General features: G+C 42.8%; 1 protein-coding gene across 3 annotated transcripts; it reads right to left on the reverse strand.

The window, feature by feature from the left end:
• Nucleotides 1-2820: 2820 nt before the first annotated feature.
• LOC137151180 (PDZ domain-containing protein 2-like) lies at nucleotides 2821-18743 on the reverse strand. 3 transcript variants are annotated; one of them, XM_067545475.1, is made up of 2 exons: nucleotides 18200-18743; nucleotides 2821-3194 (listed from the first exon to the last, which is right to left on the reverse strand). In XM_067545475.1, exons 1-2 carry the CDS (start codon nucleotides 18676-18678, stop codon nucleotides 3152-3154), a joined length of 522 nt encoding a protein of 173 aa, XP_067401576.1. In that variant the 5' UTR covers nucleotides 18679-18743; the 3' UTR covers nucleotides 2821-3151. The 3 variants fall into 3 exon arrangements, 2 of the variants coding, with proteins under 2 accessions (XP_067401576.1, XP_067401575.1); XR_010919198.1 differs by lacking the exon at nucleotides 2821-3194 and adding an exon at nucleotides 4905-5032; XM_067545474.1 differs by lacking the exon at nucleotides 2821-3194 and adding an exon at nucleotides 12748-12866.
• Nucleotides 18744-72089: the final 53346 nt, after the last annotated feature.

The following is a 72089-nucleotide window of genomic DNA, read 5'->3' on the forward strand; positions in this document are numbered from 1 at the left end:
ACACTATTCATAGCCCTCACCAATTCCTTTCCACAAGTGCCTTTCTGGAATATCGGTTCCAAATTTATTCCATAAACCAGAAATCTGGGCCTTCAAGAATGGAATTGTTTATGCAAGTTTATAGAGAAACATTTGTTCAGTTAGCAAACAACCATGTTATAGCTGTTTTTATGCATTCAAGCTTTCTTTACAGGCTGATCATTTTTAAAATAATCATCACATATATAAAAAAAATCCCTATTTTAAAAGAACATTCTGCCAAACACTCTTTACAAAATGAAATGTAATAAAATAAAATACAATGTGGATGTGTTGCAGCTAAGTTATTTTTGCATTACTGAGCCTTGCTTTGTAAATAATCCCATAGAATATTATTTAGCGATACTTCCAGATTTATGGGTGATGCAACCATTTTGCTTGGCACTAAAATATTTTGTTTACCTATTATACTAACACCTTAAATTATAAAAAGTGAAAAAATTTTAAAGTTCCAGTTTACCTCTTACTATTTGTTTACTATTTGCATTTCTCTGAACAATTAAGTCAGTTTCACTTTTATTTATAGTTACTTTCACTTCTGAGTGTCAGACATTTCAGGGAAATGTTCATTTGTTTTAAAATAACCTGTTTTCATTGGAATCTTTTTAGCACTTTCGGGAACATTTCTATTGCTCTTAGGTTTTATCTAAGATTGCTTTCAGAAAAAGTCCATCTGGGAGCCAAATTTAGAGTTGACAGTGTCCTTTAAAAGCAAAAAGTGAAGGACCAGCTTCTAATTTCACATGAACTTTGGGCTCAATCCTGCATCACTGATGTGAGTGGAAGAATTCCCATCAGCTTCCATAGGAACATGATTGTGTCCATTATGCAGATCCACATATTTTCTCTCTTTTGCGTATTGAGATGAGAATATTTCCATAAATATTTCTTAAAATAAATGCTTATTACTTGCATATCTATATGTAAATTCCTATCTTTTCCCTCCTCGGGGTTAAAACACAGCTTTCTCCATCTTTAACCTCTTCCCAATATTATTTGGGTAACTAAAGAAATGAACATTTTGGTTGAATCAAAGACTGTGTTTTGAATTTTTCTTCCCCCGTCTGGGGTTAGCATTCAGAAGGTAACCTAAGGACATTTTTAGTCCACAGAGACAATTCAGAAAGAAAACTATTTTTAACTCCAGCTCTGTTAAGTGTAAAAAGTTACACAAGAAGCACAACAATCATGGAGGGGAAGGGGAATCATAGTTATCAAATGAATTTTGCAAGAGCAGCAATCTGCATCTTCCAAGAAAATATCCTGAGACCACACACAGTACACAATGTGCCAGACTTCTCATTATCCAGTGACCGCTCAGGTTTATATTTGGAAACAGTATTTAAAAACACCAAGTGACTAACTAGAGGCAGCTTAATGCTGCTTCTAAGGCATTGATAGGTTTTGCAGAGAGCCTCTATCCCCTTTATAGAAATCCTTTAGCTGTGTATTCAACAGTGGTTCTAATATTGCTTGTCAGAAAAGTGAACCTACCAAATAAGTGCAACAGACTGAGGGGCAGACCCAGCAGAGAGGAAGCAAATCGCCAGGATTTCATTCTCATAGCCATTCTCGAGCAGCAACATTGTGAATGATAGTGAAAGATATAGTGATTCATTTACTCCAGGAAAAGGATCCATTGCTGATACCTCAAATAAAAAGGCCTGGATCAAGGAACCTAATGCCCAAGGGCTGACACCCCCTCCTTTGGTGCTGAAAGTCATGTAACTGACAACAAAGATGGGACTGACCCACTTTTGAAGCATGATCAAGGCCTGGTGAGACCTGAGAGACAGAAGGAGCATGGGAAAGAGTCTCAATTCCCTTTTCAGTCTCCAGTCATGTGCACTAGCAGCTAAGTGGTTTGAACGCAAGCTGATAGGGACCAAGGACAAACCTTTGGCTGACGATGGTTATCAGCAAGCAGTCCTTTAACCAGCATAGAGCGCACAGGGATGAACTCAAGAGCAGCTCATTCAAGTATTGGAAGCACTGGCATGCTGCATTCCCAGAGTTACCATAGGAACAGTTGAGCGTTAGGAATGAAATTCACCCCTGTGCAGAGAGCCAGTGCAAGGCCTATCTCCAGCACTTTTGCCCTCAGTATAGTACTTATATGGGATTCAAGTGGCAAATGGGGCTTCTGCTGGCTGTCTACACATGGGGTGAACTTCACCCTGGGGGAAACATTCCATAGAGTGCTGCTCCTAAGAAAGGGCCAGCTAATATTTTCCACCCACTTAAACACATGAAATAACGGAGGTTACAGCAGTGGATGCCCTCTCCAACATATCTAGCTCCATCTTGAAGTCATTTATATTAGTCTCTCCAATGTCCTGACTCTAGTATATTAACAAGAGCTGCAGAGATTGATCCAAATGTGGTTTGATTTCAGGCTACACTAGCTTCCATCAGCGCAATAAACTGTACTTTATACCACATTGTAGGCACAGTATGACCCAATATCTCGCTTGCTTTTTAAACACTGCCAAGCACCCTGCATTTTATCTCTATGTACCACCTACTACCCAGTGCATGTTGAAATATGCCATTCACCTGTCACTTATTAACGTTTCAAGAATCATCTTTAAAACATGCATGAAGTTTACAGAGGATTTTGTCTCCCTTGATCGCTCTCATCAGGCTCTGGATCGATATGCAGGAACATGCTGTAGCTGTTCCTAAGTATTTTCTTTTTGAGACCATTTTAAGAATATTGCCAGAATTTGTCCATTTTTCCTTAAATACGAGACCTCAATTAGATTCCTTGATCCAGGCCTTTCTAATGTCCAAGTTCAATTATTCCTGCTAAAGTAATCTGCAGGATTCATTTCATACAAATGTAATCTGCTAGGCTTCTTTCTTGGGTTGGATGGGTACAGCATGCCTTCGTTATAGTCTTCACATCATTGCTGAGCAGCATCTGGTATTGTCAATAAGATCTTGTGTATGCTGTTTAAGGCACTCCATGGGCAGGGTTCCTCTTGTACTTCTACTCTGGTACCTCACTCCATCCCTCAGTCTCTTTGGATCAGAGGTTTCTGATTGGTCCCTTGCTTCTCCTGAACTCTTTGAGGCTGGTGTATTTTCTTGTACGTCCAGTTTGTGAAACTTACCGCTTTTGATGACAGATCCTATAGGCCTCATTCTTCTTCCTTAAACCAGCATAAATCAAGGATAACTCTTAAAGAGAACAGTGGCATAAAACTGATGTAAGAGAAATCAGAAACAGACCTTCCCAATCTACGTTGTTTCCTTTAATCTGTTGTTTTCCCCACCCGTCCTCCAATAAAATTCCTCTGTTTAAACAACTGCATTGAAAGATAGGAAGATTCTTTTTTCCAGGGGTACTAAAAATACTTCTCATCTGACTGTACAATCCCTTCTACTCTGATACTAATTATGAATAGTGTTTCAGATTAATTCAAAAGGGATTTCATATTCTTCTCCAATTTTTAACTTTGTGGTTGACTTCATTTTGCTAATTAGAAACCTGAACCTTCTCTCCTTGAAATCAAGAGGAAGTTTTCCTGTTGAGTTTAGTGAAAGGAGTATTGGGTTTTTCAATGACTATACAAGAGTGTCTACAGCATCCACCATAACCTAATGGTGGAAAGTTCTAATGAACAGCTACTCCAGCAAAAATGAAAGTAATGAAATCTCCTAACATTTCACATTCCCCCAGGCACATGCATCTATTCTTCAGGGTTTGATCTTCAGTTTATCTGGTGGATGCTGAAGAAAAGCATGTGGTAAACAATTGTGTGTGAATTTAGTATTTGCAAAAGGTTTTGGATTGTCAAGCCCTAGAGTCTGACATCCTCTCTACCCAGAACAAGAACATCATGAGTAACAGCAATGCAGACTTCTCCACACTCTACAGTAATATGCTTCAACTCTGACCTCTGAGGAAGTACCTGTCATTGCCTTGGCTCATATTGCTTGCCAACATGCCATCTGGTGCCAGTTGTGATGGGAGGTTGGGATGTGGATACTTGTCCATCATGAATTAGATGAGGACATCAAGATCGCCACAGGCAGCAATCGGCCAACACAGGTGTAATTGAAGGCAACAAAGCAAGGAAAACTGATATGAAGTATGCATGTGAGAGAGGATATTTGAGGGAGAAAACTTAAGACTTACCTATCCTTACCAACTTTTCCTACTATGAAAACACACCTGTCATAGGAATAATTATATGGTTCTATTTAATCCTTTAAAAAATATTGCATGCTTATCTTGATGCTGATACTGCTTCCCTCTTGGTTCAATTGCTTTCCAAAGAACCTGTTAAAACTTGCACTGGACTACTCACGAAAAAGGATTTTTATTTAACAGGATAAAGTTTCATCTCTGAATACGTTTCCCAGAGTCCTGGTGATTTTTTTCCCCATGTAATCAAACTTTTGATATTCAGAGCTAAGTGCTAGACTTTTGAACAGCTTCAGCTGTCTAAGATAAACAGGTGAGTGTATAATATGTATAGTTTTGTAAAATATTATGAATGTCTTTTGTTAGTGTGTGTTTGCTGGCAGCTCCAGCATGCTTGGCTTTGAACCTTCTTATGTGCAGAAAACCTAAAATACCAAATTTCAGCTGCATGTTGGCAGGAATAACACCACAAAACAAGGTTGTTTTTTAAAAGTCTGCACCAGGAACATAAAGAGACAGAGTTCTGGCCAGGAGAAAAAATTTAGAAAAACACAGTTCAGTTTTTCCACTAACAAATCCTACAGATAAATGTCTTCTCACTATCCCACATTTTTGCCTCATAGATGCACCACACAAGACTGGACGATAATTGTTTTATTTCATAATTATCAGGTATCTCTGTTAAAATATTTTTTTTCTGACCTGTAAATTTATCCACATAGCTCAAATATCTGTCTGGAGCAAGAGATGTTTTAGAAGATATCCTGCTATTAGCTCTTATGAAAGCAACCCTGCTTATTAGTACCTCCAGCACAGACAGGTAGTCAGCAGCTCCATAAGCTAAGGAGAGAGAGAGAGGGGGGGTCCCACTAAATTGATGACTGATTTAAGATACAAGTGTATACATAAGAAAAGTTATTCCCTTATATACTTAACACATTCACCAGTGCAAATGGTAATTTAGAGAGGTGGCAATCTGTGTATAATTACCAAAGGAAATGTGAAAAATTCACAAATACCAAACAACAAGAAACCAAGAGGCACAAGATAGAGTTTTAGAGGCATTTACTTCAATTACATGCCTGATTCTGATCTCAGTTACACAGGCATAAGTGAGAAGATAATCAGGACCACAGCAGGCATCTTGGTTTATAACGTTTTGTCAGGGAGCTCTTGAGGTGTTTTCAGTAGGATCCATGATTGTATAATGCAACATGTATTTGGGTGGCTTGGAATATTCCTGTACATATTGAGAATTTTATAGGAAGCTTGTCCAAAAAAGGGAAAATATGACTTCCAATATTTTTCATTCTTGCTATCAATATAATCATTAGATATGAGAACATTCAAGATTAGAGAAATCAGCAGGGCATGGGTGATGAGGGTGATGTTTGTACACAAATATATCATCAACATGTTATGATAATTATCTTTGATTATTAGGGTTGACTGAACCATATTCAGCATCACCATATTCAACCAATAAATAAAACATATTAAACACATACTTTGGTCTGTTATTCAATCAGGTATAAGTATTATAAGGCTTAATGATTCTGTCCCACCTAAAGGTCCTCCACAGTCTCACATCAATTATTTCTCCATCCTTCCTCTGACATAAAGCTATTTCTACCTCTTTGCTTCTTTTATTTCTTTTCAATCTCTTCTTAAGACCACATCCCTCAAGACAGATGTTGATTTCTGCACCAAGTTGCCTGAGATTTCTTTTGTTGTATAATGACCCTCAAACATGTTTTCCAGGGTCTGGCATATGAACCTTAGGTGCTATCTTTAGTGACCCAGGCCATAAAATAATCTGCTATAAACACCAAGACTCTGGATTTTTTTATATATTATTTAAAACACAAGCCACATCCACATAGAGCTCTGTGGTAAACTTTTGTTGACTTTGACTCCCAAGCTCCAGCCATTAACTTCGGATGCATTCAACATCAATATACATCAGCTTTATTATTTCTCGCTCCACAGCATCGCTGTGAATTATTTAAATCAGTTTTCTTTCAACCACATTGCTCACTCAAATTAAATTGGATAATTTATGGAACACAGTTTTCTGTCCTACTATGCTCACTACTTATTTTCTGAATGCAGGTAATGAAGTAAAACAAATCAACTAGGAAACAATACTATTTATAGTTTGGTCAGGTAACAAATGGCAATGTAAAATACAGAAGGGCTGCTTTTGAACTCTCGTACACCAAGGTATACCAAAAGTAACTCCACTGAAGACCATAGAGTTATACTACTGTGAGTGCTTTCAGATATCCTAAGCCTCATTCTTCTACGGAATGATGTTGCTCTCCAAAGCCCTCCACAACAAGAGAGCAAAAGACAGAGCAGAAACCATTTATTTGGTACACCTGCAGCAATCCATATATAACATATCCATGGAGGCATGCCTACAGACATCACAGGTCATCAGCGGGGACTGAACCTCCAAAACGCAGGCCCCTATAACTGAAGGTAAAGAATAATTCCCAAACAGTGATAAAGCACTAAGCTGTTCTACTTCCCAGGACCAGCCACTAAGGTGTGACATGACGACATGAACTAAGTCAGTGTATTAATTCATGGTCACCTACGTACAGGCTTGAATCACCAACATGTGGTGAATCACCAACATGTGGCTTGGGAAATGGAACAAAGGACACTTATTTCTCTATTAGCAGCCTAAAATTGGGCTGATATCCTCTTTTCCAGAAGCTATAAAATTGTAAAAAGCTTTATTTTGTACTAATCTGATGTCTAAATCCACCAAAAAGAACAGGGAACTGTCTGGCCGGCAGATGAAATTAAAAAGAAGCTTTTACCTGTTTAAATTGTAGGAGTTATGGGGTGGGAGCAAAGTTCTGCATTCAGTTTTGTTAGTCTTCCTATTACTCAAAACCAAAGAGGGCTGCTTTCTTTACTCAGATAGCTAGTTCCATTGAAGTTAATGGGACTACTGCTCGCTTGACTCAGGGCTCATTGTTTTCAACTAGAACATTTCTGGGAATAATCATTTCACTTGAATTGGTTGCTTTTTCCTGTACAGGGGGGAGGGGAAACAAACAGGTTATTCATTTAGAAGACTTGGCAATTGCAGTTCCCGAGTTACTTTGTTGCAGTGAACATTCTATATGGAATTTTAACACAAGAAGTTTGTGAACATGTAAGTTTGCCATTGAGTGAAATTCCAGAGAATCTGTTACTAGTGAGAGGGGAAATTTTATTGGTCCCCTAAATCTAATTTCACATAGGACAGTCAATAGTTACTATCATAAAAAGGGAAAGTGAACCGCAAAAAGAAAGTTAAAATAACGATAAACCAACAAAACCACTGCAACTGAGAGTTAGACACTGGCTCTGATTCAGCAATGCTTCAGTGCTAGCCTGAAAAAGGATGGACTTAAGCACCTGCTTACACAGAAACACATGTGCCAGTACTTAAATGAAATGGGCCTCCCTTTAATGTAATGCCGAGATCTTCCAACAAAGGGGGGTCTTAATACATGTGCTCCACTAATGTCCATCTACTCCAGCATTCCTTGATTCCCATTCATTTCTGTGAGAGTTTGGGGGAACAATGAATTCAGATGTGAACCCTTACCATACATCTAACAAGCAAGTTAGAGAAACAGTGGAATTTCAGCCCCATCTCTCAGTTACTAGTAGAGTGATGATCAATTAAAGAAAACCCCTTAGATTTCCTGGGTATCACGATTTACATTGGACCAATCAAGTTACTTTCAACATGCTTCTGTACTGGATTGCTAAAATGAACTACACGGTAGCTACTTAGCATTTGAAGATTTAGGGCCAGATATTATTCTCTTACACCAGTTTTAAATAAAAAAGTAACCATATTGAAGTCAGTGGAGTTACATAAGAATAAAAGGAGAATCAGGCCCCTAAGAAATAGCACAGCTCCCAAGTTTTGTTGATTAACATGCCTTTTTCTACACTATGCTCTTCCCAAAGCTTAGACATGCTATACTGCCTGGACAGAGCCACAACTGTATTTGTGTGGGAGTTTTTACGTACCAGACATATATTATGTATGCAAAAAAGTAGGCACAGAAGCGTTTCTCTTTGATGTCTCAAGAGATCTAAAATATGTTAAGCTAGATTGCACAATGCTACAAAACAAAAATCACACAGCCCTGTTGCTCAAAATATTTATAAGACATTGCCCCCTGGAGGAAACTGAAAAAAATCTAAGTTGTATTTGAATTTTTGTTAAGGATTTAGATACAAACCATGAAATCTTGTGAATTAAAAACAGTCTGTTTTAAAACCATTTTTAACAAGAACTTCATGTCCAAAAATGGCTTCATGTCATTATCACTGCAACTAATTTTCCAACAGAGAACTTCACAGCTTCAGGATAGAGCACTTTATTGCAGCTCCTTTAATTAACTGGTGATTAGCTTGGCTAATCATTCAGATGGTATTACAAAGTCTGTTGGTTACAATGAGGTTCAGTTCATTATTGGTTTTTAGGCACTATGCAATAAAAATAATGATATTGACTATGCAAAACTTGTGGGCATTTCCTAGGCACATGGACCCTAGCACAACATAGGAACGGGGCAATAAATCAATTTTTTTTGAGCATGAGGAAATAGAGAAGGGCATCAGTTATCCTTTCTTCCTACCAGTTAGCTAGTCTGGACTTGTTTATCCCAGGGCAAAGTTTCTTTAGCAACTGACCAGGAAAACTCAATCACAACAATAATTTTTCCTTCTAATCACCAGTCAATTACCTCTCATTTTTTCCAGAAGGAGAGTTATGGGCATCCCCAATTTCCACATATGGGATTTATGAAAAAAGGACCTTTTAGGGGCATCTGAGTCTGGAATATTTAAGTGAATGTACACGGGTCATACATGCAAAAGAATAATACATTAAAAAATTCAAGAAGCAGGGACAAGTCAGGCTTGAGAAGATGCACATACTTATGGATGCATTCTTTTAAAAATGTGACAGTAGATCTTAGTTCCACTTTGCAAGAATTCTCCCATTTAATTTTGTTCTTCTGTTTTAACAAAGCCTGAATAATTTTTCCTCCTACTCATACCAGTTTCTTATGGAAAAAAGCTTTAAACAAAAGGATATCTTTGGCAGGGCTTCCAGCCACAGAATACTGGGTGATGCAGAATAGGGTTTGTTGAAGTTTTTATTGGCGTCAGGTTCATTATGTTATCCCTGTAATGATAGGGCAAGGATATTCCAAACTACGTCTTTCTGAGCAGCTGCTACCTGCCCACCATATCTAAATAGTTCCATTTGTTCTTGCTCACGTTATCTTTTTGCTGATTACAGCCGTATAATGAGCTTTGTCTGAAGGCACAGTCTCTGCTATGGTGAGTGTGTCACCTTTCACCCAAAATCAGCAACGGAAATGGAGACAGCTATTCAAGGCTGACCTGCATCTGGTACATAAGCCCATTATACCATACCCTGCACCTGGTACAAAGAGGGAAAATGAGCATCCAGGAGTACATGACAACACTCTTTGCCTGGAGGGAAGCGTCATGTCGGATAAGCAGAGTGTAAAGCTCCTCAACAGAAAGAAAGAGACATTTCCCCAAAGCCGTTCCACACAAAAGCGGTTTCTTTTTAAATTCATCTGCATTCTCCGCTGAGCAGACATCTACCTTCCATCTTTATCCTTCTCACTTCAATTCCTAAACAGCGTGTCGATATTCACTGCCTCATTTCTTGGCCTGAGACTGAGCATGGCCTTTGGATGAGTAACCCGCTGGTCAGTGTGGTGCGTGTCCCTTTTATGCCTGGACTCTTTATCTCAGGCCCTGGCGGTTCATGCTTTTAACTGTGGAGGTGGCCACACAGGCATTACAGAAAGAGCGAGGAGAATGGTCACAAAAATATTCTCCATGCGCTGATTTGAACAATTACGCTTTTAATTATGCATGACTAAAGCACTCCATGCTGTGCTAGCAAATGCCTCTTCGGAGAGTGTATGAAAATAGCGATGCTCTTCTGATAGAAGGCCTCAACTGCTCTTTGCTGGGGGGGCAGAGACAAGTCACCATACTTTGTGCAATTTCGGTGATTTGCAGATTAATGAGATTCACACTGAATTCTGCCTTAATTGTCAGAGACTGCCCTTATAGCTTGGAAGCAGGGGTGCCGGCTTCAAGAGTGGAACTCTCAGTGAAAATGGCAACTTGCTCACTCAACTTCATAGTGCAAACACCTTTCAGCGCCGTAGGGCTACAGGGAAAGGCATTGGGGTGACTTACCCTTCTGGCCAAAGCAGTGAAGTATTTCTGCTATAGTGTGTGTTGTTTTTTCCAGACAGTGAATATCTCCTAGAGGGAGAAGCCGTTTAATGACAGTAGATGATCAGACCACAGACTGAAATGGAGATGCATATCATGCATGTCTCTGTCTTAATACAGGGTTTTGTAGCACTATGGTGCTAATGAACTTACCAAACTTTGTATTTACCTTGAAGCCTTTTACACATCCAGGGGCAGCAGCACCAGCCTCCTCCCAAGCCTCTTGGCAGCCCAGTCCAGCATGCCTGGAGAATCCCATCCACACACTGGATACCCCGGAGGCAGCAACTAGACAATCTTATCTGGGTGATACAGCTCTAAATAAACACATCGTCACCCAGAAAGTGAAGAAGGGCATAGCAGGAGGCCCAGGGAAAGTTTGTTCCTGCGACAGGGTCCTCGGCAGCAACTCTTTAGCCAGCCGTCTGTCACGCCAGCCCCAATTAAGCGAGGTACATTGGAGCTGACTAGAGAAAGCTGCATCTGATTGGTGAATGGGAAGCAGCTATCCACCTAATTAGCCAGGGGCCCAGGCAAAGGAAGTAAGAGGAGGAAATGGGGGGGAGCCAGAGAGTGGAAGGTGAGCAGAAGCTCTTCCTGCCTGCCTGCAAAAGCTGAGAAGTTCTCTGAGGTTGCTAGTCTAAGCTGTATGTAGTAAGAAGGTGGTGGAACTGCACACTGTAAATAAACTGCACCAGTGATTGCTGAACTGGAGGGTCTCTGAGTGGTTTGTGAGCACAGGACAGTCAGGGACAGAGAAGCCCCTGTGGTGCACTGCTACCGTTCCCCTCCTGCAGTCCTGGCTCAAGAAGGACTTATAGGTCCTCATTTCAGACTCATTAAGTAGAGACCACTCATATATTTTTGCCAGGGTCTTGGAGGGGAATAAGAGGTAGACTAGGGTGCAAAGACAGTCACTGGTGACTCTTATCTGTAGTCAAAATTTGGGAGAAAAGAACTGTTTGAAACACATGTAGACATGATGTAGCACCCTTCAGATCAGTGCAAACCTTACCATTTTCTTCAACAGACACTAGATCACAGCCGTGGTCTTAAAGGTCCCTCTCCCAACCCCCCTTTTTTAATTCTAGCTTCCCTTCCAGTGAGCTTCTTCCCCATTTGATAGCTGCAGGCTTTCCATCCCTCTTTTCCTGGAGAAGGAAGGCAACTATCACGCCAGTTACCCCAGGACACTTTACAGAATGGATACGAGACAAAAGACTGGACTCCAGGGTGCAACAGGCCTGCATGGTGCTCAGTCTGAAAATTAACAACCAAGAAGGGAACTAAGAGACAGAGACATAAGAACGGTCATACTGGGTCAGACCAATACTCCATCTAGCCCAGTATCCTGTCTCCTGACAATGGCCAATGCCAGGTGCTTCAGAGGGAATGAACAGAACAAGTAATCATCAAGTGATCCATCCCCTGTTGCCCATTCCCAGCCTCTGGCAAACAGCAATCCCTGCCTATCCTGGCTAATAGCCATTGATGGACCTACCCTCCATGAATTTAGCTAGTTCTTTTTATAGTCTTGGCCTTCACAACATCCTCTGGCAAGGAGTTTCACAGGCTGACTGTGCATTGTGTGAAGAAGACAAGGGCCAACAGAGATTTGGAAAGCAACAGCATGTTGATGAGGCAGAGTCTGTTCCAGTGGCAAGGGAGAAGGCTCTCATCTCAACAGTAGAACAACTGTGCAAGGAGAAGAGGGAGAGGGGAGACAGACGTTATGTGAGCAGAGACAATGGAGTGGGGGAGCACAGCAAACCCATTCTCCCATTAGCAAAGCAAAGAAGGTAAACAAGCTATGATCTCTGCCGACTCTGGGAATTAGTGAACTTCTGCTTAAGTCCTTTGCTCGTGAAGGAGGATTTTGGAGAAAGCTCATTTCTTCCTGCAGTTTATTTCTCAACACGTTTGGCTAGTCTACCTCTATTTCTTCTGGAGGAAAGGGAAAAAATGCTATACCAATATGTTCTAGTCCTACTAGATTTTGAAAGGGCTTTAACATCCATTATCACAGAGCTTTGGGGAAGCCCCACAGTGCACTTGGGGCTCTGCGCTCCAACATTTGGAGTTTAAATCCTCTTGGTGAGATGATAGGCTGTGTCTGAGGAGTATTAGCATCACGTACTGCAGATTATTTCCCATTTTGCATAGACCCATCGCACACTGGCTCTAACAATACAACTTCCATTTGAAAAGAATAGCACAAGCCAAGACTTTCTTGGGCTGTTTATTCATTATCTTCAGAACACAACTGCCCGCAGGCTACAAAAGCATTTCAAAGTGCACACTTGTGCTAAGCAGTCCCAGGCCTTTGGGCTCCCCTAACTGGAGGTTATCCACTGTGGTTTGATAACTGTAAATAAAACGAAGCCAGTAACAATAATCTACAGCATCTTGGGTTTTTAGTTTAGTCAAGTGAAATTTAATCCCTTCCATTCTATTCTGAGGAGCCACTGTTTTAGGCTTTAGAGAAAACAACGCTTTGCATTCAGTGATATGCTGCAAATATTTTAACAGGGAGTTCTCATAATAATTTTGCCCCATTTTGCCTCAATAATTTTCGGGTAAGAGGCCAGGAAATGTTCTAGGACATTCTAATGACTGACACTACTAATGAACATCTGGGCCAAGACATTTATTGCTGGGATTACTGAAAACAGAAGTATTTCAACCACTGTCCCAATGAACCATCATTTTAAACTCTTGTGGCTGCTCCAAAGATTGCCACAGCCACCAATGGGGAAAACACAGTGATTATGGCAAAACACTTACTGCACTGCCAGTGTCTCACCACAACGTGGCAGAAAGCTGTGCCTTTGTGGCAAAATGAAGAATAATAAGAGCACTTTCCTTATTCCTGAAATAAAACTGGTCACATTTTTGTAATGAAGGGTTCCCCCCCCCCACACACACACACACATACATTGAAAAATGGCCTTCTCTTGAAATCTAATACTTTCAAAAAAAATTGTTTTTTCAAAATTTGGGGGTGGAGGGTCTCAAAAATGGAAAGTGAAAAGTTTAGCCTTTTTTCATCTTTCCTCTTCCTCCTGCTTTTTTCAGTGGCAATATGGAAGAAGGAAGAAAGGAGGGAAAAAAGAAAAAGGAAAAGAAGTAGAGAAGGGGGGGACAAAAACCAGAGATCTTTAATTTGAAATTTTTCATGAAAAGTGACAAAAAAAATCTTTTGAAACATGCAGAGCAAAAGTGACTGAAATTTTCAAAGTATTTTGCAAATTTCCCTCCCCGTTTTTTGACCAATTCTATTCAGAAATGTTTTAGATATACCTTCTTCATTCCAATCCACATGGCAGATGTACTGATGTCTATTCTGGAGCTCTGTATAGAGAGAGAGTGCAGAAGAGCTACATACTCTTGAAGACCACTTCCCCGCGGAGCACAGAAGAGAATTTAGCTCTTCATACATAAGAAACTCGTGGAAGTGGTGCATGCAACACCAGAAACAACTGTAAGAAAACAGAACCTCATGCATGAGATGCTCAGCCCCTGCAGATTCAGTTCCTAAATAAAGCACAATCTACAGACACGATTATGCCACCGTTGGATGAATGAGGCAGAAGTAATAGGCTGCTATTGAAGATACAGACACGAGACTGATGGGAAAGAAAATACAGAAAGAGTACATGGATGGCTTGATAACCACTTTACAAAAAGATTAAGGCTGGGTCTACACTCGCACTTACTGCACTATAACTCATGTCACTCAAGGGTGTAAAAGAACCACCCCCCTATGCAACGTAAATTACACCAATCTAACCGCCGGTGTAGACAGCGCTATATTGGTGAGTGAGCTTCTCCTGCCGACATAGCTACTACCACTCATTTGTCTGGAGCAGTCAAACTGAGGGGAAAGAGCAGTCTAATGTAACCATCGGCTTAGCACGTTGACATTAGAGAGCTTACAGCGGTGCAGCTGCATTGCTGCAGCTCCGCCGCTGAAAAATCTCTCATGTAGCCATAGCCTAAGTTTTCTTAAGTAGAAAAAGGACACCCTACCTTCTGTAGATTGTCAGTTGTCTTTTGTGACAAATTTTGTAAATGGCGTAGAACAAAATCATCAAAACAGTGACTACGTGCCCCCTCCTCAGTTCCTCCCTTCTTTTTTGCCTATTTGTGTGTCCTTTTTTTGTCTTTTATTTTATTTTTAACTATTGTTACCCACACCCTAGCATGTTATGTCTGTGTAATACTGCTGGATTTTGTATTGTCTGGTCTTGCAGCTTTGACAAGTTGTGAAGTTGCATACAATCGTGTAATTTTATTAGCTATCTAGTGAAATGTGTGGAATTTGGTAATCTATACAACTGTCAGTCATTATCTCTTTGCTTTGTTTATTGTTAGTTTCTTCATGAATATTTATTAAAAAATTTTAAAAGAAGAAAAAAAGAGCGACCATATGCTGAAGAGGGCCCTATGTAGACTGCAACATGATCGTTCCCTGTATGGGAAACAAGGGTGCGTTTCTGGTACACATGTTTCAGAGCAGTAGCTACAAACTAAAATTAAGCACAACTCTCATTCACACAAGACCAGGCCAACCCTGGCATGAACCACAAACAGAATTTTAACTCTATGAATCATGCATGTACTATGCAAACCGAGTCATGCATCAAAGCACAGAATTAATGCCCCTTAACATCAAGCAAGGATGTTGTCCTTACTAAGCAAGAGAATTCCAACACAGTGGCTAGCACGGAGAAGCACAGAGCCAGAACTGCACATCCCTGCGGAGTATCTCCATTACAACAGGCCCCTGCAGAGTCAGTGAAACCAGAAGAACCAGCAGAAAAACACTCTGCTACTGTAGCTGTATCCTGGAAATATATTGAGTGATACAATTTTAAAATAAGCCTAAGAGGCGGCAAAGAGTCCATAAGGTGACTCAATCTTTCACTCTGCCTTATTTACGTACTGCATCTTATAATGGTGGGCAGGATTTATCACTGTTTTGAGATCCCTGAGAGAGAGAGAAACCTACAAGGAGGTCTCTTTAAAGTGGACGTGATTTACAAGGTGGCACCCACCAAGTCCTGTGCACACCACTCACGCTTTAGGAGTGCCATTTGCTACTCAGAGGAGAATGAATCCAAGCATCCATAACAGCACCATAAGTGAAAAAGTCCCAGATGGCCCTGAAAGTTTGTTCCACTAGTTTCACATCTGTCGAACAATGGCAGAGATTAAGGGACAGACTGGACTGGAGTGTTGAAAATATCCAGGTCTGGCTGATAAATGGCCTATATTTTTTCCTGGTCCAAGAGACCATGGACCATTTTAAGGTAGAGTCTCAGGAACTGGCAGGAATAAAAAAACTCCTGCCACACACCGCCAAAAATCTAAGAATTCCAGCATCCCAGTGCTGTTTCAAGGGGCTTTTCCCCTCTGGGAGCTCACAGAAGATCTGAGCTGGGGAAAAAAAGAACATTATTCTAATTATCAGTAGTCTCCATAGCTTACTGATTTAGTAACAGAGCCTTTAAAACCAGCACAACCGGAATCTCTCAGGGGTGGAAAAATAAAAACGGACACCTGGAAGTCTCAGACACCACAAGGCATTAACTTCCTTGGCATGAAAAATAATGTGACATTATTCCTGACCTCTGTCCACAGATGATCTTTGATTTTAGGAACAGGTCATTCTATCTGAGGAGCAACAATACATCATTGTTCCTCATTCACAGGTTAGGATGCTTTTCAGAAATGACCTTCCATTTTGCAGGCACAGCAAGATAGTGAGATAGCTTAATACCATCGTTTGTGCATACAATTAATGACAAAGGCATTTTATTGCAAGACAGAGGCTGGGTCTAGTCACCATTGAAAATCAGAGCTGATACTTAGCGAGATGCAGCTCCATTTTTCTCACCATCTTATTGCATGCTCTCAATTTGTTTAGCTGAAGATAAGTCTCCTGCTCACAGCAGGACTAGATGAGGTGGTAGTAAATCATCTCCTACCTTTACTGATACCAATGGAGCTCAATAGGTGCTGTTACTATTTATTGTTTGTATTATGGCAGCACCTCATGGCTACAACTGAGATCAGGAACCCATTGAGCTAGGTGCTGCCCCAACACAGAGACAATTCCAATTCCGAAGGGTTTACAATCATAATGGAGAAGACAGACAAAGGGTGAGAGACAAGGAGCACCATCAGCCTCATTTTCTAGATCGGAAAATGAGTCAGAGGGTATGTCTACACTGTTGGGGGGGGTGATTTCTAAAGTGCAATAACGTGCTGTTCATTAATTGATCTGTGTAGACCCTGCTGGTGTGCACTAAAGACTCCCTAGTGCGCTTTAATGCAATGCTGTTTGAAATAAGAGCACGCATTGCCCCACCATGCAGAAAAGCCCAGAGAGATTAAATGACTGGTGAGAAATGTGGGAATATTTGTAATATGTTTACAAACTATCTGTATTACTCTGTACCTGGCCACTTTGCATCATTAACCCTGGGGGGAAGAATTAATTTTCTCCCTGGGACATGGGAGATTAGGAGTAGGTGCTTGAGACACATACCCACTAGGACTGTCAGGGCTGGAATCATCACCTTTGAATGGAAAACCCTACTGAGACATTGGAAGCCTCAATGACCAAACATCCAATCCTAGAGCAAACTACTTGCCCTGACCACTCCACAGCGAAGCAGAGCAAAAAGACCCTTGCTGGATAACACAGTCAAGAGGTGTCGAGTGATTGTTTCTTAAGGTTGCTGCTGCCAACGGAGCAGGGACAGAGGGACAGAGAGAGAGAGAGAGAGAGAACTGCAATCTGAGGAGAGCATGGATCACAGGCCATGGCTCCCACTCATGTAGACTCTGTCTTAAATTTATCTTTCCCATGCTAACCTATGGACTCTCCAGTGCTGTATTCCAGGGGATTATGAAACCTGCCTTGCATTACTCCAGCTACTCACTGTTTGCATTTCTCCCTAACAAGTAAACACCTCTGTCTAGAGTCTGGTCTGGGTTAGACTTGCTGTTGAGAGCCATGGTGAAGAAGAGGGGTTGCTGGAGACCAAAGGCCCTGTCCAGGAGTCATGGAGGTAATGTGGTTTGTTTTTGTGGAAAAGTGTGATCCCTTGGGGGATCTGGCACACTGGAGGGAAACTCGCAGGGACTGTTTAAAGGCTGGGGCGTAACCCAGGGCCTGTAAATCCATGACACTTGCTCAAGCTCAGAAGTTTGTGGCAGCTCCAGTGACATTAGTAACAACAATCCTATTCAATTTCCCCCTCCCCCACATTTAGGATTTTACTTACTGGGCCAGACCCTCTGCTGGTGTAAACTGACACATTCCCACTGAGGTAAATGAAGCTATGCTGATGTACACAAGTTGAGAATCTGGCCACTTTTGTTTGACAGGTGACTTGTTTGATGCAAGCATCACATTCTAAACCCACCTCCACACTGCTGGAAGGAAGCCCTTTTACTAGGAGGAGGAGATTTTGTGCGCTCTAGAACAAAAATGAGTCTATCACAACTGCACTTGTACTTCCCCGACTTAACCAGAGAATATCCCTAACCCTCACCCCAGCATGAGATATTCTGCTGCCCTGGGAAGACCCTCTGCTGCATCTAGCAGATTCAAATGAAAGGCAACCCATTGTGTTATACAGCAATCTCGATGCACTGCAGATCTGCAGTAACCATTTTGCCCCTTACCTTGCCCCACTGACATCGACGCCAACCATTAACTGTCCATTCAGGGAAAGAATCTCATCTCTCAGTTGCACTTTCCCACATTTCCCTGCCGGGCTGTTTTTCTTTAAGTCCGTTACCCAGATACAGCCAACATCAAGCACTGGGCCTTTGTGCGCTTTACTCTTTTTTCCTCCTCTCCGTTTCTCTCCAGAGTCTCCAAAAGCAGGGATATTCCCAAAGTTTAAGCCTAGAGCCTCATTTTTGCCCATCTCCTTGGTAAGGTAGAGCGTGCAGATTTCCATGTCTAAAGTGCTGGGATCAGCATGCTGCAATTCGCTCTCATCCACAGAAAAATTTAGCTGTATGTACTCTCTCAGCTTCTGAATGGCAGCCTGACACAGACTCTGCTCGGGCCCTTCCACTTCCTTCCTCGGGTTGTTTTGCAGCCAGTGATACAGGAGGGGGAGGAAGAGCACAGCGTTCTCTTGAGTGATGGGCATTGTGGGCACCCGAGGATCCCATCACGTGAAGGATGGCTTTCCAAGTTCACTACGTGGAGCTTCACTAATCCTCCTCTCAGAATCACAGCATCCATCAGCTTCACCCCCAGCCATCTTCAGAGAGAGAGAGAGAGAGAGAACGAGCACGCACATGGGAAACCAACACTCAGATCCAGCTCTGCTGAACTGTTCAGTTTGGCAAGGAGAACAGGACGCTTTTATGAAAACACTGAAACAATTGCTGTGGGGAGCTCAGCAAGAGGAGGAAGGAAGCGTCAGTGAATTCCTGTTGGGCTACTTTTACAGCTGGCCAGCTACAAAATGACACCGGCGTCCAATGAGGACTCAGTCCACGAGGAATGTTGTCAGTTCATCACCATGTCCACTCAACACCTGCTTGGCCTGCAAGATAAAAACAGTAGCGTTACGATCCTGGTCATCGTTCCAGCCAAAATTGTGTCCAAGCAGAGCAGCATAAGAAAGTTTTCCTAATATGTGTGTGTGTGTTTCATAGTCTGTTTTGTCCTCCCTTTTCTTTTCAGTTACCAGGTTATGCCGTTCTGCTGGCTAAGAGCACAGGTTGTACAGTTCCCTCCACAACCACTTTTTTTATTATTCTCTTGTCTACCACTTGGGGGCACCACATACCCTTCTCAGGGAGAGAATAAAGGTCATCCTTCCAACCCACCTGCTAATGGAGATCAAGGCCTTATAAACAACAGGATACTCCACCTGGGAACAAAAGGCTGATACAGCAGCTCAGAGGCAGTGGTAAAAGCACTGGACTCCTAGAGAATGGCTCACAGCCACTGCAAACAAACAGCTTCCATAAACTTCAATGGGAGAGTCAGGGCTGGAGAATCCATCCCCTTAGATTTTATCTCCCATTCAGCCTGAGATGGCAAGTGATCTTAGGGATGTTACTTATTAACCTCTTTGTGCCTCAGTTAATCTGTCTGTAAAATAGGTATGAGATAATACTTATTTACCCCACTTCCCAGGCCTACTGTAAGACATGATAAATGGGCAGAAATGATGCCTTTAATCCTGTGGATCCCCAAGTTATAAATACAAAATACTCTCTTAATACACAACTTCCTCCACCAAGTAGTTCTCAGTGCCTCTTGAGAGTGATGATGGTGACTGCTGCACATAAAGCTGACAGAGTGGCCTGCCCTTATGAGCAGCAGTGCCAAGTGGTCAACCCAGCCCACCATCTGGCATGGCCCTTTTAAGGATTTTCAAAGGCCCAATAAATATATACAAGAACCTAAGGAAGGATAGGGATAGAAAACCAACAGTCCCAGGAATAAGTAGCAGTTGGGAGAAAGACAGGTCCTGTTTCTTTAAAGGCCTGGGCCCAGGAGCCTGACAGCGTGAGATGGGCCAGGCTCCCCTCCCCCCAACCAATTAGGGGATAAACTGGAAAAAAGAGGCCAGCATAAAGGCTTCCTTCTCCCTTCCCGGGAGGGCAGACACAGAGGAGAAGACTGGCCTGCTGGACCCTCCGGTTTGGAAGGCTAATTAGTGAGGATTTTCAGCTGAAGGGAGCTCGTGAAAGCTTTGCAGCTGACTATTCCAAGGCAAATTACAACAGAAACAAACCCCAGCCCAGAGAGGTGGGGGAGAGAGAAGTAGGGGCAAAAAACCTAACTGGCTTCAAGTCTGAGCTTGATAAGTTTATGGAGGGGATAGTACAGTAGGACTGCCTACAATGGCATGTAACCCATCAGGGACTACGAGTAGCAAAAATCCCCAACTGCTGGAGACAGGACACTAGATGGGGAGGGCTCTGAGTTACTATAGAGAATTCTTTCCCATGTATCTGCCTGCTGGGTCTTGCCCAGATGCGCAGGGTCTAACTGATCGTCATATTTGGGGTTGGGAAGGAATTTTCCTCCGGGTCAGATTGGCAGAGACCTTGGGGGTTTTTCGCCCTCTTCTGCAGCATGGGGCACAGGTCACTTGCAGGTTTAAACTAGTGTAAATGGTGGATTCCCTGTAATTTGAAGTCTTTAAACCATGATTTGAAGACTTCAGTAACTCAACCAGAAGTTAGGGGTCTACTTCAGGAGTGGGTGGGTGAGGTTCTGTGGCCTGCAATGTGCAGGTGGTCAAACCAGATGATCACGATGGTCTCTTCTGACCTTAAGGTCTATGAGTCTACATCGGTTTCAGGACTAATTGATCATACTACTTTCAATAACTATAGACAAGGCTCAGATTTATTTAGGTGATACAGAAGGTTAGACTACACCAGTGGCTCTCAATCTATTTACTATTGTGGGCCGCCTATGCAGCTCTCTCTGGGTTATGTGGGCCGCATCCACACAATATATGTACTACCTGTATGGCCCAGCGGATGTCACGTGGCCTGCAGCAGCATGCTGATTGAGAACCACTGGACTAGATAATCTCATAATCCCTTCTGGTGTAAATCTATACATTTCTAATCTTTGTTCTCATTTGGTTAACTGTTCGAAGGGGAACAAGCACCAGATGTTAATTGGGGCCACAATCCTGCCATGAGCTTGGCAGAATGGGGAGTCAATGAGGTTCTGCAAGGGCACAGGAGTCCACCCTCATTGTAGGATCGAAGCCCTAGTTTGCGCCAAGCAAATCAGATGAGAGCACTTGGAATAATTAGCTCTGTGATTATTAAAAAAAAAAACAAAAAAAACAAAAAAAACCTTTGACCTGGGAAAAAGGACTATGGCAACCCTAAAGAGGAAATGTTGCCTCTGGATCACACCAGCAGCACCACTGTGCAGGACTAAAACAGCTCCATACCCAACAAAGTCAATGTTTGATGCATCAACTGAACACATCCAGTCTGGTGAGAACAGCAGTTACAACAGCCCACTATACACACTAGCAGAAACAGAAAGATGACAAACTGAGTGACAGATTTCTCTTTGGAAAAATAAAAGATCTGACTGAGAAAAAAGGAAAATGGAGTTTTACCCTGGGTTTTGGTACCTCTTTGAGAGAACTTTTTTATTCATCATCATCCTAGGTTTGCTTTTGTATGTAATGCATTCTCCAAACAGCTATTTTCACTCTCTCGTGTACAGGACTTAAGTACAAAATGCTGTGGCTTTATTTTTCCTCCTAGCACTGGTACTAATCTTCCGTCACTGAGCTGGCACAGCTGGGAAATGGAGAGCCCATCCTGCAGCCTGTAACAGGATGATAGCGCTCCCCCTCCATAGTGCATTGTTAACCCCTAAGCTTTTGGTAGAGTCACTGAGAATCCTTCTGAGGGCATTTCCTGCACGCCCACTTGCTCTGGCCTGTGGTTTAAACCCATGATCCAACTCTAAATAACCACATGCCGTTGGATGGGGAATTTTTGTTGCATGTGTTTAAAAAGCCCAAAGTGAATTAGCTAAACTTCAGAAGTTGCACTATTAGTGTTTTCTCCCCATGCATGGGCACTGGGAAAAAGCCACCAAACTTCACATACTGTACACAACATGGTATAAATTAGAGTCTCATTTTAACGGACAGGTTAAATGGTGCTGCTACCTGGTTTTAAACTGTGTGATATTAGAAGGCTGCAAATGACTCCAGCATACAGCTCCAAACACCCTGCAGTGCAGAAGCCCTAAAGCTGTATATCTAGCAAACCCACCCAAATTAGTCCCTTGCTTTTCTCCAGATATGAAGTTAATTCTGTCCCCACCCACCCAGGAGGTTCTACATGGGGATTAAATCCTCACTGGTTCCACAGATGGAGGCTGCTGTAAGGGAGACACTGACATCAATGCATTTGCAGGCTGGGTCATGTCCCCTTCTTGGCCAGCACTGCTCACAATTTGTATGCCATGGTCCCCTACGACCCTCCTCCACACACAACAGAGGCTGTGGGCCCTTTGTGCTGCTACAGCTTCCACTCCCTAGGCTGGTTTTCTGCCTGGAGATTTTTATGATGGTCTACTGCAAGAGCATAGAACTAAGGGTGAATCTAGCCCACAGGTCCTGTAGCCACTGAAGGTCTGGATTCTCTTGTGTTCCACGCACAACTCTCACATTAGATTTTCTCTCAAACACCTAGCCACAATGGTGAATTCTTACTAAGGGCATGTCTACACTTGGAGCTGGGGGTGTGATTCCAGCTTGCACAGAGCAGCATGCTAAAAAATAGCATAGCTGCAGTGGCATGGGCAGCAAGTGGCAGCGCAGGGATCTGAGTACAAATCCACCTGGACCCAGTGGGTACATACTCAGCACTGCTAACCTATGCTGCCTCTCACAACTGCCCATGCTACCCCCACTACACCACTAGTTTTTGCACACACACACACTGCGTAAGTATGTCTAAAAAGATTTTTTGAGCTGGGCGTGACCGCCTAGCTCTAATAGAGGAATTAGATTTACAGATTTGCCAAAATGTATTTGAGCTGTCTGAAGAGTTTAAAAGGAAATTAATAGTAGGGATAGAACTGGTTCTTATAAACAGTGTCAAATCTTAATCTTCTCCTGAAATCAAAATAGGAGGCTTTTCAAATGATCCATTCTGTTCTGTTAGCCCTCACCAACTTTCTACACTGAATGAGATGTTGTAGGAACCAGTAGAACTCCTGTCTCTTCTCTGGTGGAATAATGGGAATTGCTTGAGGTCTTCACCTCTCAGCACACATTGAAAACTCTGTAATTATACTGAATTTACTTTTGAGGGTCTAAAGTGAGCTCTCTCCCTTTGAGCCAGAAGGAAACTGAACCTATTTCAGACAAGCATTAATCTAGCTGGGAAGTGTCACAATGCCACAGCCAGTAGTAAAGGAAGCATTCAGCGGTCACATTTTCAAAAAACCTAATGGCACCTTTTTCTAATCTCTTAATTCTGTAACAAAACAGAACTTGTTCAGCAATGCTGGCCATTATAATCTCTCTGCAGGACAGAAGAGCTGTATTGATAGAAGCTGACCTTTTCTCCCCATATGGAGGATGGCATCTGCAACTCTTAACTTGTCCAAAGGCCTACATGTCTATTACCTCTCTGTGCCTAATTTTTTTTTTTTTTTTTAAATGCACTGCATGTAATGAGCCAGAAACACTGTGAACTTTAAGGGTTTAATACTCAGAACAAGATTCTGACATCACTTCCACTGGTGTAAATCTGGAGTAACATCATTTCACTTCATTGACTTAGCCCAGATTTACTGTACATGGGTATAACCATGATTAGAATCTGATCTGAAGTGTGCAGATTCCTAGAACCTTTCTCACGCGAAGTTTTAAAATATCATTGCATCACTATGTGGGTAACAGCCAGTATTTGTGTGCATGTAATATTTTGTATATAGTGCCAAGGTTTTATTTTTAGAGGGAACCTAAAGTTAGAATCTTACATTTTAGGCACTTAAATAAGTGACCTCATTTTCAAGAGTGCTGAGCACCAACAGCTCTTGCTAGTCAACTAGCCACCTACAAAAACGTAATAAATATTTAGCTATATCTTCTCAGTATCTGCAATACTTTCAAGCCATTTCCAACGTTCTTCTGAAGAAGAGTGCTATGTTACTATGGGTATGTCTACACCACAGCTGGGAACATGCGTCCCAGGGAGGGTAGAGACACATGCACTAGCTCTGCTCCAGCTAACGTGCTAAAAATAGCGGCCTAGCCGGGGTAGCATGGGCAACAGCTCAGAGTAGCTGCCCAAGTACGTACCCTGGGGGTCAAGGCAGGTTTGTATATAAGCAGCTAGCCTGGGCTGCCGCCTGGGCTACGCTGCTATTTTTAGTGCACTAGCTGAAGCAGAGCTAGCACATGTCTGTCTACCTGTATCTACCAGCTGGAATGTAGACAGTCCCCTATAGAAATTTCCTGTATACAGGAGTTCTTCCTCAAAGGGACATTTTAAAAATATATATAAATATTATAAAAGTTTGCACATCTGCAAATGCTTTTCAATGTTTCCACTTTCCGCTAAACTTTCCTGTGGGAAAGGCCTCGGACAATAGTTATTCATAAAACAAGAAAAGCCGATACAAGTAATATGTGAAATTGGGTCCATATTGGTTCAGAAGATAAGAAAAACAGAATCACAGACCAAAAGCATATCAAGTTGCAATTCTTACATTCTAAGCTTAAAGGAGCAAATGCACTTAAATTCATAAAATGCATTTATGATAAATACCGAGAAAAGGAAAACGTGCAGATTCAGCACTGCAAATTGAATATTTTTGGAAGCCTGTTTGATGTAATTTTATAATGTTATTGGAAGGGTCACAAAGAAAAATAAGCTGTATTCTATGATCACTAAACTCTGGAATCATTAAGCCTAAATAAATTATAGCCAGATGTAACAAGATGGACTTCCACATAAATATTTCCAAAATCTAATGAACTAATCACATCCAATCTGATCTGATCACCACATAGCTACAAGTAATTTACTAGCAATCTACTGCAGGTGTTCAAATGTAGGAATTTTGAAAGAGACAAAAAAAAGCTGACAAAAAAAAAAATCAACTTGTCAACAAAACAGTGCGGGTGTACACACTACAATCACTACCCCCCCGACAAAACTGCCCTGTTTCTTCGACAAAATAAAACCACCTCAATGAGAGGAGTAGGGCTTTTGTCGGCAGAGATAGGGTGACACAGTGTCACTGCAGACACTGCGTCTCCTTACAGTGGTGGAGAGGCTGTCATTCTTGCCAATTTCACCACACTGCTAGAGTGGTGAAATTGACAAAAAAGCCAGATGGCTGGTTCCAGCTCCCAGCTAGGAGTGGGGCAAGAAGCCCCAGCTGCTGCAAGCACAGGGCAGCTGCTTCTCAGCTCTCGGCTGCAAGCTGGAGCCGGGCAAGCCGCAGGCTGTTGCAAGCCTGGTTTCCAGCTATGAGCCAGGACGCGGGTGGCTGGAGCCCAGCTCCCAGCTGCAAGCCGGGACCAGGCGGGACTCGGCAGGACTGGGCGGGACGCGAGCGGCTGCAGCCTGTCTCCCAACTCCAAGCCGGAACCAGGGAATGGGGACAGTCCGGGAGCCCACAGCTGAGAGATGGGTCTCTCGACTCCCCATACTGCCCCTTAGGTCGATGGAAGTGCTCCTGGTGAGGACACACCCCACCGACCCAAGGAGAGCAATGTGGACATCAGCTACCACGGTAATTATAGTGGTGGCTGAAAGTTGACATAGCTTATGTTGACAAATTTTTCTAGTGTAGACAAGGCCCAAGTTTATAATTTCATCCCTATCAACTAAGTTCAAGTTGCATTTCCCTCTTAATGTGGGGATTGTCATGCTTTAAAATTGTATCTTTACTTTAGTTTCCACTGAAATTTCTTGAGAACAAGCCCATATTACAACCATATGCAAATTTTATGTCACGCAGTGGGCCTCACTCAGTCTCACTGATGTCTGGGGAAGCCACTGGAGATGACTCAGCTATGTGAAACAGGGCCTGGTGCCACAAATGGCAGCACACAGACAGCTCAGCCATGCAGCCAGGTTGACTGCAACAGGACTCTACATGGGTACAAACATCCACTAGTTTGTAACCCGTCGCAGGATTGGGACTTTAGTGAGTATGTGACTGAAGATGACAGATCAGATCCTCAGCTATATAAATCATTATAGCTACACTGAAGCCTATGGAGCTATGATGATTTCTATCAGCTGAGGATGATTGCTTCATAAAAATGTACTTTGCTATTTAGTTCTAGTGATATCATGCTTTACAATGTACTGGTGAACTCATCATCATAGGAGTTATCTAGTCTGATCTCTTGGTAACACTGTCCATAGAACCTCATCAGTAATTCCTGCATCAAGTCCTGTAACCTGTGAGTGAACTAGAGTGCCTCTCAAAAATAAATACGCTGCAATAAATTTTGTAGAAGAATGAAGCTTCACTACAGTTCTATACTATTAAACCTTAGAAGAGCAGCATGGAAAAAAATCTTTTTGAGGCAGCAATTTAAAAGGGTGCAGTTTAATGAGATTCTGGTGTATTTCTATTTGTTCCGGTGATCTGAAAAAGGCCTTTACCTCCTTCCTTTTCCATTTAGAAGTGTATATTTGAGTGGGTGGGAGTTAACACAATTTATTTAGGTGTCTGAATAAGGGATATTGGGAGTTCACAGCACTTTGATAAAAAGACTCAGGAAAGAGAGGTTTTACTTCTTCATTTGCTTGCCTCTAAATAAAATGTAAACTCCATTACGAGCATGCTGTGGAAATGCACAAACACCTCTTGGAAACAAAATACCAAACAGTACTGCAGAATTGTCTTCAAGCGTCTCAAAAATTAACAAACAAAAAACTTCCCCTCTCACTGTTTGTTATGACTAAATTAAATGTTGTGGTTGTTCAAACATCTGTAGAATGAAAGCTCATCAGGAAAGCATATGTGATAATAGAATATTACTTGCTTGACGCTTCCAGCAAATCCAGGGCAATGTACACTCCTAATTCCTGTTTTCTGAGATTGGCAAACTTTATGGTTTCTTCTGGAGTTTGAAAAAAATAAAGGAGGGTTCTTACATTCCAGCAATAGCTGGGTGGGGTATAGTGTCACGGCCTTCAGTCCAGTACCTCTAATCAGGTTTGTTTTTTTGTTTTTTGTTTTTGTTTTTTTTTGGCTGCTACAACATCTGTATGTGACTTTAATAAAATAGCAGAGTAGAAGCTGAGTTTAGCTTGTTGGAATGTTAGCTCACTCTTCCTTCTGGCAACTTTTAATACTTTATTCCAGAATTGCAGGGATCCACAGATGACAAGCGCAGTACCTGGTATTACTGCAGCTTCAGGATTCTTACTGCTGGAAGTCCGTGACAGGGAAGAGGGGAATCCTTAGACTTTATAAACACAGTGTCCCTAGAAGCCATTGCCCAAAACACTTGGTAAATCGCTGGACCCTGTCCTTCAGGAACTCCTGTTATTATCAGGTGTCAACTGGGAGATTTATTTTCTATTTCATCGATCGTGTTGGTCAGCCATATATTATTTAGCTGACAATCTTTGTTTAGTCTGAGGCTATAGTGTCTACTACAGATTGCCAGTCAAACCTTCTATTGTCATAGTAGTTTCTAAGATTCCTTTAGTCCTTTAAAATATTTGTGAATTAAACCCAAATTCTTTGAAAGAGGGCTGTTGTTATTTTAAAAAAGGTCTATTCATCCTGACTCAGAATGTACTGGCCTAAGTGTCTGCAGGATAAAGGTTTTAATTTCAATATTTTTTGTTTGCCTATAGCAGGGTGTCATTTTTGTTTTAAAATAAACCACAATTATCATTTAGTTTGTTATAAAACATTAATCTAATGTTTCAGTAACACAAATTTTCACATTAGTTTTACATAGCGTCAAACTGATTTTAAGATATGTATCTTCCACATCTCTCTCTATATGAATACAAAATATTGAAGTTAAAGCCTTGATCCTGCAGACACGTAGGATGGTCACAATTTTACTTCAACAAATAGCCCCATGGAAGTCAATAAACTGCTCATGTGTACCTTAAAGCTAAGCATGTGCATAAGTGTTTGCAGGATCAGAGGACAACATTATTTTATCTAAAACTTTTCTCTTAGATACTTGGTTACCATTTATTCAATACTCATACAAAGTACTTTCTCCTATAAAAAAGCCAGCCTACCTGTCCATATTTTTTTAATAAAGTTTGATAAACATGCCTGGTTTGGTCAATAAGAGTACTCAGCAGTTTCAGTCAATATAATAAAATCCCCAGAAACGCAACTTGGCCTGAGTGGTGTAAAATGGCTGTCACTGCAGTATGGTAATACCCTTCCCAATAGAGAGATTTAATGATTATACAATGGCATAATGTTTCTCTAAACAAGAAGAGAAGTTCAGTGTTGTAATGATTAACATTTTATGTCTGATGCTTACATGGCAATGATTTGTAAACCTGTTAAAATTTCCCAAATAAGTACTGCTTTAAAAAAAAAAAACAACACAGAAAAAAATCCTTTTCCTCTTAATGGCATAAATGTTTGTCATTTCCAAATTGCTTCAGTGTTAACCATGAAAAGTTACTTCGACTTCCGATACGTTGTCAAAGTTAACTTTTTTATACACTGGTCAAAAATACGAGTCAAAATTAGACTCCTAAACTTATATTCAGGTTTCTTAAGAAAGGGATTTTCAAAACACTTAGTCACTTCGGGAACACAAGTCCCACCGACTTCAAAATGCAAACCCTGTTGGAGGCTAAACTCTTTTGCACTGGAATCAACTGAGTCCAACGCTGGTGAAGGCACCCAATTAGTCCTGCTTTGCCCTGGGGAGGTGAATAGCTAATTGGCTCCTGGACAAAGAGGGTGCAGCTAATCCATAATAAGTAGACTGAAGAAGCTCAGTTGAGTGAGGAGTTGGCAAAGGAGACAGGTCTCTGGCTGACAGAAGCCCAGAATGAGGTGCACAGAGACAACAGGAGCAGCACACTAGAGGGACAATGTACACTCCTACAAGGGAAGCCCTAAGTTACAGTTTGTAAATAGAGGGGAAAGACTTCAGGAGCTCAAGAGGGTAGGAGAACAATTCAGTTTTGTTCTGACTTGTTTCGGATACCTCAGAAAGGGTCTGAAATTAGATAATGTGGCCGGACTGTGGGCCACAGAAGATCAGGGGCCAGAGGCAGGTGACCAGCAGGATGTGCTGAAGATAGCAGCAACATCCCACACTAACTCAAAGGGGCGCTGGGAGGGAATGAGCCCCGTCACAGATGGGCTCCCTGGTTGGATTACATCTTAAAATGATGCACTATGCATATGTGACTCCCAGGATGCACTGTGTCAGTTTAAGCTGATGGAAGAGCATGGTGCATCACAGAAAACGCAGTCCACACAAGAAATCTGGTCCATAGTGGATGACAGGGACATGAGGCACCCAAACTAGAATTCCTATAAGGCACCATACAACCCAGATGGGCATAGTTTGATGTCAAACTGACTCAAAATAAAATATTTTGCTTGAATTTTTCTGACTTTTTTTTTTTTTTTAAATCAGCAACATCAAAAACTTTCTATGAAAAAAACAGGGTTTTTTACATTTTAACCTGGGGAGAGCTATGTGGACATTCTTTTAAAAATGTTTAACATCTCAGTTAATTTAAAAAAAAAATCTTTCTGGATTATCTCTGGGCTAACTCTCCGTTTGGATTTTAACATTCTGGCAGACAACTCCAGCACTATGATGTCTTCTGAGGACCCAGATATTGCTCAGGGCAATATCTTGCTTTTGCTGCACTGTGAAATCCTATTTGTCCATTTACATTTCAAAACTCTCATTTTACATTAAAAATTCATTTTACTTCTCTAGACCTCTCAAAAATTAGGACACAAGCAAGGTTTTTAAAGCATCAAGAGAAAGATAAAAATAAAGCTGAGCATGCTTCTGAAGTATAAATGCAGCATTCAGAGATGAGAAAAATCAGATTCTTGCTGGGGTTTTTTTGCCTATTTTCCTGCAATTACCATTGCATTCCCTGAGTTTCCCTGCAATTATCATTGCTTTTTTCTAGCTTCTCAAAAAAAAAAAAAAAAAAAGATTAACATGCTCTATTTTAAATGTGTGCTAATTTTGAAGTGGCACATTTTCCTAGAATATTAGGATTAAGATCAACAGCTGCATGTTTCCTTAAATCTCCCAGAGATGAAAAAATTATCTGTTAAATATTTTGAAATATGTTGCTTTATGCTTCAACTATATGTGCTTCTTTCCAGAAGACTTAGGTTCAATATGGCATTTAGCGTGTGTGCACATGCACGCATAATATATATGTGTGCATGTGCACATATATATTGTGTCTGTGGACACCTGTGTGACATCTAAGCTCTTTTGTGTGTGATATACACAAAAGTACTATGTTAACATTATTAAGGTTGCAAAGTCAAGCACTCAAAAATTAAGAAATGCCAGAATTAACATTGCCGGCACAATCTTAATTCAATCCCCTTATACATATGCATTATGATACAGTCTTTAATTACATGATCTTATATTCTTTTTTCCACAGGATGCTGCCTCATTCAGCATACAGCATGGACAATACTCACTTCAGAAACAACTATTTAATATTTTGTTTCATCCTCATTGTTCAGTGTGTGGCTCCAAGTGTTATTTGCTGAACACTATTCAAACCCTGTTCTGAAGCTTTACTTTGGCACTCATAATTATCATCATTAGTATCTGAGAACTTCGCAAACATTAGTGAATTTATTTTCACAACACCCTTGTGAGATGAGGAAGTGGTATTATCCCTCTTTTACAGATGGGAACTGAGGCACAGAGAAATTAGGTTAAGAAATTTCCACTAACTTGGGGTGCGGAATTTGAGAAACCTAGGACCTTATTTTGGAAGGACTCCAATTTTTGAATCATACATAGACCCACACCACACACCCCCAACTCACCCACCCACACACACCCTTCATTCTGGCATTTCCTAGCTTCTGAGTGTTTGACTTTGAAATGTTAATGTTCTTTTAACATGGGTATGTGTGCAGAGGATGTGTTATATTACAGAGAGAGAGAGAGAGAGAGAGAGAGAGAGAGAGACGTGCTATGCTGTGGATGAACTTGGGCCTTTGCAAAGTGAAAATATAACAGGATCAACTAGTCTCAGCTGCCACTCTCTGAGCAGGCATTAGATCAAGCTTCCTCTTACAGCCCCACCAAGAAAACCCAATCCTGATGGGCAGCCCCCCTCCCCATTAATTAATCCCATGTGCAGATTACTAGCCATGTGAAGCTGTGGTGGTTTTTCATGTGGATAAGTGTCTAGTAGAGATTAGGATGAGACTAAAAAAATCCATTTTTTTCCTTGGTGACCCAGAGATTCAGCAAGGCTAGTTACAGAGAAAAGCTAGTGCATAACCCAAAGTGCTGAGGGGGCAACCGAGCATTAGACAAGATGGCACAATGAACCCCCCTCTGGGGACTGCTGAAAACACTTTCCCAAAAACCCTTAACATGCCACACACATCACCATTTACATTAGTTGATTCCATAGAAAATATCCTGGCGGGTTCTGCCTCAATAGTTCTGGGTTGGGGAGAAGCCAAAGTGCGGACACTGAGCTCTTCAATGCTTCAAACACTTGGTACAGTGCTCCAAAACCCTAAACTTTACATTGAAAGCATGAAAGCTCAGCTCTGCACTTTAAAAGAGCAGGCAGAACTCCAGACAAGCAGCCCTTTTCAACAGCAAGCTGCACGCCAAGAACTGGAAACTTGCCTTCAAAGTAATAACCAGGGTGGAATTCACTTTTATCCAGCGGCCAATTCCCAACTTCCCACCCACCCACACAGGACACTAGATTCCCAGCCCTCAACCCACTACCACCATTTTTAGACGTTGTGGTCAAGCTAGCTAGGCAGGAATAAAAACTTAGCCTGTTCCAAAGTCTGGAACTTGCTTTATTAAGTCCTGGAGCAGTACCCAAAGAGTACTACAAGTCTGAGCAGCAGCAGCAGCTTTAAAGCCCTAGGATGGGATTGTCAAAGCCATTGAGGGGATTTGGATGCTAAATCCCATTTAATTTTAATAAGAATTGGGTGTCTAAAACCCTTAGGCAACTTTACATATTGCACATGCATGCTTAAAAATGAGGAGAGGTGATCTCTCAGTTAACTAGAGCAGTGGTTCTCAACCAAGGGTACCTGTACCCCTAGGTCTTCCAGAGGGTACATCAACTCATCTAGATATTTGCCTCGTTTTACAACAGGCTACATAAAAAGCACTAGCGAAGTCAGTACAAACTAAAATTTCATACAGAACATGACTTGTTTATACTGCTCTATATACTATGCACTGAAATACAAGAACAACTTTTATATTTTAATTCATTTATTTTATAATTATACGGTAAAAATGATAAAGTAAGCAATCTTTCAGTAATAGTGTGCTGTGACGCTTTTGTATTTTGCATGTCTGATTTTGTAAGCAAGTAGTTTTTATGTGAGGTGAAACTTGGGGGTACTCAAGACAAGACAAATCAGACTCCTGAAAGGGGTACATTAGTCTGGAAAGGCCGAGAGCCACTGAACTAGAGTAAATCCCAAAATCAAATACATCAGCCACTTAACTTCAGTGGGAAATAGTAGCTCATCCTAAACATGGAAGTGACTATTATTTTGATGTCAACAACAGTGTGGCACTGGAATGGCCTCTCTGATATCACAGAGTTGAAACCACATTGAAGGTACAAATACTAACTTTTCTTTATGTTTTGTGCAACTATTAACTTTTCAATTTAGTAAAACTTAAAAACATTTAAATAAATTAGGTGATGCAGCTTTTGATCTGTCAGGGTTAGAAGCCTCCTGATGGACCAGTACAAGTGGTCATGACTAATACATTTTCTTCAAGCTATTTTTCTGGACTTATGTTCAGAAGGAAAATAAAAACTGGGTCCCTATAACTGGACCTGCTGGATTTAGTCTTAGCATCCTCTGAGAAGCCTTTAGGCAAGATACTCACTGTTAAGAAACCCAAAGATCTGGAACAAAATCAATGTGACTTCTTCCAGCCTTGGGGATCCCAATCTTATTCTGAGACAGCTAACCTCATTTCTGCTTATTCGCACATAACTTTTTAATGTCAACTATTCTTTGCATTAATGTGTTTTTCTGTCTTGGGTGACGAAGTGGAAATTAACTCTTCTGTTTTCTCCATTTTAAACCATGACAGTTGCCTTCAAACTAGGGCAGACTTCCCAGTTAGGTCACAGTAAAATTCAGTCTTCTCCCAGTTTAAGCCTCTTTCATGATCATCCCCAGGATTCTTAGAAGACCACAGAAGTGGAACACCACACAGCCAGGAACAAGAGATACAGAGCTCAGGCAGCATTTGCTAACTGCTAGAAAGGACAGTTTTACTCTCACATACACAAGCTGTTGCTGCAACCATTTTTGTTTTGATTTGTTTTTTTAATGCTAAACATTTGACATCACCTGGATTATCAGTTTTATTGGGACATAAACCATTATGCTGAGATCTGTATTATTTCAATGCTCATCCACATCATAATTCTTCACATAGAGCCACAGATGCTTCAACGACAACAACAAAAACAGATTCACTTTGGGACCCTTGAAAAACACATACATGATGAACACCATCACCTCAAATCACAATCCTTCAAAACCCAAAGTCTTTTGTCTAATGAAAACTGTTATCGCTCTTTAATAAGTTATTCAGCGTTTAAAAATAGCATTCCTCATTTCCTGCTCCATTGATCACCACCTTAACGTGAAGTCAAATTATTCAGAACTTCTACTCCAGCCCTGGGGGATAGAACTCCTGTGTTTTGGGGCTAAGTACTTCTCTGAACAGCTGTGAAGAATGTTCTGAAGTGGGACAGAGCAACGAGTTCTTGACAGTAACAGACGTTAATCTACCATTTTATTTTACCGTTTAACACAAGTCGTTCTAGGATAACAGTGAGCCAGGCAGAAAGCTAGTTTTGTTCTCAGAAATGTTTATCTGAAGTAACTTATATCCACAGGGCTAACTTGTGTTGGGAGGAATAGTATTGAGGAGACCACTGAAGAGATTAATTTTACTATATAAGCCAAGATGGAGCAGGGAAGTTCTGGTTTATTCCAAAACTCTACCCTGCTGCAAGATACTTGCTCACCAATGAAACACCTTCCACATCTTCACTCACATGGAGATCAATGTCTAGCTGCTGGCTTTAAACATTAAAGCTTCCAATGTGGTCCAGAGGTTCTCAACCAAGGGACACAAGGGCCTTTGAGCCTTCCTCACTCATGGACACCTCATGTCCAGCCACCTTTCCTTCATGACACCTCATGACACCCCTCGGCGGCCAGGCCAAATTTGAGTGAGTGGTGTTGCAACCTGGCACAGTGGGTCACAACACTTGCTATCATCCTTCAATGCTGAAACTGAACAATACTGCCCTAAAAATTTTGTGGATATTAAAACATGTGGTTTTTAAAGGTTTCTTAGCCGACACACAGTTAGACAGCAGGATCAAAGGCCTGATTTATTTATTGGACTCAATCTATTAATGGCCCCAGTTCTATCCAGATTACAAAATGGGACTTTCCAATGTGACGGAAGGGTTTGAGGGAAAGGAAAAAACAAACAAAAACAAATAAATAAAGTCAAAGGGGGAGTGATTTAAAAGAGGTGGAGAACTCCTGTACCAGACTCAGGCCCTGCTCCTGCACGTGGGCACAGGGGTCTGCCTGCCTGCATGGAGTTCACTGAGAGATCCAGGCCCAAAACTGCTCCTATCATTAAATTAATCTACTATCAGAAATGAGTTGGAGTCACAGTTTTCAGGTGGATTGAAATTCACATTCTGGTCCTCTACACAGGCAAGGCCTATGTACCACTTAAGTCCCATTTGGCCTTATTGTGAGGACTTAGTATTATATGGCCCTTGTGTTGCCCTGCTCTACACTGGGGTGAATTTCAACTCCTACAGAATTAGCTCTAATCCAAACGTCCCAAAAGTCTGGTTGGGGGAGAACATGTCAGATCCGGTGTTTCCTATAGGGACCCATTTCTAATGTACATATAACAAGGAGTACTGCTATGAAAAAGATTTTCTATTCCTTTTTCTCTTCACACAGACATTCCTTTAAGATTTTCTTTTCATTCAGAGATGTAGGTGCTACAAGAAGAGCGGAGTTTACTCATGTATAAAAAGAGTAAATTACACATGCCTTTCTTTTTTGCTGTAAAACTGAAAATAGTTTTAACAAAGTATTAAAGAGAAATTGAAAGTTTATATATTTATCCCCTCAAGTTTTCTCATCCTCCCTCCCCCACCCCCAAAATAACCTGACAGAGCTGGGCAACATTACCCACTGGAACTTATTCTTTGAAATGCTTTATCCTCACATCACATAGGTATCCCATCACGCAGCTGATACATACCAGGTGACATTCCTGATGCAGGGGAAATTCTGGCAGCCCCACTGAAGACTATGGGAGTTTTGCCACTGACTTCAAAAGGAGTCAGGATTTCATTCCTAGTGTTTGGGCTGGGGCTGGAGGTTAGTTAGGCAGTTGAAATGATGGAGCAGACATTATATCCTGCATTGTAAGGGGCACAACTATCTTTTTGGGGAGGGGACCTGTTTTGATGGTCCATCCTTGAGAGGTGATGAAACCAGAGTTGTTCTAAAAGGCCTTGAGGGAAGATGGAGTGGCCTGTCAGAGCAGCACTATCAAGGGTTTGGTAGGATGTTATAATAAACTTCCACCACCCACTGAGCACCCCATGTGCCATCTTCTGTGAGGACAAAAACAGAGGTCATCTTAATTTACAGATGACCTACGACACATGCAACAGAAGGAAAAATAGCGACAGCACTGTTTATAAGGGTCTTGGGCTGTCCTAGAAAGCTTTTGGATTCCAATGCTGTGGGTGTGCAGGAGACAAAGAAGAGGTTCTTTGCCACCGGCACAGCCCCTGCAAAATCTCAATCAGCAGATTCGTTTGCTGTAATGAACAGCTTGGTTAACCCGAGATGTTCTTACTGGGTGCCTGATTCAAATTCCTCCCCTTGTGAAGAAAGTTTGGATTACTTTGCAGATAAAAATCCAGCAATTTGAGGGTGAGCTGTCTCCTTCCATAGACACAGGGCATTAGCTGGACGGGATTACAAAGAAAGAGGACAGATGAACAGGGGCACAGCAGGGAGAAATACATCTGTGGAATTTATAAACAGGAAAGGTTCCCTTGCAGGGTATTTACTTCAGTTCGCCCTAAAAGGCAGTGAAATAACTCCAGAAATAGTTTTTAAAACTTATCAGAGGTGTTCAGCCCAAAAGTCATTTTAAACGTCACACAACCAAATAAAGACAAAAAGATTACTTGCCCAAAACATCCAGAAGAGACCCTTCTAGGCCTCTCCTATCTGTGGAAAGGGTTAAGATTATATACTTCTTCCCTTATTTCCAACACGCCTCCCCTAGACTAGGGCTACCACTGATCCAGACAGGGAACCTCTATAGAATAAATAGGAGTTTTGCATAAAAATCAAAGGCAGGACGTGACCTACTTTTTAAGACTTATTATATAACATATTTGAGGGCTGATGTTTTACTGGGTTGTATCTGCAATATGTGAGGGACACTTTCTTTGGAAGAAGTTGGTCCAATACAGTGGGGTATTTGACATTTTCACTTTAGATTTATGTGCTCAAAACGTCTTTTTGATAGTTTAATATATTGTGGGGATGGGGGAACTTTCTTCCTGTCTATATTGTAAAAGCAATAAGAAGCCAAAGCCTCAGGCACTTAGTTATAAAACTGACCTTTTACGGTGTGTCTGGATGTGTATATTTTATATATATGTATATAGGAGAAAGACCATGAACGAACAATCTAAGAAAAAACTGCCTAAACGCTGAAAGAAAAGCAGTTTCAAATGTGGATGCAATAAGGCTACAAAGATTTTACTTTAAAATAATACTGCTTAGGAAATAGTGTCTATTAATTACTACAGGCATATTAAACCCCTTATGCAAACAGCATGCTGCCTAACCTCCCCTACACCACAATTGACTTGATCTCATTATGTATTCTAAATCTCAACTATTTGGATTACAGCCACAAAATGTTTTTGCACTGCCTTTAGGAAAGCTTTCCAAAATCATTAATCCATAAACACCAACAATATATGTCCGTCTCTCTCGTGCCAAGGAACAGGCCTGATTTAATATACTCCTAATTCAGTGAATAAAGAGTTGGATGGCAACATGCACCAGTAAATTTTAACCCTTCCTCCATGTGTCATGTTACTTCCCTTTCCCTGCCATGAAGTACATATAGTTATTAAATTAGTGTGTGTTTGTCATTACCGTATTTTCCATGAACGAACTAGCACTATTTATCAGATATCCTAATAAACAGTGCTCATTCATTCATGGAATGGGATTACGAACATACAAATGGAGACCAGCTGGCAGAACAGCAGTCAATAGAAGCACAGAGGAGACCCTCCATATTAAAACAGACTTCACCAGTATAACAGTGTCTCTAGATCTGACAGGTTACAATGTCCATTTTAACATATGCATTTGCAACAGCTTTAAGAGTCAGATCAAAGTGCCATTAAATGCCAGTGACCTGAAGAAGAGTGCTGTGTAACCTCGAGAGCTTTTCTCTCACCAGCAGAAGATATTGCCTCACCTACCTTGTCTTTCTAATATTCTGGGATGGACAAGGCTGCACACTACCTGTTTCTGTCAGCTAAGAGTTTGGAAACAGTCTACGTAGGTGGGAGGGTAGGTGGTGAAAGGAAGAGGCCAAGAGAGGGGTTCTTCTACAGATCCGGTTTCAGAATTCCATGGGCACCAACACCTTATGGTCAGAAGTGGAGGCAGAAGTCACCTCCCTCTGCTTGCAGACACACAGGCCTCTTCAACTTGAGCTGAAGGAGCCTGAAATGCCTTTGGTTGTAACAGCATGAGGGCTCGATACGCACAAGTGGGTGTGATGTTCCATTCATTAGAAAGCAGCGATGACACCCTTCTTAGGCAGAATGTTACTGCAGTGCATCTCAAGTGGTCAACAGCATAGTACTGTTTCCAAAGAGCAGCGCCAGTGTGTGTGACATGATGCCCCTCACGGACCAGCCAAAGACTACCACATCACCCACTGGCCCCACACCTGATGCTAATTAGGGCTTGGAAACAGGATTACATATTTCTGCTGCTGTGCTAGAGGGTGGCTGGGTCTTTTATGGCTCCAGTTCTGTATCCAACAAACTGTGGGTGGACTGCTTGCACGTATGCAGAGCCCTGCATGGAGCTCAGCAGTTCACCTATGCATGGTCAATTGCAAGATCTGGACCAAAGACTGTAGATACTCATTTGTGTAGCAATCTCAGAAAGCCAGGAGGAGGGGGAATGTCAAATATATTTAAAGGGCATTAGTGCACCTGTTCCCTTTAGAATAAATTTTTGGTCACAGAAAGGTCATCACATCCATCAATGGCATTTTTGCCTGCTTAATGCATTGCAGAGTACCCCTGAGGCTCAGTGACAACGCAGGCTGCCACCGTGTGAGATATTCAGTGCAGGTACAGAACGAGCCTCATGTCTTTGCTACGGCATGAAAATCATTTAAAAAACCCTTTTCTTTTAATTTCATTTTGGGACCATTAGATTCTAATATGAATTCACCTCACAGTTAGACAGAAGCACCACTCTATCTCGCAAATTGTGTTAAGAAATTTTCATCTCAAATCTTTCACAGCAATTTAAAATCACCATTTCAACATGATGCTCACTGAACATGCCTGCAACTCAAGAGCAATGACCCAAATATACTGTTTTACGGCTTGTTCATTTGTCTCTTAGCTATTATTCTGCATTTCCATCCATGGTCCTCCACATTCTCAGTTTCCTCCATTTGCAATGCCAGCTTTAACACCTGGGAATATTTTGTCCTCCAGTTTCAGGAGCATTTTGAATATTTTCCCTGCTATGTATTAAATGGAGCAGAAGGCAATATGGTTACCTTTAATTTATGGCACTTCCTCATGCATGAGCTCCACTTTCAACAACCTCAGCAGGAATGTGCAGTTTTGCAAGAAGTATTTGTTTTCTGGTTGTTTACCTGCACAGCAAGGGGATTGAGGGGAAAAGAGGGAAATCAGGCCTATTTATTGATTTTTTTAAATCCCAAACACAGAAAGGTGGAATAAAAATATTAGAGATTGGCCCGAGTCACAAAATGTGAACCCACCTTTCAAAGGCTCACAGCTTTTTGGATCAGGGCAGCTATTTAGAGCCTGTTAAATGTTTCTCAGATTACACTGGAGGAGCTGACAAGCCTGTAGCAGATATAATTTTAAGGAATACAGATAAGGTTAAAGCCACATGACTATATATGAGATGGCAACAGGCTCAAAATGAAGGAACACAATAATACTTTATTACAGCTGGCAACTGGCACCCTCCACTATATTTAAGGTTGCAAATCAATTTGCATTACAATCCTCTGGTTCTGTATGTTCATAACTTTTCATATTTCACCTCTGTGGATTTTTCATTGGTGAGGAAAAGGAATACGAATAACATCTTTCCAACTATTGTTGCATTGTGGCAATGATGAGTTGAGGGAGAAATGGAATTTTCTACTTCTGGAAAAAAAAAAAAAATATAACCACAGTTCATCTGGATAGGACTACAGCAAAAACTGCTGGAATTTGAACTGGGCACGTTATAGTCCTCACTAAGGACCAGTGCCATTGCCAGGGGTAGAGGGAGAGAATTGAGAAAACTGGGATTTTAGCAGAGCCTAATGAAGTCCTGCCCTCTTTGTGTCATCACTGGTGCCATCTGTTTGATCAGAGGCAGGGCTACACACTGCTCTCAAGCTGCTACTAGAACAAATTTGCATAAAGATTTTAAGTGTTCCACTGAAATAGATAGTAAAATCCTCAAAACTACAAACAACCAACAAAAAACAACCGGAGCAGCAAGAATAGGAGAAAAATCACACGCATGACAAGAAGTTGGTAATCACTTAATTTTAAGAAATCGCTGCCATACAAACCCAAAGCATTTTTTTTTCCTTTATAAAGATAGCACTCCCACAATGTAAACAGATGCACTGTTATCCCAACCTTGCACAAAATTGTGTCAAACCAAACAATAATAGCAGAATAGATGGAAACTCACTCTCTCTCCATCCCAGGCTCCGTAATGGTAGGAAATTCAAACCCTTATACTGATCACTTAGATTCTAACGAGTTCCAGAGGGGTAGCTGGGTTAGTCTGTTTTTAGCAAAACAGTGAGAGTCCTGTGGCACCTTAAAGGCTAAGAAATCTATTTCGGCATAAGCTTTCATGGGCAGAAACCCACTTTGTCAGATGCACGAAAGCTTATGATGAAATAAATCTGTTAGTCTTTAAGGTGTCACAGGACTCTCACTGTTTAGATTCTAACATTATTAAACAGACAATTATTTTTTCCTCTCTCTAATTAAAATTAAGAAAGTGGGTGAAAAGAGAAATCTGGAAATTCAAAAGTTAAGGGTATGGCAGCAAAATTAACTCGGCCATATTGCACATATGCTGTTTTTTCTGTTCGTTATTATTTTAGTAACGTGTTACATGTGTATACGCCAGAAAACGTACACTGCAATATACAGGCTGTGTAACTCAGCCAAGTTAGTGTTGCTTTTGGAACCTTATCATGTTGACAGTTCTCTTTACATTTAGTAATAATACTTTGCACTATAGTGCCTCTCTTCTGAGAATCTTAAAAGAGTTTTATAAAAATAATAATCAAATCCCCACAACCAACATGAAATACATATTGTGTTGGATGTTGGAGTAAACTGAGGTCCAAAGAGGTTCAGTGACTTCTCCATGGTTAATAAATCAGAGTCAGGAATAGTTCCCAGGAGGTTCTGATAACTAATGACATGCTTTGTATCACACAAATGGAAGCTAGAACAACATTGGACGTTTAAGTCAAATTGTTTCATGCACAGACGAATTATTTGGTAGAGGAGATTACCAAAGGCAGCACCAGAAGATGCAGCTGCAAACACATTTTACTTTTAATAAAAAAGTGAGTTCGAAAGGGGCTTAGAGACAAAGAACGATGACAGGGTACAAATGCTAGACAGATGTGCTACAAGTCCTCCCTTCCTGTTAAAAAGAGGGATGATGCTCTGCTGTATGAGTGATATCAGTTTGGTTCTAGTTCTCTTGGCTAAGCAAACCCTGCGTGTAGTTTTGTTCTCCTCTCAGTTATGTAACTGCTCTCCTTGACATATGCTTAAGGGTTAGTTTGAGGTTAGATTGCACCTTTCTGAAAAAATGATGTGAACAAGGCTGATTGAAATATTACTCTCTTCAGATGTTTATTACTTATTCATTTTTGCAGTCTCTCTTGAAGTTCTGAGAGTCCAACTGGGCAGAACCCCAAAACGCAGATAGTTCAGGGCAGATTCTTATCAGTTAGCTCAGTGCTCTATTCAAATGACTTGTTGTCAATTCAGTCCCACATTTTAAAAAGGAGGCTGAGATTTCCAATGTCATCTATAACATTTGGATGCCTAAATGCCATTAATCTGAATGGGGTTTGGGTCTTCGAATCCTTCCTCTTTGAAAATCATAGCCTTATCGTATTTGTTTAATGTGTATTAGATAGGAAGGATGGTCCAGTGAAGTAGCCTAAGATTACAGGAGTCTAATTCCCTGATCCACGGCAGATTTCTTGTGTGACCTTAGGCAAGTCACTGAGCCTCTCTGTGCCTCACCTGTAAATTAGGGATAATATTTCCTTACCTCACAGTGGTGTTACGAGGATGTATGTATACATTAAAGATTGTGAGATGTTCAGCTATTCAGGGAAGTCATATAAGTACCTTAGGGTATGTCTGATTAGGGAGACAAACACACGGTAGCTCTGCTTGAGCTCGTGTGATAGCAGGATGGCCATGGGCAGCTCAGGCTAGCTGCCTGAAGACCAGCCCACCCCATCTCCTGCATGCATACTCCAGCAGCTGGCCCATACCGCCAAAGCAGTACTATTTTTAGCCCACTGGCTCAAGCAGAGCTAGCCCGGGTTTCTCTACCTACCTGAGCCAGGAATCATGCTGCCAGCTACTGTACAGACAGAGGTAGAAACCGTTCTTGCCCCAAAGAGTTTACAGGTCTAGACGTATACAAGCATACTGCAGATCTAGCAGAAGCCAATGTGATGGAGCTAGAATCAGATTTGGAAAGTGAAGTGATTTCATGCAATAGTTCTGCAGTAGCTATAGTACTGAAGTTAGCAGACAATAATTGCCAGGGTTGTTTTTCTCACTTTCCTTCTCACTTTCCAAGAGTAACTACCCAATCTGTATGTAAAGTTCATTAGCGAATTCTCTTCACATCGAATTGTTAACAGGATTTGTACAGGTAATTGCCTGGACGTTGAATGGAAAACATATCTCAGAGTTAGGAAACTTGTTCCTCAAAAATTATTGGGCTGAACCTCCAGGTGCCCTGGAATGCCATGCTCTTGGGCGCCGGCGGATGCTTTCCACCATATTTCTGAGCCGCTCAGTTTTGGGACTTGCGTTTGGCCCCCAGCATAGCTTAGAGTAGCCTCAGGGCTGCTTTAAATGGTACCAGCTTGCAACAGACCCATGATGTCTGCCCTCATCCAACTGCATGCCCCTATGGCAGGGGATCAGAAAATGTGGCAGAGAACAGGCTACACTGGCTCAATGCCAACTCAGGATTGCCCAACAAAAGGGAACCTGAGCAGCTGTAAGTACATTTTGTGCTACCCGAGTGCAATGGTGACTTGGCACAAACCCAAATCTCGACTGTTTCCTATGCCTAGGCAATGCTCCGTTGCTAGTGCCTCCTTCACATCAGAAATCTGTTGCTATCAAGAAAGAGCACTGTAGCTGCTCTACTGGATAAGGAAACGGAGGGAGGCAATGGTTGAGACTTAAGAGTGGATGGGAGGGTGGCCAGGGGGAAGTGGCCAGAGCAGGGAAAGGAGGCAGTGGGTGAGGGGTATCAATGACATACAGAAGTTGCCAGTCAGGAAGACGGGGGAGAAGCGGAGAATGCTGTTTGAAATGGGGTTGCAAGGGTTACTTTTTGAGGAGAACAAAGCGAGACAGTCTTGGAGTTTGGGTGGGAAAACAGAAGTCATTGCTGATCAGGGGAAACAGAAAAGGAAGTGCAGCATGGGTGTAAATTTAAGCATCAAGTCAATAGGAAACAGGAAGAATTAATTAGGAGTGACATAATTCATAGAGTCTCTTCACATCTCTAAATACACAGCAGCTGTTTCACTCTATCAGCCACTCCTCCTTTGCAGAGTGGGTGAAAGAGAGAGGCTTCCAGAGCAGAGTCTGTGCTGGTTCACAGAAACTAGCAAGAACAAAAAAGGCAAAAGCTTTGTAGTTGGGGGGTCGGGGGGGAAACTTTCATAGGCACAAAAGGCAGTTGGGATTGCCCTATGTGCCTTTGGAAATATCCCCAGGTCTCCAGACTCCTCACTTCCACGCACAAATCTGTGTTTAGGCACCTCACAGCCTATGCACATAAGGAAATGTGGGATTTTGCACTAGCAGGCAGGAGTTTGTGGAAATTTCACACTGTTGAGAACCCACTGATAATTTGAGCCAAACGCTTCCATCTTCACAAACTTTAGCGATAAAAGCCAATATGTAGAACTGAAGAAAACAACGAAATTGAAGTGAGATTTCACTTAGACGTTTCTAGAGTGGTGTGAGTAAAACAGCTACGTAAATGATCTTTGGGTGGGCGGGGTCCTTTTTATTAGTGCTTTGGAACTTTTGCTTAGGTTTAACATTGGCGCAGGCGGGAAAGGAATGCTCATGCAAAAGCTCTGAGCAGCCTGACAATAGTTAGACTTACAGCTGAAATCTCTCAGCAGCGTAAATACTGAGTTAGCCTGTAATAATCAAACGGAAATGTCACAGTTACAAAGCTAGCTAAACTTCTGCCAGCTTTCTGATCTGTCTGAAAGCTCCCACCTCAGTTCTAGACCTCTTCATCCTTACCTATCTTGGGGCAGAATCTCACAATTCTTTCACTAGACCAGGACCTAGGCACACTAGCCTGTGCGTACCAAACACTCTGCACCTATCACTCTGCAGGTCCAATGGGATTACGGGCAACTGTGACCTGTGATACAGTGATTGTCACAGGTGCCCACCCCAGATCATCCCCCCTTGTAGCACGGTGTGGTTCCTCTTTGGGCCAGGAGACTCACAGCCCTGAGTCAGTAATCCAGGCCAGCTGCAGTCCTTGATCAGCTCCTCTCAGCTGGCTCCTTTAATCCCATCCTGTCCCCTTGGGTGGGCAGGCAGACTAACGGCATGCTTAGCCTAATTTTTAGTCCCAATCAGGACCTGAACCAGACCCAAGCTCACCTGACCTGACCTGACCCGAGAAGGTTGAGTCATTTTCCAGCCCACCTCGGCCCATCCCTACCCATGAACCAGTGTCAGCAACGTTGCTGCCTCCTACCCATGGGTTCAGCTCTCCTCCTCCTGCCTGTGGGATCTGCACACCAGCAGCTGCCCTTCTCATGCTAGCCACTGCCTCCTGCTGCACTGTGCATGCACTGCTGGGTGGGAGGCAGGGGAGCTCAGCAGCACACACAGAGCGCTGTGAGGTGGCGGCAGCTGGCAGGAGAGAGGCACACAGCTGTCCCGCTGACCCCACGGCCAGGAGGATGAGAGCTGACCTGAGCCTAGGAGATCCTAGCTGCTTTCCCGCAGCACACAAAGCACAGCGAGGCGGTGGCGGTCGGCAGGAGCAGGGCACATGAACGACGATGATTGGCCAACCCTACAGTAGGAGGAGAACTGACCCCACCTGAGCGGGTCTGGCAGGTTTCCCACCTGACCTGGACCCAACACTTGTACTTGGGTCCCATCAGATTCAGGCCAGGTTGCAGGGCTCTAAGACAGGCCTATCTGCTCACTCTCCCCTCTTTTGGCATTCTCTTTTATCCCTAGGCCTGGGGTGGATATAGCCACATGACCAGTCACGTGGCTACAATAACATTCCCCGCCTGGGGAGGAGAGCTGAGTGAGGCACAGGTGGGCTGGACCCATTACAGCTCAAAGAGGCCAATCTCCTTGTGGCAGTCACTACAGCCTTCTTAAACCATATGTAAACTTACTAACAATTGGAGCAAAACAGAGACAAATGGATTTTAAAAACCACAAACAGCCTGCACATGTACATTTAGTCTCATCTAATCTTACACTCTGCCACAAGTTAGATAGGCTTTCCTCTTCTGTTACAGGAAGAGAACAGAACCAGCAAAGGTTCTTCTAGCAAAGCCCAGATCCTCCTCTGCGTGTCTCTCGCTCAATCTGGTTTTCTCTGCCTGAGCCCACATTGTTCAAACTGCTTCCTTCCAGTCAGCAGGAGAATCCAACAGGCCTTCTCCAGGAGAATGCAGTGATGCTATTCTACTGCTTGGTCAGTTAGTCCCATACATTCACCACTCAGTGGGCTGTATCCACCAGCCTGATGGCTGTCTCCCTCCTGGCCGCTGAAGAAGTCTGCTCCCCTTTGTTAATCTAACACACCAATTTAGAAGTCAACGCCATAAATCACCTTTGGGGATACAAATTGAAATATGCAATTGACGCAGACATTTATGGTCAGGTTTCATCCCAGGAGATAAGTGATTATCCCAGCCAGCTAACAGCAAAAAAGGAAAAACTCCAGAAAAGCCTCTCAGCCCTAAACCACACCTAGGAACACATCCTCATCCTGTTGTGTATTTTGGGTCCTGCCTAGCTTGTTGCCGTAGCAACAGAGCTAGAATATTATGGGATAGCTCAGCCAGTTCTGGCTGGTCTTAGAGTAGAAGAATAAAGAGACTGTGCGTGTTTACATCTCTGTGCTCCTGTCTGCTGGTTTCTCTCTCAGTGCAAGTAACTTCCAAGTATCCAAACATAACACATCCTGCCCCCAAAAACCTTATCAAATGAATAGCTTTTGCAGCATGACTAGGCAGACATCAAATTCAAGCCATTTCAGACCACAGTGGGGAAAGTCATGACCAGACTCCCACAGCCAGGAGCAGGAATGCCCCGCTAGCAGCATCCCCTTTTTCGTAACAAGAGGAGCTGCTGACTGCAGCTGTGGCAATATGTCAAGCAGGCAGTTCCCAGGCCAGCTAAGGATTTAGAAGTCATGAATAGAGCTGGGCAAAACTTTTCATTGAATAATACATTTGTCAAAAAATGGAATTTTGCAGTGTCCAAAACTATTTGCAAATTCAGATAGAATCTGGCAAATAGTTTTGGTCAAATGCAATTTGTTTTTTTGACATTTTCAAAACGGTTCTATTCTCAAATGATGTTTGTTTGGTTTTTTTTAAATTTAAGTAGATTTGTTTTTAAAATATTTAAAAGGCTAAAAAAAAAAACCCCACCCAAAAATTTAACTTAATGAAAAACTGATGGCGGGAGGGGAGAAATTGTTTAGTTCAAATGAAACATGTTGCTAGGAAAAATTAAAAAAAAAAAAAAAAAATCAGTTTTGGCCTAAAAACAACAATGTTGTGGTTTGACCACTGAATAAAAAAAAAAAAAAAAAAAATCATTTATTTACTCAGCTCTACTCATAACTATCACTTTAAAATCACCCAGGAGACCAATAGGTAGCCAGTGCAGATCTCAGCACATTGGTGACATATTCTTCCAGAAACGTTAACTGCTCCATAACTATCTCCTGCTTTCTGTACCAACTGCAGTCTCCATATGGATTTTAAGGTGTAGCCCAATGGAGAGCGCTCTGCAATAGTCTAACCCAGAGGTGATGGAGACATGGACAACACTGAAAGACCTGCTATAATGCTAGACTGTAATTAACTGACCACCACCACCTTCTCTGAAGGCAGAGAGAAATCTCAGGGAAACAATCCAGACCAGAGTAGTGGATCTTGGGATTTGTCCCCTCCTTCCAAGAACAGTGGTCAGTCATAGGCAGCTGGAGAAAAATAATAGCATAAATGAGCAGCTGCCTATTATAGGCTTTGCACCACTGCATACCCGCAAGCCAACATTTCTTTTATTTGTTCAGAGGGTGTAGCCTGGGAAACCAGAAAAAGAAAACTTGAGGCAGCAATCAATCTTGTTGTAGCCCTGCATTAAACTTGTAATTAACTACAGCCGTGTATAATTTGAAGACAGGATACCTCACACCACATCATACAGCACAAGCAACCTTCCATGTGGTTCAGATTGAGCTTTTTATATACCAAATAAATACCAGTTTGTTGAATTGAATCACTCAAGCAACTACAATGCAGTGCATAATAATGTTTGGGAAATGTTACCTCCTCCCCCCGACACACACACACACACACACACACACACACACACACACACACACACACACACACACACACACACACACACACACACACACACACACACACACACACCCCCCCCAAGATGGCTGGTTGTTTAAGTTATACCCAAATATTTTGTTTGAAAAACATTGAAAGCTGTGATTCTGTACACGGATTCCAAAATTCTCCTCTCTTCCCTTGTGACTGATGTCAATGGGATGTGCTGTGCCCATATGGAGAATAGAATATGGGAGCTGGGACCTGCTAACTGAGTCCAAGAGCAGAATTTTACCCTACGGCTGGTGGGGTTTTTTTTTTTTTTTTTTTCCATCTTTTCCTAACATATTTGAAAGAAAAAACCATTAAAAAAAACCCACATAGGGCCAAATCCTCAGCTGATGTAAAACAGCATAGCTTCATTGAAATCAATGGAGGCAAAACAAAGTCAGCAGCACTTTTTTCAACAGCTGTTGAATACAAATGTCCCTGTTTCCACAAGTGGGACAGCCATTTTCACCCTCTGCATGAAAGGAGATTTGAGAGAGGGAGGGAGGGCCAATGTGTTTCGCCATCAATTATGGCAATTCTCAGTACAGATCCACCCAACAGATATTACAATGGAAGGAATCTAAGGAAAAACAATGGGTGGCCAGCCTGTTACACACAGGAGGCAGAGGTGTGATGCTGCCATATGTTTGCTGTACGCACTGACCCCACTATTGCATGTGTTAGTACTGATGATGCTGCACTGGAGAGGGCTCCGATGGGGTGCCACCTGCCCCCTGTTGAAAATTCTTCCACCAAATCAAAGGCAAGGGCTGGTGGGGTGATTTCCTGGTCTCCAGTAGAGTTCTCCCACTCTCTGGATGCTGTTGTGGTCTACTGAGGACTGTGTTGGAATTGCAAGCTATCATTTTAAGACTTGGGAGCGGGGTGGGGGGAGTCCTCATCCTGCTTGCAGGCTCAGGGTTTCTATAGCAAAGCATGAGATCCCGAGTCAGTCTGAAAAGAGCCAGCCTAAAGCAAGATGGGCCATGTTGGGCTTTGCTGCCTTAGGAAGCCACCTGTTTCTCTTGGTCTCTATGTTTGGGTTCTTGTGTGTTATCACTCTTAAGTCTAAGAGTTAAAGTAGGTTTGCACTGCAATCTTCCAGCCAGAGGCCACCCAATGCAATCCGCTGCCTTAGGCAACACTTCAGTGTGTCGCTCCCCTTCCCCCGGTGCCACTCAAATTTGGCCTGGCAACCCCTCTCTCGTGATGGAGGAATGCTCATGCCACATTGGAGTGAGTGGTGTGTGCCTAGCACATGGGGTCACAGGGCCACTCAAGTTTGGCACAGCTGCCCCTCCATTAGGACGGGCAGGTGGCCAGGCCAAATCTGCCACCCTCAGCACCTGCCATGTTTGCCTATACCTAGAGTGGCCTTTGCTTCCAGCAAGGGTATTCATGTGTATGCTATGAGACATAACTGCCTGTTCATTCTTGCTAGGGATGGTTTGTGCCTGGGGCTCACAGAAGTTTCTGAAATTTGGCACAGACCAGACCGCACCAAGTGGCAGGTATTTTCAGCAACATTTCCCAAGCAAGCAAAAATCCACCTACAGCTGCCCACAAAGTCTTCATTGCCACCCATACTTCCAATTAAACACATTGAACACTATGCTTTACTGTCTGTGGACTCAATGTTTTTCAGGAACTACGGGAAAAACATTTCCGGCAAAGTGAAGCTTTCTATAAATGTGATTTTGCCAAGCAGTGCTGCCTCCCCTCCGGTTGTGGTTATGGGAAAACATGTTTTCATTTAGCTAGGAAAACGAATGACTAGAACACCACGCATCTCAGCCAGCACATGCACACCCCAGAGTGCAGGACTGTCATATGTTGAAGGGGGCACGTTTTGTGAGGGCCTTTTGTTAAACACTGGTACTGCACCACAGTTAATGCCCTCAAATGATCTGGAATTAGAAATTTGAGGTCAGTTAAAATACAGGGCCAAAACCTGGGGACCCAAAAAGGTTTCTTGGCTAAGCAGATTGGATCGTGCCTCCCACACTGCTGGGCATCGTAGAAGTCACAGGGGTTAGGGAAGGGCATCAAAGCCACTAAGATTGGTATCTACTACAGGAGGAGCCCATGCAAGCTGTGTTGCTATGATCACTTACATCACCACAAACCAGTCAGACATTAATTAGCCAAGAGGGAGATATGTATACAGCTCCTAAGAAACCCTGATCACTGAAGGAGGTGAAGAATTGCCATTTGCTCTGCTCTAATGAAGAGAAGGAAAATAATCTTATAGTACGAGCCAGTAGCACCATCTGAGGTTGTAGTTCACAGCTCTCAGCTCAGTGATGGGTGCAGCTAGAGTTTGAAAGCAAAGAGTTATTATTCTGGCTGCCAGGGGAAAAAAGTCAATTTACAAAAAGTTAAGAGACAACGTTTACAATGCCTCTGAGTATCATCTTATGGCTCTGAGGTGCAGGCTGGATTCTCTGGCTTCCAAGAACTTTGATTCACACTCAGAGTGTGTTATGATGAAGTACTTATTTCTCTTTTGATTTTCAGCCTTTTAGATTTTCTTCCCATTAAGTAACACTTCAGTGCATGGATACTTTGCCTAATGTGGTCTCCAGATGGGAATGTGTCACATGTATTCATGAGATGGATGAGCCAGATGGGTTTATGTTTCATTTACAGGAACTTTTCAATTGTTGCTTTATTCTTATACTGACAGCATACTCTCCTCTGTTTACATGTGCCTGGAGTTCAAGGCTATCAGGCCTGATCCTGCTGTCCTTACCTGCATTCCAGTCCTTGCTTTTGGCCCCCACACCTCTTCGGGCCTTGGATAAGTGACTGACCTATTTTGCCTCAGTTTCCCCATCTGCACAATGGAGTTAACACAAACCTCCCAGCAGCATTGTGAAGATTAGTTAGTTCAGGTTTTTCCATTGAAGATGAAAAGCACTGTAAACTCCAAAGTACTTAATATGGCTCTGATCCTGCAGTGAACCCTATGCTGAAGCAAGGATGCAGATCCATGGCTTATTATCCCCATAATAATGCATATGTCTTAATTGGAGTTCAGAACTTCCCAATATACATCTGAATGTAGTAGCTGTGAAACGTCAGGCTGTGTTGGACTGTAACCTACTCAGTTCCCTTTCCTTCCTTCCATTTATTTGAAATTTGTTTAACAAAGTCCTACAGGAGGACAATGTGCGCCCAGTGAAGCATATACTTTCGATTGCCAAACTATAGCTCACAAAGGAACTTTAAATTCCCTCCCCCATTCCCTGTAATATTACCACTTACTATGCGATGGCTGCAGATACGACAAACACAAAAAAAAGGCACTTCCAGAAAGCCTGCTTTATGCCTGCTGCAACTAGAGCCAAGCACCAGTTGGCTCTGAACACCCACTGAATGTTAACGCCCTAGTCAACAAACAATTTGAAATAAAGTATTTTCACAGAGGTATCAAATATTTGTGCCCAACACAGATTTCTATGAATGATCTTTAAACCACCTAGTCTGATGAAACTGCTGTGAGATCTTATATGTGTATGGAGACCTGGGAGAATATTGGTTTTTAAGATCCAATCGGCCTGGAACTTAATTGTATTTACTTAGGAAGGATGAAGGGTTGAGTTGACACTGCTGGGATTTCAAGATGTGGTTCCAGAGAGTCTTTCAGCCCTGAGGCTAAAACACTAATCCATCTCACCAAAAGCTTGCAACTGGCTGAAGTCAGTTTTATGAGCAATAACTTGAGTTCTAAATGTTGAACGGAAATAAAGACAGACATCATTATCCTTTTCATGATCCACTGTTCTGCTTAAAACCTGACACTCCACTCAGTTTAGAAGCCTTTTGCTGGATCAATAATTTTAAACAAATTACAAAGAATAGAAATTACAGACCACCCCTGTTGAATCCCTCTTGTGGTGGTGGTTTCTTCCAAAAATTCAATGAAAGCAATGAAAGAGGAATAAAAGAAAGGTGCACATTAGTTAATAAACTATGCCTTCAGAAAGCAAACCCTAAACCTCTAATGATACCTTGTCTACAATTTCTTCAATATCCAGAAGGTTTTAATGAAAGCTGCATAAAATCAGTTCCAGCTTTCTCTGCTGTAACTCAAGACACACTGTGGTACTTGAGAAGAATGTATAGCGTTAGGGTAGGGAGTGGGAGAATGAAGCCTTCAAGAAAAATTGCGGTGATACATCAGGCCTATTTGCAGATATATGAATATCTATCACTAGCTACAAAGCTATAGCATTATATAGAGGCCAAATCAGCAATAATCAACATCACTTTTCCAGGAAAACAGGTCACCAAAGCAATGGGCAAGGGAAAAGGGACACTAGCTTGCCCGTAGCCATTTTTTGGTCTGAAAACCTCAAGTCTGCACACCCTGAAAAAAGGCCATTCTTTTCCTGACTGGTTCTCAGTTTGATATGATCAATTGCCAGGATTCCTCAAGTGTCATCTGATGATCCACCCACCTACGGGTACACATATTTTTGAGGTAAATTTAGGATAATCTCTACACTTCAGGCCACACCATTTTATAGATTTAATTAATTTGAAAACCTAGAGCCACGCAGATAGGAAAAAATTGCAACTCTGACTAAAAGGTTTAGTTCTCCAGAGTAATTCCCCTCCAACTTTGGGAAACTTACATCGAGCAGAGTCCAGAAAGAAAGTTAAAGAACTTCTCTCAATACAAACCTTGTTAAAAACGTGACAGACAAGTTTTCTAACAACTACTCAGACTCTAAAATCTTTGTTCTTTACTATGATGGATTAGTTCCACTTTCCATCTCACATTAGTGACTCTCCTACAGACATGCTCTCCAAATGAAAGTGTCATATATAATAAAAAAATAAACGCCTGTTGGATCCTCAGCTTTTAAAACATCCATGTGCCGCGTATAAAGCTACACAGAGTAGCACTAGCTCATTTGCATACTGTAGGTTCTGTAGGCTGAGCTCATTGCATACTCCCTGGGCTCCTTGTGTCCTCCATTCTCCCAAAAGTTCCCTGTATGCCACCCTCCCATCCCCCTTTATTTCAGGGACTCTGTCCAACCCACCTAGCCTCTGCCCTCCCCCGCCCCCCAGCAGGGATTCTGTTTGCCCCATACTTCCTCCTCCTCCCATGCCACGGGCCCCTCATGCTAACAGCTCTGGCTTTAAGCCAATTCCACTTCCCCACATGCCCCTCCATTCCCCGCATACTAGGATCCTCCAATCTCCCCCAGTCAAACACAGAAATACCATCAAGTTGAGGAAGTCCTTCACAAGCTCGGCCAATTACTTAAGAAGTCATCCAGCTAAAACTGGCCTTCTGCAAAGTAGAATAAGTTATAACAAGTCGATTTCTTGAAGGCGTGCACGAGCTGGAGATATAGTCTCATCATCTCTTGTAAGCTTGGAACATTTCTGCCTCTCACCTATGTATATGGACTAGAATATTATTTATACTACCGCAGTGTGTAGGAGCCCCAGTCATGCATCAGGACCACGTTGTGCTAAGAGCTGTACAAACACAAAACAAAAAGATGGTCCCTCAGAGAACTTACAATCTAAGTATCAGACAATATCCAACAGATTGAGACAGACAGGGTGAGGGGGGACCACACGTAAACAAGGAGACAATATCAGTCAACATCGTCTGCAGTGATATCAATGCACCAGCAACTGCTGTATTAAAATGTATTGAAATTAAATACAGTATTCCATTTATCCATTACATTTGCCTCCTCTGTCATCATGTAACCTTGCCTCCACCATTATGTGACATGGCATAAATAATTATGCTTCATATGGAAACATGCAGTACAGTACTTGCTTCTCTTTACCGAACGCTCATGCCTGGTCTACACTTAAAAATTAGGTTGACATAGCAACGTCGGTATGAATACCCCTATGCTGACCTAATCCCCAGTACAGACACAACGTCAATGAAAGACTGTTTCTATTGACATAGCTGCAGTCTATCCTACTTTGACAGAAAAAAACGCTTTCATCGGTATAGGCTGCAAGGTTGCTATGCCGGTGTAGTCTCCATAGTGTAGACGTACCCTCAAGTAACTGAGCACCTGCATGCACAGAATTTTTAAGAAGTTCATTGTAAGTTTAATTAGCACTCATTATGAAGAAAATAGTTGACTGACTAATGCAATAGTCTGCTGAATCTCCAAAACCCTATATTCAAACCCTGAAACAGGCATATGGAGAACATCTCCTCCCTCCAACATGAAGATGGTTTGTCAAGCTTAATTTAATTTTATCTGCTTGCAGAAGCTGTCCTAGGGTCCTAAAAAGGCAGACACATCTACTGTAAGCTATTATTACTGCCTTCAGATACAAGGCTGACTGTTGGTCAGCTCTGCTCTTATCAGCGGAAGTCACAAAATTTGATTATCCCCAGTTAATCCTTTTACACTAGTGAATTTCCGAAAGGTACAGAACTTTTAAGGTGGAAATTGATGTGATGAAAACTTGTCTAAACCAGGTTTGCCTCAAGATGTCCTTGCAGATGAAAAACTGTGAGCTACCATTTTGTATGGCTCACCAATGCATAGGAGCAATAGTCTACATACTTTGGTGAGCATGCACAGACACCCTAACTGGATCATCTCCAGGTTTGTGGGTTTTGTACTGTCTGTTCAACATGGTGCTTTTTGCTTTTTTCAAAACCCTTTATTCAGATAAATGGTTAATCCTTTTGTTTTTTAAAAAAAAATTTCTTCAAGAAAAATTTGCACTACGCAACACTTACGCAGCTAGTTCATTCACTAATCACCATTTTTTTAGAATCCAAGCATTAAAAAGCATGATCCTGATGAGGTTAATGAGAGCCAATAGGGTGCAAAATACCCCTCTGGATCAGACTAACAAGAATGTGATTCTCTGCAATAATGGAATGGTTCTCAGAGAATCATAGTTTAGTCTTAAAGTCTTTATATTTTTTCAGTTACCCACTCCCATGCGAAAAGTAAAAAAAAAAATCCAAACAATTGCATGAAAACCCATCTCTGGAAATTAAAGTGGGTTTCCTTTAAGACTAAGATATGCAGCTAGTGATAGAATCAGGCTTAATAAACATTTCAGATTTACAGAACATGCACCCTCGCCCATTATTAGTGAAATACACCCACTCTGTCACATCAAGCAGTGAGCAGACACACAGAATGAAACCAGGAGTTCATCCTAATGGTTATTTTCTTGTTTGTTGGATTTGCTTTTTCACTCTGCTGTGGAAAGCTGCCATGCTGCATTTAGTACTCAGTAGCTGATAGTTCTAGCAGAACACAATTGTCAGATTGGGAAGGATCCAATAATTACACCATTGTAGAAAGGGAGGAAAAGCCATCCGATTCTATTACCACTGTGTTCTTGTTATTTCACTTTCCAGCTCAACGCATTTGTTCTATGTAGCTGCACTGAGCCATTAAGCATAAATAACATGGTGTAATCCAGGGAAATATTTTTTATGAATAAATCCATATGGCAATATAGGTACCACTCTTACCTCTGGAGCAGAAGGCTGTGTGTTGAAGTTCCAGACCATGACTCTCACTCCCTGCAGACACTGCAAAGCAATACTACCAGTGTGCTTGCTGCACCAATATGGATGCTGTCCTTTGGATGACATGTTAAATCAAAGTCTTGGTTGAGTATCCAGAGTAGAATGTGTGACACTTTAAAAGAGTAGGAAAATAACCCCAAAGTTCTGGCTAAGGTTCCTTCCATCAGTGAAGGAGATTCTACTGTCCAAGGCTGTGTACAATCAATTATTGATAGCAAGATGGCTTGCAGTAATTCCCAGTGCAGTCACTGTACTAGTGGTACCTAATTTGCTAGCCACTTTGTAAATGGTTTGAGGCCAAATTCTTCCCATAATTTATTCCATCGACTGCATAACTTCAATTTAATGGAATTATACTAATGATCAATTTGGCTCTTTAAGTGTATGAAATGTAAAATTAGATTTTACCTCATTCTGTTATAGAAGATCTATGAAGAGAAGAAAGAGAAAGTTACTTATCTTATAATAACTGGAGGTTCTTCAAGATGTATGCTTCCTATCTGTATTCTACTGGGGGTGCATGTGCGCTTCATGCACCCGGAGTTGGGGAATTCTTGCGAACATGGTCTGTTGGCCCATGCACAGGCCCTTGCCCACCTCGTGTTTCCAGCTGAGGGCATAAGGGTGGAGCAAACTAACTGCCTCTACAGTTCCTTCTCTACGATGAATCCAATTACGATCTCAAGCAGAGGGGAAGGAGGGCGGGAAGTGGAATACAGATAGGGACCATGCATCTTGAAGAACCTTCAGTTACTATAAGTAAGTAACTTTCTGTTCTTCTTCAAATGCTGGTGTGATTGACAGGCAGGACTCGTAGGAGGAAAGTGCAAGGACACAGATGGCAGAGCCTCTTGGAGGACCGCTGTCCCAAAGGATCCATCAGCGGAAAAGTCCTGTACTAGAACACAGTGTCTCATGAACCTGTGGATGGAACTCCATGTAGCTGTCCTGCAAATGTCAAATAGAGGTACTTCCTGAAACAATGTCACTGAGGCTGCTTATGTCCTTATAGAATGAGTCCTTGCCCCTAAGGAGTAGGAAGACATGACAACCTGTAACAGAACAGAATACAGCCCAAGATCCATTTAAAGATCCTCTGGAAGGATACAACTTGACCTCAGATTCATTCTGCTATAGCGAGAAAAAGATTAGGTGATTTTCTGATTGGATTTGTCCTTTGTAGGTAAAAGGCTGAAGCGCATTGTATGTCAAAGGAATGAAGTCTACTCAGCTCTTCAGATGCATGTGTCTGGGGAAAAAAAAATACAGGTAAGTGGACTCCAAAACTATCTTGAGGTGAATTTCAGATGTAGTTGTAAAGAGACTTTGTCCTTGTGGAATATAGCATCTGACAGGTCTTCCATTAGAGCTTTGTGATGACCACAAAGATGCAACTTTGATTGATAGGTGATACATGGAACATATCTCTAGTGGTTTGAAGGAAGGCTTAGTGAGTGTTGAAAGTACAAGATTTAAGTCCCAGTGAGTAGTTTCCTTACTGGCAGGAAGGTTCTCATTAGGCCTTTCAAGTCAATGGGTGAGAGAGAATTGAATAACCATCTAATGGTGGATGGCACACACTGATTGCTGCCAGGTGGACTCAAAAACAACAGAGGGAGAGCCCAGCTGTTTTAAGAGAATCATCATCCCCTTGTTTTGGACTATCAGCTGACTCAGGAGATGTGTGTGTTTCTGCTGTGTCCAGATGGAAAAGTGATTCCACCTGGCTGAATAACAATTCTTAGTGGAATCTTTTCTGCTATTATTAAGGATGGTTTGTACGGCTTCAGAGCAGGAATGTCTTTGGATTGATGCCCATCAAAAAACCAACCCATGAGATGGTGTGCTTCAGAGCTGGGATGCTTGATCCTGCCCTTCTCCTGGGTCAAGAGATAAAGCAAGGACTGGATGCTGATCAGAGGATGAGATGACATTCGTAGTAGATTTGGGAACCAAAAATGTCTGGGCCAGTTGGGGGTGGTGAGGATGACTCATGGTCTGTCCAGTCTAATATTCATAAGACCCAAGGTAGGAGCGGTAAGGGAGGAAAGGCTTAGCATGGATGTCCTGACCAGCGGAGGAAGAGTGTGTCACCCGGAGAGTGTAGATCTAGAACTCCTCTGGAACAGTAGATTTGCATTTCCTGTTCATTTGGGAGACAAACAAATCCCAGGTGGGGGTCTCCCACTGATCAAAGATACTGTTTACTACCATATCACGCCACTCCCACTCATGATCGTTGGTACAATACCTGCTGAGTGTGTCCACCAACAGATTCTGAGTTCCCTGAAAGTAAGGAGATAGAGTGATTCGATTCCTGGTACACCAATTCCATAGGGTGACCGTTTGTACATATAGGTGGTATGGATTTCACCCCTCCATGTTTGCTGATGTAAAAGGCATTTGTTTTATTGTCCAACATTATGAAGACATGGTGGGACAAGATAAATTGCAGAAGGGCCTTGCAAGCTTCTCGGAATGTCCGAAGTCCCAGAAGATTAATGTGCATCCTGGACTCTTGGGGTGTCCAAGTGCCCTGTGCTATATGGCTGTCCATGTGGGACCCCCAGCCTAAAAGGGAGGAATCTGTGATGACTGTCTTACCCAGTTAGGGGGATAGGAAGGGAATGCCCACACATACTTGATGGAGATCCTTCCACCACATTAGGGAAGACGTTACTGTGGAAAAAATTGTTACCATAGTATTCATGCTGTGGTTGTTTAGTGAATGCAGGCAGCATAGGTGGAATCTGGCGAATGGCCTAACAGAAGTGCATGAAGCTATGTGCCCCAGGAGAGAAAGACAAGTTCTGATTGGAGCTTCAAGGTTGTTCATAACCTGATCAGGGCATGAAACCTGTCCCTTGGTAGGTAAGCTCTCACCGTGACTGAATCCAGAGTCACCCCTAAAAAATCTATGGTCTGTGTCAGAATGAGCATAGACTTTTCCAAGTTCACACTAAGGAACTTGAAAGGACGGGAGCTGAAAGTCGAGATGTAGGCTTCTTGACATGTCCTGGCAATGAAAAGCCAGTCATCAAGATAAGGGAAGATGGTGAAGCTGTTCCATCTGAAATGAGCTGCTATCACCAGAAAGACTTTGTTAAAAAGCCCTGGGGGCAGCAGCAATGCCGAAGGGGAGCACCTTGTATTGGAAGAGTTCAGGACCCCCCATGAATTAGAGAAACTATCTATGGGTAGGATGAATATGGGTAGGGTGGCCTATTTTTTGGGTACTAGGAAATACATCAAGTAAAAACCCCTTTCCCTAATGTTGTAGTGGTACCCACTTTATTGATTCTCATTGGAGAAGGGATTTCACTGCCTGCCTGAGAATCTCCTTGTCAGAATGGTGCCTGAAGAGCAATGGGGATGAGGTTTTTTGAAGAGAGAGGGAAGTAAACTCCATCGCATAGCTCAATTTATGATATCTAATACCCACTCATCCACTGTCATAGCACTCCAGTTGTGGGAAAAAAGGTGCTAAACAGCGCCCAAAGGATAAATGCAGATCAGGTAGTGGTGGCATCATTGATGGTTTGCAGCTCTCGAACACTCGTCAAAAATATCCTTTAGCCAGGAGATGGGGTTGAGATGGTGCTGTAGACATGGGAGATATAGTAAAAATAGACTTGTGTACCCTTTGTCTCTTATGAGGAGGATCATAAGATTGCTGATGATAAAATGGCTGAGTAACTCCTCCAGGTTTGTAGGGCTGCCTGTGATATTCTCTTTGGGGGTAGATGTATAAATTCCCAAAAAGCAGAGAGTAGCCCTGGGGTCCTTTACAATATGTAAGGATTCATCTGTCTTCTCATTGAAAAGATGGGCTTCATCAAAAAGTAAATCCTCCACAGTCTTTTGAATCTCTTTGGGAAATCCTGAAGTGAGTAGCCATGATTCATGGCACATCACAATGGCAGTTGCCACTGACCTTGATGATGTGTCCGCTGCATCAACCTCTGATTGAAGTGCAGTTCTGGCTACCATCTTATATCTTCTGCAATAAGAGGCTGGAAGTGAGCTCTGTCTTTCTGTAGCAGCCTATCTGCAAAGTCTGTGAACTTGGAATTGTTCAGATAGTCATACTTAGCCAGCAGCCCTTGACAGTTCGCTATATAAAGCTGAAGGCTAATAGATAAAAAGTCCTTTCTTCCCAACAAGTCTAGACATTTAACCTCCTTGTCAGAAGGATATCTTTGTCTACATCTCTCCATGGGAGCCTGCACAACTGAAGATCGGTGCAGGGTGGGTAAAGAGAAATTCTGTTCTTTTGGCCAGAATAAAATAGCGTTTATCTACCCTCTTGCGTGTAGAGGCGCACATGGCTAGTGTATCAGGTTCCAGAATAGCTTCATTAACTGGAAGTGCTATTTGACTGGAACCGGTGGTTTGTAGGATATCTGAGTTAGCACTGAGAGTCCTGGACCTCTTCCAGAGAGATCTAGAGTTCCTCTGCCATCCTGTGCAATAATTCTTGGAACTTTCTACGGTCATCTGGAGAGAACAGACACACCAGAGTGATTGTTTCATTGGGAGATGAAGATAATCTTGTTGATACTGGCAGAACTGGTTTGTAATCTTCTTCTTGCCTAGGGTCAGGAGGAAACACTAACTGTTCCCTCAGAAAGACTCCCTAGTGGAATGTGTGGTCTCTGTACATCTGGCATATGGGTCCCAGAATGGCCAGTAATCTGGGTCAGAGGGGGTTGTGGAGGTCCTCAAGAACTGGGGTGCCACTGATTCAGAAGTAGATGTGAAGGTAGAGGCTGGTACCAGGAGGCTCTAAATCTCCTGTCTGAGCTAGAATTTCTTGGAGGAGGAGATGGTGGTACTTCAGGTCATTTGGATTCTCCTGAGGGAGGAGAAAATTGGGTCCAGATCCATTGGCAGTACAAAAAGTTCTAATGGAGGAAAGCACAGCTCACACATGGAAGCGGGGAGAGATGTCTGTCACATGTAACATCAGCTGATGAAGTACATCAGAAGCAGGAAGCCTGCCAAACAATCAGTGGAGCCACTGGATGGTCAAGATACTAAAGAAGAACTCAAGGAAGACAAGGCCATTGCGGAGATGCTAAATGAATTCTTTGCATCAGTCTTCATTACAGAGGATGTGAGGGAGAGTCCCACACCTCAGCCATTCTCTGCCCTTTCTCCTTCCTGCGTATGATTCGAGTTCTTGCCTGGGGACATAGGCAGTCTCACCACTCCATCATTCCTCAGCTTTCTCTGGCCTGCCTGCTTCAGTTCTCCAGCTCAGAGAGCCAACAGGCATCTCCCTCTGTTGCTCTCAGCCTTCAGCCCTCTCTGGCTGCGGCTCTCTGGCCCGGGGAAGTTTGTAGGTGACCGACTGCCTTCCTGCCTTCAGCACTGCTCTGTCTGCTCACTAAGGAACTCTTGGCTTCTCCCTCCTTCCTGAAATTCTCATCCCAGCTCAGCTTTTGAGCTCCCACTCTGGGTTCTGGACTCCTCCCGCTCCTGATTCTCAACTCTCATTTATAACTCCCAGGGGGAACTCCATCTTCCTGATGAGACCCAACTAGGGCACACCTGGACTGGAAGAAGAGCACTGGGCCAGATTTCATTTAAGGGGCCAGCTACCCTATTATACCCTTCCTGTTAGAGAATGTCCAAGAAGTAGCCACAATGTGAAGTTAAGGCACCATGTTTGTCCTTACCTTGCCCTTTGCTCTGTATTTCATATTTTTCACATAAATACCTGAGTGTCCGCCTTTAAAGTGACAATGAACGGCGACTCTCTAGAACTTTAATATAATTTCCTACTTTTATCAGCAAGAGCGTTCTGCCCACTTTTGTTACTGTAGGAGCTAGTGAATGGCTGACAGCATTTTCTTGCTTAAATTTGGGGAGGGGGAATAAAAAAGGGGGAAAGCATTTGTTCTGAAAACAATAAGATTAGGGAACCACAGCAGGCTGGACTTCATCAATAAATTACAAGAAGTGGAAAAGGATAGCAGTATCGTAGGTCAAATTTTGGGCATCAACTGTTCATTTCCTTTCAGCTTTGAATTTCCTGGCTTTGTCTATCTAATCTATTCTATATAATTACTTATACTGCCCTTATCACTGGAGTATCTGAGCACCTTCCAGTAATGCAGTAAGTGACATGACTAACGTCTGTCACCTTTGGTTCATTTTCTCTCACCCTCTACCCAGGGGAAGAATTGTGTGTGTAGTGGAGTGTTTTGGCTTAGCGGGGGAAAAGGGGGAGGGTTAAATGTACACACCGCTCTGTTCCAGAGGGGTAGCCGTGTTAGTCTGTACACAGCAAAAACAGCACTCTCGTTGTTTTTACACCGCTCTGTGTTTACATTACAGATGACAGGTCAAAGAAATGCAGCTTGTGCTTGGAGCAGAAGGTGGTGAGTCAATTTGTGGTGGTCCTTACTATGGACTGTTATGCCCTTAATGATCTGTAAACATAGTTTAGTGTACATACAATAAGAGACCGTTTGAACTCGTTTAATCAGATATTAAATAGTCTTTGGGAGTCTGCTGCAGTAGTAAGTAGGTACAATACAAAAGTTAACAACAAAAAAAAATACAAAAATCTATTCCCAGCCTCCAACAAAACAGCTACTGCCAGTGAAGTAAAAATCCACAGACAATCCAACAGATCATTAGTAAGAACAGTAAATAAAATGATTATAATACAGTCCATGTCTAGAAGGCAATTAGAAACCTTTGTTTACATGAATGTGCTCTGCTGCAGTTATTCAAGCACCTAGTTTTAAATGAAGTAGCACGTCACCTCTGCTGGAATAATGATCTTTTGAACATTATCATTGCGCATGATGCTGTACACCCAAGTACACTATCCCGGGCCCAACCATGTTACAGTTTGAGACTCCAATCCTGCAAATACTTATTTATGTAAGAAACTTTAGGCATTGAACCTAGAAACATGTAAGTAAATCAGATAAAATAGGACCTCAGATGCAAATGACGGATTTTCTGTGCTGTGCAGAGTTGCTTGAAAACAGAAGAGACACCTACTCATAGCGTGGGGAGAAGATATCTTCCATAGCCTTTTACTTATTTCTCTGTCTTCCTTCCAACATCTTAAATGATGTCAGCAGGAAAAAGGCTCAGCTTTTCTATAAATACATGTAAAGGATAAATACCATGTGTTTGGGAAGGGTTACTGCACTTGCCTTCATCACGGAGCTTCAATCCTGGAGAGATCTCAAAAGAAAATGAGGTTGGTGGTCTATTGCAGTTCCTGTCCATACACATCACAAAACCACCAGACATTCTGGCAAAGCTCATTAGCAATCTCTGCGCTAGAGAGCCAAGACAAAAATACCCCGGGTGGGAAAACTTGCAGAGCGCTTACCCACACAATTTCTAACTCAACCAGTGCTATTTGTACTCATTTTCATGAGTGCTCTGCTTTCTTCAGGAAACATGGAAACTAGATAAGGGCCTGGAGAGCAGGGAAACGCCATTCCTGCTAAGTGCAGCCCTGCTGAAATTCTTCAGAAGTTAAACTGGAAGTGAGAGGATGGATGGACACCTCTGCAGAGCAGCAATGCAGAGCTTAGTGAGAAAGGAGAAGAGGCCACATCTGGGTGACTTCCACCCACAGAGAGACCTGCGGGTTAGATTTACTGACTTTCAAAAGAAAATGCAAGTGTGGGATCTCGTATCATGGAAGACAAGTTACTGCCTCCTGTGCTGAGGAGACAGTAGCCCTAGGTCAGTCTCCGGAGCCCTCTGAGAAACGCCAAACACAGACATCACCCTTGAAAACGTTAATTTCTAGGATTTTAACCTGCCATTCTGATCAGACTGATAATCCGATTCCAATAAAAACAGGAAAAGCAAACTGTCATGCACTCCTGGGCCGGAGACAAATGCCTTCTCCCCATACAGATACCCACAGGAGAGGGGTGAGGTGGGGGACTGCTTGAAACTAGTCCATGAGGCAAACCACCTGGATAACTAGACAGCCTTCTCACAGAGGGAGGCTTTGCAATTTCTTTACAAAGATTTACAAAGTCTGTCAAGTCCCAAACCTTGAGGCCTCTAGGGAGTCTGCCATCCATCCACGCTACTCCCTACCCACTATCCCCAGGGCAGTGCAGCTCACCTTATTATTACTGGGCAGTTAGGTCGCAACAGGAGTTTGTTATAAGCCCTACTTTGTGGCCCCACAAGAGTAAAACAATCTGAAAAAACAGGCAGATTAGGTCTGAGGGCAAAGTAGTATTTTTCTATAACATTTGAAGAGAATCAAACAAAGGAATCCTAATTATGAGATTCTAAAAATATAAAAGGGACGAGGGGGGGAGGGGTCAGGGGAATCAGTGGTCAAAGATCTTTTGCCACTGGGCAGCCAGCCTGAGGAAAGCAGAAGAGAAATGACACACCATTGACTAGGCGCTGCTCTTGTGCCTACGACCAAAGTTCTAACTGGTTGCTCTCAGAGTCTCTTCAGAGTCATTCTTCAGCGTCTCATGGGGTCCTCCAATCCCAACACCCTACTGCAAGCTCTACAAGGCTCTCCACAAGTCTTGATAGGCTAGACAGGTCCCTCATAACCACCCCCAATCCTCTGACAGCCCTGACACACAGCAGATCTAAATGAGCCTAAATAGCACCATCCATGCCCCCCCCCAAAGAAACCTAAATGGGATCATCCAGAGTAAGACAGACAATTCCATCTTAGCTCAGTGGGGACAAACTTCCTAAAACTTACCAGACAGCAGCAGGATGAAAGGAAGCCTGCCTGCTTTACTGCAACCCTCCTAAGGCCCCTGCTCAATGCCAACACAAACATGCGCACACCTGAACCCCACTCTGTAGGAAGGCAATGCTACGCCTGCTGCAATTACCAGATCTTTAAGGGGCTGCAGACGGTAGAGGTATCAGGGGACAGGAGGCCACCCGTTCCTGGGGATCTCAAGAGACCACCGAGAGGTGAGAATGCCCAGTGAGTCATCTTGTCTCAGACCCAAGACCGCCATTTTGGCCTCAGACCCAATGGTCCTGTTTTGAATTCTTTGAGGCGTTAGAGCTGACTAAGGGTATGTCTACACTGCAGGGGCGGTGAGGGCGGAGGACGGTTGGCATATCTGTAGACATACCTGAGTTAGCTCTCACCTAGTTAGCTCAGGGACCAATAGCCGTGAAGCCATGGCAACACAAACATCAGCATGGGCTCTACAAGCTGGTCTGGGACCACGGGTAATTACCCAGGTGGCTAGCCTGAACTGAAGTCTGTTTGCTGCAGCTTCATTGCTCATGGTACCTAAGCAAGCTGGATCAAAGCTAACTTGGGTGTATCACCTCCGATTGCAGTGCAGACACTAGCTAAGGCAGTGGGGTCTGGGACCCTCAATGAGCCTCAAACCCCCTCCCAAGAGTCATCAAGAACCTGTAGGTTGTGAGGTGTAGGTGGGTCTCCCTAACAAGTCTCCTTAGTGGATGGCAACGGGAAGCCCATTTTCAGGAGTCCCACCAAAGGCTCCGAAGAGTTCCTTGAGAAGGAATTGAAGATGGGGCACCACAGATTGCTTTGGTTTCATAGGAAAGCCATGAACCTCTGAAGTCCACGGAGGGGGTGGGGCCCCTGACAAGCCTCACCAGCAGGGGCTGGTACCTTTACTGAAGAAGAGGTGCTCTACGCCTCCTAGGAATGATGGGAGGTGTACATTAGGTTCCCCTCCTGCAGGCCTTCTGAAGTCAGAAGGAAGGGGTGTGTAGAGAGAATGCTACCTCTGTACCATCCAGGCCCCAACTGGGATTATTTTTAAAACTAAGGAAAATTCTGTCTGAAACACAAACAGTCACAGGCAGCTGACTTGTGTACAGCAGGATGGAGCACACAAGGTCTTTTGGTTTTGTCTTTCTAATTCATGAATATTTTCATTCATCCCTACAAGGAACGAATCAATCCAGCTGTGCTGCCCCCTGACCCTCCCATGGCAACTGCCCATAAACCTCTTCCCCTCTGATGGCCACTACTGTGGGCAAATGGTTGCTCCTTGCAGCATTAATAACTTCCACACAGATATTTTCCAGTTGATTGTTGAAACTGGAGACTAGAATAGCTGCTCTCAATTTCCATGCTCTCAGAAAAATAAACCATAGGGTCCCATGCCTGTAATGTTTATACAGAGGGGCTTCCACTCATAGGAAAAGTGTACCCTGTACAGCTGTCCCCTGCCCCTTCTGGGGATCTGTCTGCTCAGTTGTGTGCTCCAGCATGATAGCATGGAGGGGAGGAAAGATTTTGGCCCTCTAATTACTGTCATTTAGGGTGGATGGGAAATAATTTAGATGCCACAGTCTGCCATTCAGCAGCATCTTTTTCACTAGCCCATTATAGTTCCATTCTGTGTTTTGTAAGCTTGTTCTCAGCAATCCAAAAAAAAAATAAAAAATCATTTTATAAACAAAGGTATTTCAGGGATTACAGAACTGCATCTGCTCCTGAACGTTAACCACCCTAACTGAAGCCGTGTGTTTGCTGTACAGTTCTCAGAGACTCTCTCTGTATAGCAGATCTCTCTCTCAGGGGTACTAAAACTACACGATAGACTTCCTCTGGAAAATGAGAGTTTGCCAGCAATCATATTGTTCAGTTTAAACTAATAAGTACAACAGCCCCATGCTTACAAAGCAGTAAAGTGGAAAGTTTGGGGGGGTTTTTAAGTGAGGACTCAGACTGATTTCATAAGGATTTTTTTGGTTTAAGTTTGTTTTTCCCTTTTTTTAAGGACAACATTTGATGTGTTCGTATTTATGGGTGTAAGAGTGCAGAGCTGCATGTACTCCAGCACTGTGTATTTTATGTGACTGCTTCTGTCCAGTGTAAAGCATCAATGTGCTCAGCACTGTAGAAGACAAAAGTTAAAGGTAGTCCTGGATCCAGTTTAAGGAATAGGATTTTCAGAACAGGATGGAGTGAGTTAGGAGCTCAAATCTCACAGAAAGTCAGTAGGATTTGTGCACTTAACTCACTTAGGTTGTTCTGAAAATCTCACGTTTAGACAAGGAGTGGGACGCCCAAAAGGAGGAAGTTATAATTCCTCTCTCTTACTTGAGTGGTTATTTTGATTTAAAATAAGCAACCTTTAAATATAAAGATGAGGTGTAGGGGCTGTTTGAGATGGGTTCATGTTGGTGGGTTATGCAGATGAAGAGTCCTTTGGAAACATTGTTATGCCAGTAATGTATTTTAGATTTATATTTGGAAAGCAAAGATGTTTCAGAAACTGTGAAACCTCCTGATAACAGCCAAAGGACATTTTCCCTCTGATAGTTCCAACAGGTGCCATGTGACCCACTGCAGTCAACATGGAAGAACTCTTGGGGGATTAATGTTTTACTGGAACAGGTGAATGCAATCAGTGGGAGGAGGGAGAGGGCCAGGGGGAAGAGAACCACTAGCAGATGGTACATTGTAATTGAAAGTTGTCTCTGTAAAATAATCCCCCTCCCTCAATGATATTTCATGCATCTGACCGTGGGATCCTTGCTCAGTGAAAAACACTTAGTGAAGTCAAGTCACTGGGATTGGAGGAGATTCCTTGGAAATCATTAGTATGACACCTTGGACAAACTGGTAAGGCATGGGATTCTACCAGGTGGTCTGTGGGGCCACCCACTAAGCAAGTCACACCCTAGTCCTGATTTCTGGCCTCACAGTGGGCTACACTTCCCAAAGACAGGCATCCAAAGAAAATATCCAGTTAAGAAATCAGTGGAACAAAGGTGGGGTGGAGAGAACAATCCTTACAGACAGAAAGTGAGCATAGTAATGATGTGTACAGCACCTAAATACCACTATAAACAGGCAACAGAGACAATTAGACCCACATAAGAAATACAAGATTGTTTATCTAAACAAAAATTTTGAATGTCTTGCTAGACATACAAAAATTCATCAATAATTCATTTTAACAAAAACAATGGCAAATAAAACACTTGTTTGATTTTTATTTTGACATTGAGATTTTTATTATGGTGTTTTTAACAAAAGATGTAACATTTTATACACACAGTCATACACATATAATATGTGGACTTTATCTATAAATACCAACCGCACTTGCACATTTATACGAGATGAGCAAATATATCAAAGATATTCACTCAGATTTTAAAATTTATTTCTTTCTGGATTGACTTTGTTCAAATATTCTAGCAAGAGCATTTAATGATAGTCACACAAACAGCAAATGTTACAGAATGTTTCCAAAAAGCAAATTTCAGATTTGAAATTGCGAGTATTCCCACCTGATTCCCAGTGTTATGTTCACCTGTCAAGGATCAGAATCATGCCATGTGACCTACTGTTCAACCAAAACAGTTTGAGTATCAAAGACTTGTAATGAACTGCTCATGAACAATTTATAGATCAAGAATTATTCACAGAAATGTAAAGAACAGGTCTGAATAAAAAAAATAATCTGAGGAAGTTTTGATTTGTTCAGACCATTTGTCAACAGAAAGAGGCAAAATTCAAATAAATTGTCACAAGTCATTTGCTCAGACTAGTTTTTACCATTCTATCTATTGAAATGTTTTGGCAACTTAGGTTGTGGTATAAAAAGGAATTCTCTTGTTTATTCTTTGCCATGCTTTAGTTTCACTAGAGTTAGCCATCCTTGTTCTATCCTAGTGAAGGCAGGGAGCTGACAATGAGAGAGAAGACTTTTGGTACTCTTTGGATCCTAGAATTCCCATCTCAAGACACACAGGTCTCGTCTACACTGCCCTGCAGTTTGGTACATACTGCTATTCACACTCCCAAAGTGCTGCACTGTAACTCCCCCGAGTGGACGCCGTGGACGCAAACTAAAAGGTTCCTAGTTTGCATTCATGTAGTCCTCTTTAAATAGGATATTGTTAATGCAAACTGGGAACTTTTTAGTTTGCGCCCACGGCATCCACTTGGGGGAGTTACAGCGCAGCACTTTGGTGTGCATTGCTACTTGCACCCCCCGGAGTCTGCACCGTGGAGCAATGTAGACATGCTCACAGCTTTCCTAAATTGAGAGCTTTCAAACGCTGAGCTTTATACTGGAGAAGCTGCTCCAAAGGAGTTTCAGGGCAGTCAAAGATAGAATGGGTAAAACTTTCTAGAGTGAGTTCTTTAGGAGCGTAAGTCAATAGGACTTAGGCCTAGTCTACACCTAAACTTTAGGTTGACCTAGCTACATCGCTCATGGGTGTGAAAAAAAATCACACCCCAAGAGATGTAGTTAAGCCCACCTAAATTGTGGTGTAGATCCACTAGGTCAACAGAAGAATTCGTCCATTGACCTAGCTCCCGCCTTTCAAGGGGGCAGATTTACTAACTACAGCCACGGAAAACCCCTTCTGTCGCTGTAGCAAGCGTCTGCCCTACAGTGGCATCGTGCAGACGTAGCCTCAGGTGCTTCTGAAAATGGGAAATGGGCTGCAAAGCCACCTGAGCACTTCTGGAAGTGTTACCCAGCATCCAAACCGGCAGCAAAATCACTGCTGCTGCCACTCACTTGCTGAAGTGTTACGCTGTGAACTGTGAAACTAGGAGACTTGCTCAGGAGAAGCGTGCTGGGGCACAAGGTGCTAAAAATGCTACAACTGGCTGCCCTATGCTTGATTGACATGGAGAGGGGTTCCAGCTCACACTAGTAATAGCCCAGACAAGTTTTTCTTTTTAATGCTAATACACATCTCCTGTTAGATCATGGGCTCTCATCTTGCGGACTATGATCCTTAGGGTGGGATTGCAAACAGCTGTCCAGGGGGGGGTCATGACCACCATGCATGTTGCTAAGGCTGGGGTCCTGGTTGGATGAGAGGGAAGCCCCAACACAATAAAGATGGAGACCCACTGCACTGGACTATTACGTTTTTAGATTCTACGGCTTCATTTTACACGAGGGATCAGCCCACTAGATCTTTTTTATATAACTAATTTAGAAATACTTTTTTGTTTCCTATTGCATAGGACACGGACACACAGTCATTATTAGAGAGAGTGTACAAAGGTTAAACCTTTAATCCAGACCACAAAAAATACATAATAGTGCTTGATCTACAGCAGAGCATCAGTAACTCATGACTAAAGCAGTTTGTTCAGAAATCTGATCCTATATTTCTTTTGTAATTTTAGATGTGCTTGTGTTTTTATTTGCAACTCTTTATAGCTGATTACTGGCAATTCAATGGTATGCAGCATGTTGGAGCTGATGAAGGGAGTTTATTGGTTTAAAAAAAGCAATTCCTTAAAAATTAGGTTACTAAATTTCCAGATCTTCCCTGAAAAGGATTGTACACCCTACTGAGGCAAATGTTACTTTCTTTTGAGGAGCAATGGCTCTGCATAGCTGTTGCTGGGTATGCACAAACTAATATCTCAAGTAAATTGTTGGCAGTGGGAGAACTGCAGGTCTGAAACTAATTAATTCTGCACTCACCAACACTTGTCCTTATGCTAACTGGAAATTGCAGTCAGCTCCAGAAGGCATTCTTGACATGCAGAGTGAAAACAGATTTTTCTTAACAAAACCAAGAAGTGTTTAATGCAGATGAGTGATCTAAAAGTGACACAAAGAAGCAGGAGATAATTGTGGGGCATGATATTAGGGACCCAAGAGAGCCACTACATTGGCTACATTATAAAGGAAGCATTTCTTTTATTGTGATATTGACCTTATTGTGATAAGTTCCCATACGTTTTCGATTACTAGAATGCAATATTGTGATGAGCTTATATCAATACAGTAACCCTAAGGGTTAAACAGATTTAGAGCCTGATCTAAGTCTACTGGAGTAATGCAAGTTTTTCCACTAATTTCAAGGGGCTTTGGATCAGGTCCTTAATACTCCAGGCCCTAGCTCAGCATGGTACGTTAGCACATGCCTGGGTAGTCTCATTGACCTCAATGACATTACTCATGTGATTCAAGTTAAGCAGGTTTAAGTACCTTGCTGAATAAGGATCTAAATGAGTTGCCTTTGCCATTTGTACATGCAGCACAGCCAAAATACTCCTTGTTCTCTACAATACACATCCCCTTAGGATTCACCAACCTACCACCTTTTTTACATTCCAGTCCCTCTTAAATACCTATTTCTACCATCCACATGAGAAACAAGCCAACAACAATTAAACCCTAATCCATGTTGTTCCCTAGTCTGGCTCTCTGATGCTGCCCTATCTTTTTTGTGTCTATCTTTTCCAGTGTCAATCACTCAACATAAGGAACTCCCTCCATATTTGTTTTTTTAATACTGTATAGCGGCCAGTACAGGGTTAGCCACCAGCCAGGCTGCCGATTGGATGGGGCTGCGTTTCAACGCCAAGAAATGCGCATCCCTCCACATCCATGGCAGCAGGAGGGACTTGGTCCAGGCGACCTCGTTCCGCATTCAGGGCGACCCCATGATCCTCCTCGAGGAAGGTCAGGCGTACCAGCACATGGGGACGCCTACAGGTTTCCACGTCCGACAGACCCCTGAGGACACCATCAAGGAGATCCTACAGGACGCCACCAAGATCTACGCCTCCCTGCTGGCGCCCTGGCAAAAGATCAACGCCCTGAACACCTTCCTGATTCCCCGCATCTCGTTCGTCCTGCGGGGTTCGGCCGTGGCGAAAGTGCCCCTCAACAAGGCCGACAGTGCCATCAGGCAGCTGGTGAAGGGGTGACTGTTCCTCCCCCAGAGGGTCAACAATGAGCTGACTTACATCGGGCACAGACAGGGAGGCACCAACGTCCCCCGCATGGGCGACCTCTGCAACATCGCAGTCATCACCCAGGCCTTCCACCTGCTGATCTGCCCGGACGCCACCATGAAGAACATCGCGGTGAACGCCCTGGGAGAGGTGGTCAAAAAGCGGATCAACAGAACACCCTCCAGCCACGACATCGCCACCTACCTCAGCGGGTCCCGGGATGGCGAATTTGGATGGGACGGGGGCGACATCGCCTCACTCTGGACCCACGCTTGCAACGCCACACGGTGCCTAGGAAAATGCATCGGCTGCCGCTGGACGTGGTGCGAGGAGCGCCAGGAACTGTTGGTCCTGGTGCCGCGGATCAGAGCCCCCGACCACACCATCGTCACCCCTCATGCCCAGGGCATGCTGGAGAGGTCCCTGAAGGCTGCCATCCATGCGCTATACTGGAGAACCTGAAAAAGAAACCTGACCAGGGGAAGGCCTTCGAACTAACCAGCAAGTGGGACGCCAGCAACCACTTTCTGCCAGGGGGCGGCTTCACCTGATTCACAGACTGGCGGATCATCCACCGTGCCCGACTCAACTGCCTCCCGCTGAACGGGGTCATCCGCCACAGGAACCGGGACAAACGCTGCAGAAAGTGCGGATACAGCAACGAAACCTTGCCCCACGTCCTCTGCGGCTGCAAGCCCCACTCCAGAGCCTGGCAGCTGCGGCACAACGTGGTCCAGAGCCGGCTTGTGAAAGCCATCCCGGCTCACTGGGGAAAGGTGACCGTGAACTCCACCATCCCCGTATCTGACAGCCCTCTGAGGCCGGACATCATCATTACCAACGAGGACCGGAAGAAGATCATCATGGTGGACGTCACGGTTCCAGTCAAAAACAGGACCCCAGCCTTTCACGCAGCCCAAGCTCGTAAGGAGGAGAAGTACACCCCCCTGGCCGACACCCTGAGAGCTAAGGCCTAGGAGGTACAGACCCATGCCCTGATTGTCGGGGCCCTGGGCGCTTGGGATCCCCGCAACAAATGCGTGCTGTGGGCCTGTGGTGTCAGTCGGCGCTACACCCGGCTGATGCGGCGCCTCATGGTATCTGACACAAGCCGGTGGTCGAGAGACATTTACATCGAGCACATCACCGGACACAGACAGTACCGTGACGAGTAGGCCGGAGCGCCACCGCAAGAAATTTATAGCCTAATGGACTAACTTCACCACTTACCTGACTCAATGAGGGACAACCCACTATTACGGACATACC

Source organism: Emydura macquarii, unplaced genomic scaffold (genome assembly GCF_026122565.2).
Source record: "Emydura macquarii macquarii isolate MOO-44397 ecotype Brisbane River unplaced genomic scaffold, CSIRO-AGI_Emac_v2 contig_1045, whole genome shotgun sequence".
NCBI classification, from domain to species: domain Eukaryota; kingdom Metazoa; phylum Chordata; order Testudines; family Chelidae; genus Emydura; species Emydura macquarii.

Coding starts and splice junctions, on each gene's coding strand:
- LOC137151180 (XM_067545474.1), bottom strand. CDS start 18,678: ATGCCCATCACTCAAGAGAACGCTGTGCTCTTCCTCCCCCTCCTGTAT. Junction 12,867..18,199: donor GTCGATGTCAGTGGGGCAAG/GTAAGGGGCAAA, acceptor TTTTATTTACAG/TTATCAAACCACAGTGGATA.